General features: G+C 37.0%; 3 protein-coding genes across 3 annotated transcripts in view; 1 reads left to right on the top strand and 2 right to left on the bottom strand.

Moving 5' to 3' along the window:
• Positions 1–26,606: 26,606 nt before the first annotated feature.
• On the bottom strand, positions 26,607–27,695 carry LOC122276953. Its single transcript, XM_043086839.1, has 4 exons — positions 27,485–27,695; positions 27,016–27,386; positions 26,764–26,888; positions 26,607–26,658 (listed from the first exon to the last, which is right to left on the bottom strand). The coding sequence occupies exons 1-4, from the start codon at positions 27,693–27,695 to the stop codon at positions 26,607–26,609; spliced, it is 759 nt and encodes a 252-aa protein (XP_042942773.1).
• Positions 27,696–54,956: 27,261 nt separating this feature from the next.
• On the top strand, positions 54,957–58,580 carry LOC122276952. Its single transcript, XM_043086838.1, has 3 exons — positions 54,957–57,529; positions 57,623–57,710; positions 57,810–58,580. Exons 1-3 carry the CDS (start codon positions 54,957–54,959, stop codon positions 58,578–58,580), a joined length of 3,432 nt encoding a protein of 1,143 aa, XP_042942772.1.
• Positions 58,581–71,350: 12,770 nt separating this feature from the next.
• The window catches only part of LOC122275193, a 7,075-nt gene continuing 6,336 nt past the window's right edge, over positions 71,351–72,089 (bottom strand). Inside the window, exon 1 of the mRNA XM_043084171.1 lies at positions 71,351–72,089. This exon is cut by the window's right edge and continues 6,336 nt beyond it. Coding sequence (XP_042940105.1) covers positions 71,572–72,089 — 518 coding nt within the window. The 3' untranslated portion in view covers positions 71,351–71,571.

Genomic DNA, 72,089 nt, shown 5'->3' with positions numbered 1-72,089 from the left:
GTGTTTAGTGGAGTAAATCTTGTAACTTGGGAAGGTTTTGATTGCATGAGAACCATCTTCAAACCTAGCGGTCATGGGGTGAGTGGAGGTAGCTTGAGGCAAAGGTGGTGTTGCTGGTTCTAAATGGAGGCTTGTGGGTGAATGGGAAGAGTTATCCTTAGGAGAGCATTACTTGCAGTGGTGTTGGAAATTGATAATGGTGAAGAAGGAGAATTATATCAATAGGATCATGCAATTCATTTGCTGGGTCTATAGAAAGAAAATAATTTGTGAGTCTTTGTATAGATATAGAGGTTGTAATAGGTGCAGACAAATTGGTGGGAGACAAGGGAATGGACTTGAAGGGGATAAATTATCTCAGGTTTAGCCCATCAAAGGTCCCCTAGAAGACAACAAATGGAGAAACGAATGAGTGACAATGAGTGAATAAGGGAAAAGAATGTGTTAGAGGAAAAGGAAGGAAGAGACGAAAAGGAAAAGAAAAAAGAAAAAGTAGAGAAAAGAGAGGAGGTAAGATAAGCAAGAGAAAATGTTGTCATTCCTCACCACTACTGAGAGGCATGAGGAAAGAGGGATCGTATTAGATAAAAGGGAAGGGAAAGACGACTCGGGGGGGCTTCTTCGACTTCTTCTACAACTCCCTCAACCTTGCAATGAGAGCTTTGGTGAGAATATCTTCTCTAGCAAATAGATCTAAGGCTTCCATTATACAGTAAGAAATGAGAGACCATGAGATAATCTAAAATACCCATATTATAGTGGATTTGCCTCCAAACAACCTGTGCTTGTAGGCCCAGTATCAAATCACATAAATTTGCGTGTTGCTTTCTCCATTTATTTTTCTTGTATTTATTTCCTATTCACTATTGTGTTTCTCTCATTTCGGCCTGTTGTGTGATTTTTGAGCATTAACATTTGGAAGTGTTTATAGGATTGACTAATTCTCTACACCGGAAGATGGAGAAGGATATTTTTCGACTTAGGAAACCGTTTCCGAAGGAGTAGATAAATTTTTCTTAGATAAGTCTTTTCAACTTCTCACCATTTATTTTATTGATAACATTTCTACAAAATGTTGGGCTAGTAAACACTTCCTCGCCCATGTGGTTAAGTGTATTGTGTACTTAAGTACGTTTCATGCACCTAGTGTGTAACACTTGGGAGGATGATTCTCCTCGACCACTTGGGCCACAAACACACTATGCATATAGACTGTGCACTTAATAACCCTATGCAAGTCGGATAGGCACCACGACACATGGGTTGGGATCGGACCCATTGCATGGGATGGCCGTGAGTGCACTATGCATCAAGTGCACTATACATGTGAGTGCACATTGCACCAAGTGTTCTGTTCACGTAAGTGCACTATGGTGTAATGTGACTCTCGCTGTGCATGGCACATATAGTGTAGTGCATAGTTGTGCGATGGGCGGAACACCCACTGCACGCCATGAGCACTTGTGGCAATGGGTATAATAGAGTGCTTCTCCCACGTCTGACTGTCACATTGCAAAATAATCCATTCAATGAGGTTGTCATTCACAAAAAAATAAATAAAATAAAATAAAAGGGGGAAAAAATGAAAAAAGACTAGATGTTAGTTCAAATCAATAGTTAATATTAGAACAAAGCTTTTGAATGGAAAGTAGATTTGTTGCAGTAGTAGAGCAATGGAGAACATGATTGAGTGAAAAGAGTGGTGGAACCTTAGTTAGAATTGGTGAACCTATAGCATTGGCCACAACAATCTCTTCTTCACCTTTGTATGGTTCTTGGATGGTCGAGTTTTTGAGGTTAGCTTTCATACGAGAGTTGGCCCCACTATCAACAAACCAAAGTTGTTCATTTGATTGGGTGTAGGCCATGTTGGATCTTATAGTAGTCATAGCTAACTGAGATGGTGAGTGCCTCTATTGATAGGCAAGGTTCATTCTTTGGAACTAGTCCAAGGCTTGATGGCCTATTTTGCCATAAATTTGACAAGGGGCATTGTTGGTGATATTAGACTAATTTGAATTGTTGCTAAAGGAGTTCTTGTTTACATTAGATTTCTTGGTTTGGAAATGGCCCTTCTATGGTCCTGAGTATTTATTCTTCTAAGAGCCAAAGTGTGAGGACTTCATCTTGCTTGTAAAAAGTGCAAAGCTTCCCGACTAATAATTTTGTTGGGGATGATTGCCAAGAAGAATCTCATGTTAAGTAAATCAGTCTGAAAATCTTCAAAAGAGATTTGTGACTTTCATGTGACAAAGTTAAATGAAGTGATAAATCCAATATAACCTCTGAAATATAGGAGATTAGGTCGTCATCCTCCACTGGTTTTACTTCTAGAATCAACTAATCAGCCCAAGACTTTGCTTGGCTGAGATAATTAGAACAAGATCGAGATCCTTGATTGAAAGGAACAATGAGCAGCTAGAGAAGTCAACACCTGTCGAGATGTGTCCAGGCCATAGACAGAAGATAAGACACTCTTAGATAGGATGGTATTGAACCAGCATAGGAGATATTGATTATTTTTCTCTGATAGAGTATATTCAGGATAAACAATTGTGGTATATTTTCCAACTTCATTAAAAAGGAAATGAGTAGGGGTGGGCAGCGAGGCCTCACACCCCGGTGCACAGCCCCGTTTGCACTGCCCTCGCCCATGCGGGGCAGGGGCTCTGTATTGTATGGACGGGGGATGAGAGCCCTTGCCCGTACAAAAAGGATGTGGAGTAGAGCCGGGGGACAACCGAGGGAGGGGAGGCTATGTCCCCTCTGCCACCCATCCCCATTGAAATTCCCAACGTACCCCTATAAAATTACGAAATTGTCTACCAATTTCCTTGAATAAATAAGTTAGATCTCAATTATCAAGATTATGAAACGAATCAAATACTTTAAAATAAATAATCAAACTTGCAAGATATAACGATTGGTTACGAAGGGAAACCTTTTAAAGAATTCTTTAAAGGTAAAACCCTACAGGGCAGCCAAACCTAGGAAAGTCAATCTTATTATTTGAAGAATAATTACAAGCAATAATCAATTATAAAACCTTTGCAATTTGACTCTCTTACTTGCCTAGACAAACGACCCGTTTGTCTTCTAATGCAATAGCAGCCAGAACCTCTGGCGATCTTCAAATGTTGACTTCCGTTCTGGAACTCCAGAGGCTGAAATCCAATCGATGTTCTTTCACACTCAAAGCATGATCACACTCAAGAAAATATGAAAAACCCCATGAAAATTCTCAAGTGAATTTTCTCTCATAAATGTTCAGAATATCCTATTTGAAATTCATGGCTCAAAAGTCCTTGAAAAGATATAAAACCGAATCCCTTTAAATAGAAAGTCTGGAAAGAGTTCTAGTCACAGTAGGACTCTGTTGACGGTTAACAATAGTCGTGAAAATGTGTTCCGACGGACTGCTAACATTTCGCGATAACATCTTCTATTATTGACTAAACTCTGCTAAGCTTTCTTCCGGATAAATACAAATTTTTCAGAACTCGATTTTAACCTCAAAGGCTTATCTAAACAACACCTAAGACTTCTAGATAGACTCAACATTGTTTAGATACAAATCAATACTTATTTTACATTCATCCAAATTTAATCAAATAATGATAAGATAAACCTTATCATTTAGTCATCTAATCCTAGCCAATTTTTGCCTTTACAATCTCCCTCTTTTGCGGATTGATGACAAAACCAACTTGATGAATGTCTTGCATATACAATCTTCCCTTTGGTGGATCGGTCACAAAACCAACTTGATGAATGTAGTGTGTACCTAAGACAAAAACAACTAGCAGACTAAGATCTCGTGAAAAATATCTTAATATAGTAATGATAAGAAATGACATAGAACATTTTTTGAAACTAGTCTCAATAATAATCAAAGGTTAGATGTAATGTAAACCTACAAAACGAAAGTATTTTAATCATCGTCAATAACCATGCTCAATACTTAGTTCTCCCCCTCAATATTCTGCTGCTCCCCCTAAAGTATATAGATCTCCCATTTTTTATTTTCAGCAAATTTATTAAACTCTCACTTACTCAAACTCCCCATAAATTTCATAATATTAAGATATTCCAATTTGCTCTTCCAATACTCTCCCCTTTTGTCACTAATCTGACAAGATACAAAATAGGGTAAATATCACTTATGTGTGCCAAGATGAAGACACTAAGAAAGACATGATGAACAACTCTCATGTGTCTCAATTTTTCATGGATTAAATATACATAATGTATGAGCATGAATGTATGTTAAATAATGAGCAAAAGATTGAGACAATTTGGTTGAGACAAAAAAACAAACACTTGGTAGGCGTACCATGAAAATAGAATTACAAAGATCAAGAACTCACTCAAAAAACGTCCTCAATATATGCATAGAGTAGATATAACAAAAAAAATAACCCATTTACAGGCAACTCAGCTCAACAAAACAGTCCAATGCTTCTTAAAATCAAAACCATCTACACATACTTCATCTATTCATATGCCGAACATTAAACTGGAAAAAGAAAAAAAAAATCAGTGAATTCGAGTATACTTACCTTGATGATGGAAAATGAAGAGAGGAAAATGAAAGGGACACCGTAAAATGGGTCTTGCATGAAGGAGCTAAGAGACCGTGAAAATGGGTATAGAAAAGTGCTTAGTTACGGGGGCTGGTAGAAAATGAAAGAGGTAAGAGATGAGTTTTAAGTCTTTAAGGCTTAACTCTCTAGTACACGTGCTAGACCAAAAAGTCCCACTGGGACTTATACACTTTGTTTAAAAAAAAAAAAAAAACATAATACACCATCTTGACCCAAAAAAAATAACAAAAAAATTTATATTTATATTTTTGTATTTATTTTATATAAACAAAAAAAATAGAATTAGAAAAAAAAATAACAAAAAAATTCAATTTTTTTTTTTTCAAAAAAAAAAAAAAAACAATAGGGCAAGTAACATGCCTAGATGCATCTTAATTCAAATATAGTGTAACTCACAAAACAAATTCAATAGAGTATACCCTCTTATTTGCAACAATCACTATGGATGTTCACTTCTCATAAGATCATCAATATCAAAGTTCATGTGAGTGCGTGAGTGAATATACTTATAACATAGCATATTTATGAACTCCTTTCTTCAATATATTTTTGATACCTTTATTCATGAATAATTGCTTCTTATAGATGCTCACAAGAGTTTGTTGCTTTACCTTAAAAGTCAAACTTTATGCTAGGCCCTAGATACATGAGCATCTCCTCTAAACACTAGTTTGTACACCCCCTTTTTGTGTTTATGTTTGTTGCTCATCTTTTTCCATAATGATTAGAGCAACGATTTTTTCTGTAAGAACTTAAGGTGGTAGATCCGTGTAGGGTGTTTATATTTTTCCGCAATAAATTAACACCGACTTTTTCTATATGGATCAATTCTTTGTGTTTGGCAAGAGAAGAGTCCTTTATTGTAGTATTAGTTAATTCAAGACATGCACTCCCTCTTTGATGAGCATCTCATTAAATAATGTGAATTTTAATTATAAAAAACATACATATAAGTTTCTCACTCTGCATTTAAAATAAACTTTGTCAAGATAATCCATAGGGTTAGTATGCACAAGGTGAATCGCACAAAATAAAGAGATGTATAGGTTCAAGAATTTATTAAGTGATAATACAAGTACTCAAATTTTGACATATCAAGCATGTACTTTTCTTAAAGAAAAGTTTTGAACCAAACCAGAATTTTTTTTATATATTATATTTTTCTTATTTAAAACTAAAAAACAGAAATATAAAAGCAAAACAGAAAAATAAAATGCATGTCCTAGACTAATGCAATAATATAAAGAATGCAAGAACATGCAATTAGTTCTATCATTTAATGTGACATGGCATCTTCTTTGACCACCTACTTTGCTTTAAATTTTGGCTTATTCTTTTTATCAACATCACTTTGTATGATATTTTCTTTATTTTGAAAGCAAAAATCTACTATTTCACCAATTTTGATACTTAAAAAATTGATTTGTTGACTCATATCACAGACTTGATTTTCTAGACTATTTTATTTTCTTTTTGGATTTCTTTCACATCCATTTTTCTTCACTTTTTATTCAAGTTAAAGAAATTTGGCCTTACATGACCAACAACACCACAATAATGACAAGTAGGAATAAATCTACCATGCAGATTTTTTGAATAAACTAGCTTAGGTTCAGTATCATTTTGAAAACTCTTACCTTGACTTCCTTTAACAAAAACAATACCTTTGGAAGTTGTGGCAGCAGATGATGAGACCAGTTTTTCTTTCTCCTTTGAAGTCGTGTACCCTAGACCAGTTCTATCACTACTCATCTTTTGAACACTCAACATCATTTCTAATTTTTGTATTGCTATTTTTTCTTGAACCTTTTCCAATTCCTTTTCTAGTGTAATTTTTTTATCCCTTAATCTTGCTATTTCAATATCAGAAATTTTGAATGCTTCAGACAAGTTATTTTTCTCACTCTCCATATCAGTGAATTTATTGTATAGCTTCTTGTTGAGTTTTTTTAATTTGATCACTTCTTCACACACATCGAAGTTTTTAAGGCAATAGACTTACATTTTCTTGCTTGAGGAAGCAAAGATTCATATGTTTGTAAAGAACCTACCAGTTCTTCTACCCTTATTGCATCAAGATCTTTACTTTTTTCAATAGTGGTAACTTTGGGTCGAAATCTTTCAGGTAAAGACCTTAGAATCTTCCTCATGATCCTTGAATCCTCCACCTTCTCGCCGAGATTAAACTTGGAATTCACAATATCATTCAGTTTAGCATAAAAATCATTAAAATTTTCATTGTCCAACATTTTAATCTCTTCAATTTTTGAGGTTTGCATTTGCAATTTCGAGTATTTTTACTATTCTTGTGCCTTCATGTGTAACCTCCAAAATATCTCAAGCTTCTTTAGCAATCTCACACATGGAGATTCTTTTTAATTCTTCGGAGGATACCGCCATGAAAATAGTGTTAAGTCATTTGCTATTCATATTACAATTGCTGATTTTATCTTTTGTCTAAGCATTTATAGATGTTTCGGGTTTACTCCATCCTCATTCAACTGAATACCATACACGTTCATAAAGACTTGAGAAAAGCCCTCATACGAACTTTCCAATAAGCATAGTTTTTCGTATCGAAGTATGGTGGAACATATAATAACGTCAACATGATTTACAATGGCACAGATCACACTCGAATGAGTGAACCACGCTCTGATGCCAATTGAAATTTCTAACGTACCCCTGTAAAACTACGAAATTGTCTACCAATTTTCTTGAATAAATAATTTAGATATCAATTATCAAGATTATGAAACGAATCAAATACTTTAAAATAAATAATCAAACTTACCAGACATAACGATTGGTTACGAAGGGAAACCCTTTAAATAACTCTTTAAAGGTAAAACCCTACGGGATAGTCAAACTATGGAAAGTCAATCTTATTATTTGAAGAACAATTACAAGCAATAATCAATTACAAAACCTTTACAATTTGACTCCCTTACTTGCCTAGGAAAACAACCTGTTTGTCTTCTACTGCAGTAGTAGCCAGAACTTCTGGCGATCATCAATTGTTGACTTTCCTTCTGGAACTTCAGAGGCTGAAATCCAATCGATGTTCCTTCATACTCAAAGCATGATCACACTCAAGAAGATATGAAAAATCCCATGAAAATTCTCAAGTGAATTTTCTCTCATAAATGCTTAGAATATCCTATTTGAAATTCGTGGCTCAAAAGTCCTTAAAAAGATACAAAACCGAATCTCTTTAAATAGAAAGTCTGTAAATAATTCTAGTCACATTAGGACTCTGCTGACGGTTAGCAATAGTTGTGAAAACGTATTCCGACGGACTGCTAATATTTCGCGATAACATCTTTTATTATTGACTAACCTCTGTTCAGCTTTCTTTTGGATAAATACAAATATTCCAAAACTTGATTTTAACCTCAAAGACTTATCTAAACAACACCTAAGACTTCTAGATAGATTCAATATTATTTAGATACAAATCAATACTTATTTTAATTTCATCCAAATTTAATAAAATAATGATAAGATAAACCTTATCATTTAGTCATCTAATCCTAGCCAATTTTTGCCTTTACACCCATTCTTCTCAAAGATTGACGAACACTCAACACTCTCTCTTTGTCTCTGCTCTCTCAGACTCCTTTCTAGTCTTGCTATCTCTCTCAGACTCTCTCTTAGTCTTGCTCTCATTCTCTCCTCTCTCTCTCTCTCTCTCTCTCTCTCTCTCTCTCGCACGATGCACAAATCACAAACCAGTTCCAGTATCCTCTCTCGCAGTCTCAAAGCTAAGACTCTTTCACCAAGTTTCTCTATTTTTTTTTTTTTTTTAAGTTTTGATCGAAGATTGGAGGAAGGATGGGTTGAATCGGAGATGCAGGATTAGAATTTATGTGCTATGGAGTTTTGGATTGTGATTTGCATGTGTATTATATAATGTATTAGTGAATTTGTTTGAATTTTTTTTTAGGATTTCGGATTTGGAACTCTAAATTGTTTTAGAATTGGAAACCCTAAATTGATTTAGGGGCTTCAATCAGGGGTTTCAATCATTGAAACCCCAAGGGTTTCAGATTATTAAGATTATTGATCTCTCTCTATATTATTAAGATTATTGATCTTTTTATACTGGTATTTAATATGGATGCTTGAATAAATAAATAAAACACAATTTCTTATAAGTTCTAATGACTTCACACTCAATGGTTGCATATAATTGGTGTTTTTTATTATTTTGGTGATGTTAGGGACAGCCTACTAGCTTTATAACTAATTAATTAATTGAATTTTATTTAGGAGTTTGAATTGGAACCCTTAAATCAACTTAGGGTTAAATTGAAATTTTAGGGGTTTCAATTGAAACCCCTAAATAAATTGATTTAGGGGTTTGCATTTTGCTTTGTTTATTGTTTGGTGTACTATTACATTTTTTTTTTTTTTTTATGTCTTGTTTTTGATTGCACTTTGCCTTTTTTTTTTTTTTTTTTAATATCTTGTGTTAGATTGCACTTTGAAATTTTTTAACTATGTTGAGGAATCAGGAATGTCTTCTCAAAGGGATTCGGATTTCAGTGATAGCTCTCATGCCCCTGTCTCAAAACCTAACCCTACTCCAACCCTTACGGGGAGTACACCTTGCCCTGCTCCTAACCCACACAAGGCAAGAAACCTGTGTCTATAGTCTGGCCTCACTTTGCAAATGCAAGAAGAGTCAAATATTAAGATCCTTAGTAGAGAATAGAGAATAGTCAATTTAGACTAGATATTGGATTAAAAAAAATGACAGATTGGAGTAATGGGGCTGGGGTTCAATGTTGAAGGGGTATACGAAATATAATCTTGGTGAGTGTAAAATGAAGTTAGCTCGTATGGTTATCATAGACGAGCTACATTTTCAGTTTGTGGAAGGGTAGAGGGTTCTAAAAATTTATCTAAGAGTTGGAACCGAGATTTACACTTGCTTCATGCCACACTATAGCAAAGGATATTAAAAATACGTACAGAAAAAATAAAGATATTTTAAAGGTCCAATTGGCGGGTTTGGTAGTTTGCCTCACTATCGATACTTGGAATTCTATCCAAAATATGAATTATATGTCTTTGACTGTGTATTTCGTTGATTCTGATTGGGTTCTTCATAAAAGGATTATTAAGTTTTGTCAAATAACTGATCGCAAGGGTGAGACAATTGGGAAGGCCTTAGATATCTGAGTGGGAGTTGGCACGGATTTTGTCTCTTTTGGTTGATAATACCTCGTCTAAATGATGTCGTCTTGAGAGATCTGAAGACTTATCTTAGAGAGGCAAATAAGACATTCTTGGGTGATGAATATTTGCATGTTAGATATGCTGCACATATTTTGAATTTAATTGTGACTGAAGGGTTGAAAGATGTTGATGTCTTGGTTGCACGAGTTAGAATGGCTGTAAAATTTGTGAGGTATTCTCCTTCTAGATGGGAGAAATTCAATGTTATTACAAAGGCTGTGGGCATAACATCGAAAAAGGGTCTTTGCACTGATGTTCTTACCAGATAGAGCTCAACCTTCTTGATGTTGGAGGAGGCCCAAGAATATAAGGCAGCCTTTCAATTATTGGGTGATGAAGACATCTAATATGTCAAATACTTTGATGAGCACGGGGGATTAGGTGAGCCTAATGGTGATGATTTGGTGGTAGTTTCTACTTTTGTTAATTTTCTCGGGCTTTTTTACGATGTCACATTGAATATATCTGCTTCCTTGCACCCTACATCTCATGGGTTTTGTCAACAAATATGTAAGGTGAAAGAAAAATTAGAAGATGTGTAGGGGTTCCAATGAAAAGATGAGGGGGATGCCATTGACCATGATGCTAAAATATGACAAGTATTGGGGAGATTTGACTAGAATGATTATTTTGTTATATGTGGATGTTATTCTTAATCTCCGTCTGAAAATTCAGATAAGTTATATGGTTTGAAACTTGTGCACGATCAGGCATGGGCTGATCTTATTGGTGAAATGGCCCGAGATACCTTGGCTAAATTGTATGATGAGTTTAATGCAATTAAGGATGGTATTGCATCTAAGACACATATATCTACCCCAATGCCTCTTATAGACACTGTGACCGGGCCTCATACAAAGAAGCGTAGAATGTCGTGAACTAAGACTTTCGTATAGAATTCCACACTAGTCCATCAATCTACGGAGGTGGTTTTGAAGTTAGACAACTATTTTTCAGGGGATATGATCTAAGATGATGATGATGATGATTTTGAAATATTTGGATGGTGGAAGGCTGTAGCAAAGAAATATTCCATCATTTTTGAGATTGCTCGCTATATTTTGGCCATTCCCATTAGCACTGTTGCTTTAGAGTCAGCCTTTAGTACTAGAGGGCACATATTGGATCATTTCTATAGTTCATTATCTCCTACAACTGTGGAGGCATTAATATACACTTAGACGATGGGAAATGATATTGTTGTTTCAAATGTTTTAGATTTTAAGGAGACCAATGAGGAGGAAGGTAGTGATCAGCTTGGATCTGGACCACCTAGTAATTGTTTTTAGTTTTATTATTTTGATTTATTTATATTCATTTCAGTTTTATCGGTATTCATTTTAGTATTAATTGTTGTAACAACACATGAGACAACGTCTACCTCCACTGCAATATGAATATGTGCTCAAGCTCGGGCCGTCCCAAATGTCACAGTCAAAGACAACCCACAGCTCTCTCTTTAGAATATTCAAAATTTGAATTATTTGTTCATATTATGTATTCAATGATTTGTAATGTTGATACAATTTCCTTTCGACACTTTTATGTTTGTAATTTTATAATTGTTTAGCATTTCAATTTTGTAATAGCTTAATTATATTATTATTAGTTTATTAGGTATTAGACTAGTAACTTTTATTCAAGTAACTTTTTTTTTAGTAGACTAGTAATTATTGGTCATAAAATCAATTTTTATTCATGTAACTTTTTTTTATCTGGTTTTTAAACCTTTTTTTTTAATTATAATTTTATGGGCTCAAAATGAACTAGAAGTTATTTTTGGGCCCCAACCTTTATCCCGTTATGCAGGACGAGGTACCCCACCCCTGCACTCTGGGGGTGAGGGGCAGGGACATAGACATATTTCCCCATTCGCCCCATGTGGGGGTGGGGGGCGAGGAGGGGGCTACCCCGCTGTGTATGGTGCGGGTAGACCCCTAAAATTGAGAAGTGCATGACTCAGTACTATCAACAATGCTCATGAGATCATGGCTTCTAAGCACAAGTAAGAACAAGAAAACCAATTTAGATAATTGTTGTTGCTAAGTTTGATAGAGATTAAGTGTGTAATGCTAGGCAGAGACAATGTGCTTGTGAGATACAAGTTTGTGAGGAGGAAGCCATGATTGAGATGCGGTTACGATGAGAATGGTGTTAGCCCAAAGTGCTCTATTTCCATGAAATAATTGAGAGAAAATAGAGAAGTTTTGTAGTAACATCCTAACTCAATATTATAAGGAATGAGTTGTTGTAACGACGGAGTCTAATATTCTAAGAACATAATAGGAATAATTTCATTAGGTTTAAAATTAGGACTTAAAAATAATTTTAGTCCATTTATTCTTAGTTAATTTTGATATTATTATAAACATTCTAATTTGGATATCATTATTAATTTATTTATTAAAAGATAAACATAGTTAAATGTTCAGTTTATACTTTTTTTTTTTATTTTTTCTCACATTTTTTAATATGTTTAAATATTTTTAAGAAATAAAAAAATATATCAATACACTTCAAATTACTTTTTTAAAGTGCCCAAAAAATTTACAAAGCCGTCAAATGGAGAGACAAATGTGAGAGGGCAACAGCTTTTTTCTATTTTTAAATTCAAACTTTCTTCTCGATGGATCACGACCAAGTGTTCAGTATAGGGTCATGACAATCATTAATTGAGTCCAACTTGAACTCTTCAGCACCCCAATTTCTCTATAGATCTCCTCTCCCTTTATTATATCCCCAAATTGTAGCATCTTGTCTAAGCATAGTAGCAAAACCCAAGATTCCCAGACCAACATGTGTAAGTCCTACGCTCACCTCTACCCAATCTCATGGCTAGGTAAGGTAGATGTTCCCTCCATGCCGACAGACCTTTGTCTCTCCCTTCTCGAGCTTAAACCGCTGTACACCACATTGCCACCATGCGTTCCACCCAGCCCATGTACGATCACCCCTGTTTCACCACACAAAAACAGAGCAAGCACCTCCATCACGTAAGGCTCCTCCGCAAGCTGCCCAACCACCATGAGGGTTGCACCATTAAACCACTGCCATCACTGCCTTGATCCCCTGCTATAACCATGGAAAGCAAGCCTCTCACGTTGCCCCAACTACTACTGCTGTTCCTTTGTGTCGTAAGACACAAGTTTCTCTCTCTTTCACATTCATTTCTCTTTTCCCAATGTTAAACTCTCTCCCTCTTTGGAGTCTTGGTTTCTCCCTCAAGGCATGCAATCTCTCTCTCTCTCTTCAAAAGCGCCTCCTTGAGTATTTTATTATTTTTAAAAATGAGATAAAATAAATTAAGATTAAAGTTGAAAGTTAAATAAAATATTATTTTAATATTAATATTTAAAAAAATTGAATTGTTTATTTTATTTTTATATTAAGATTTAAAAAAGTTAAATTATTTATTTTATTTTGTATGAAAATTTGAAAAAAATTATAGTAATTAAGATAAAATAAGATGAGATGAGATGAAAATTTTCTAAAAGTGAACAAGGCCAAGCTGTCCTCTCCATCTAGTTTACCTTGTCTCGATGTTGTCTATCTTTGTCCTTGAGCATCCAAATTGGATTGTTTTAAATTGCTTTTCATCTTTAAATTTAATTTATTTTATCCAAAGTTGGCTCACATTGAATTAGCCAACCCCTTTTCATCCTAAATATGAGTTACAATAATTTTATCTTTTTCTTCAAAGATGAAAAGTCCTGCAGCAAGTCTATATCAATTGTTTATTAATTTCATCTTCTTCTTTTCTTTTTTTATTTTTATTTTTTTTATTTTTTAAAGTCATTTTGTTATATTTTGAGACTATTATACTATAGATGTGAGATTTTTATGGATTGTACATATAGAATTTTTATTTATATATGAGATTTTATCATTTATGCATATATGAGATTTTATCATCTATGCATATATGAGATTATTATATTATAGATTATTGGATTGTGAAAATGAAAATGAATATGATTATTGGAGGTTATTGAAGATTAGGAAAATAGAATAAAAAAGTAATTAAAAAATAAAAATTTATTAAAGAAATATAAATAATAAAAAATAATATTTTATTATTATAGAGAATGTGATGGCTAATTCAATTTAGATTTTATATATTGAGTGATAAGCTAAAAGTTAAAAAGTTAAATATTCTTCAAATTTTAAAGATTAAGAATCCAATGCCAATGCTTTAAAATAACCAAATTACAAAAATATCCATGTCCAGTAAGTATTGATCATGGGAATTATTATTTACATGATTTTGTACAATAAAATCGAGAGAAAATAGACACTTGGGTATAGGAATATTTTTAGGGTTAATCGTGTGAATATTTGGTGAGGGAAGATATTTTAGGATTATAAGAATTTTAGGTTTTAGGAGATATAAATTATTTTAGTATTTTCAATTTTAATTATAAAGTACATGTTTAATTAGAGATTTATGCAAATTACGTCACTCTTTTTATAGGTGAACGATTTCGTGCTAGAAATATTAGAAAGTGTTACGAAGTAAGTAGTTTGATCATAAATTAAGATTATCATATGTTAGCTAGTTATATATATTATTATTAAGATTATAGGTGATTGATTTTGTACCAGAAATATTGGAAAGTGTTACGAGGTAAGTAGTTTGATCATAAATTAAGATTACCATACGTTAGCTAGTTATATATATTATTATTAAAGCCAATTCTTTGGAAGCCAATGTTTATATATCACGCATGTCATGACATATGCAAACACATCATGTTTCATAATTCACAATCATCTTTCATTCTGTATATTATATTTATGTATGGATTACGCATCTCATTCATCTCACATTGCATGAGACATGTAAACTTTTATAAGATCAAGTGTAATATAAGCTAAGAATGATTAATAAGATGGTCATTTAGATACATGATACCAATGCAATTTATGAGAGATGTGCAAGCCACAAACCTATGCGTGGTCCACCATAATATGCAAGAATACTATTAGCGGTTCCCGTTGTGGCCACAAGATATAAGGCTAGTGTAGAACCTTGTATACATGGTTAAGTGTGTTTTTTTTTTTTTTTTTTTTGAAATGGAGATGATTCTTTCATTACTTGAAACAAAATTACATAGCTTCAACAGCAACAAGTTGCTTAATACAAATTGGAATCTCCTCTAGATCATATTGATCATAATCACTTAAAAAGGGCATCCTTGGCTAGCTTATGTGCCACCATATTAGCATCCCTCTTACTGTGGCAAATAGACCAGGACACAAAGGACTTTAGGACATTTTTAGTGTCTTCCACTATCAGGCATCCTGTGCTCCAGTTTTCTACTGATTTTTGCAGCTTCTCAACAACTTATAAAGAGTCACCTTCTAGCATTAGATCAAGTATCCCTGCTTCTTTACTGAAGAGCACTACCACCATCGAGGCATGAGCCTCTGCTTCAAAAGGGGAGAGTGACAATTTCCTTCTGGCTCTTAGAGTTGCTAGCACCTCTCCATTACAGTCTCTGATTATGCCTCCCATTCCTACTAGACCTCTCAAGACATCCATGGCAGCATCCCAATTGAGTTTATATTTTACTTCTAGGGGTTTCTTCCATTTCACACGTGGTCTGCTACCCTCGTAGGTTCCAACTGATGATTTATTCTGAGTTTCCTTGAAGCACATTAGGTCAACTGCTGCTTTCTGGATAATTGAGTTTGGGTGTCTGAGAGCTTTCCCATGCACAAAGTCATTTCTTCTAGTCTAGAGAAGTCTTGCTATCATACATCTTCCATTTCAGCTTGGGATAACCTCTCTCTCATCTGGGACCAAACTTCCTTGAAGCATGGCTCATTGATGGTCTTTTTTTGGATGTGTCTACTGGATTGTCCCCATACATCTCGAGCAGCTTCACAATCCCACAGTGCATGGCTCGAGGTTTCCTCCTGCATATGGCATATTGGGTACATCTTGTCCTCTCTAATCTTTCTTCTGTGCAGGTTACGAAAGGTGGGCAAAGCTTCATTGCAGGCCCTCCAAAGGAACATCCTCCCTCCACTAGGTAGCTTCATCCTCCACATTTCTTTCCAGAATCCCTCTTGGTTTGAGTTCCTTGATGTACCACTCTCTAGATTGGTTTGTAGTTCCCTGTGCAGATGGTAGGCACTTCTCACTGAAAAGATGCCATTTGAGGTTCCACCCCATCCCAAACGGTCCTTCCTACCACCTAAGCTGACATGGATGGTTTTAATGACATCCACACTATCCTATGAGAATAGATTGTATAGAGTATTTTCATTCCACTTCCTTAGCACTGGGTCTATTAGCTCCTCCACTAGAGTTTCTGTTGAGTTCTCATTCCTGTCAGGATTAGTGGAGAGGAAGTGAGGTTTGGGCAGCCACCTGTCTTCCCATATCTTGATTTTAGCTCCATTGCCCACTTTCCATAGGAGTCCCTACTTCAAAATACCAAGTCCTGCTTTCAGGCTTCTCCATACTAGTGAAGGTCTATGTCCCATTTTAGCTGCTAAAAAGGAACCTTGGCCATAGTACTTCTATTTCAGAATTTGGGTAAGCAGGCTTTCAGGTTTAGTTAGGATATTCGACCCTTGTTTTGCTAGTGGAGCTAGATTAAAGCTCTTGAAACTCCTGAATCCCATACCTCCCTGGTCCTTAGGCCTGGCCAGATTTGCCCACTTGATCCACTGAATCTTAGTTTGCCTTTCATCAAATCCCCACCAAAACTTCCTTAAAAGTTGGTCCAGTCTACATATTATGGATTGAGGTAGAAGGAAAATGCCCATAGTGTAGGTGGGAATGGCCTGTAGGACAGATTTGAGTAGGATCTCTTTATCTGCTATGGAAAGGTAGTTGGTTTTCCAATTTGTGACTCGAGCCCAAACCCTGTCAATAAGTCCATGGAACGATGCAGTTTTTGCTCTCCCCACCATGGTTGGAAGGCCAAGGTATTTCTCAAAGGAACCAGTAGCTTGGACACCTGCTATTCTCAGAATGGTTTGCCTATTTTTTGTTGGAGTATTTTTGCTAAAGTATATGGATGACTTTTCCTTGTAGAGCAACTGACCAGAAGCACTCTCATACTGACTCAAAATTCTCATAAGTCTGTTCCATTCTAGGGAATTAGATTTGCAGAAAATCATGCTGTCATCCCCAAAGAAAATGTGGCTGACTCTGATAGGGCCTCTTCCCACTGGTACACTAGTAATACTTCCTTCTTTGTCTGCCTTGTGGAGTAGATTTGATAAGGCTTCTGCACACAGAATGAAGAGGTAGGGAGAGAGGGGGTCCACTTGCCTTAGTCCCTGGGTTGGCTTGAAAAGGGGTTGTGGTTCACCATTCAGAAGGGTTGAGAATGAGACTGAAGAGATGCATTCCATCACCAACGAGATAACCTTCCTATCAAACCCCAGCTTTGCCATTACTGAAGAGAGGAAATGCCACTCCACATGATCATAGGCCTTGCTCATATCTAGTTTGAAAGCCATATAGCTAGATTTCCTTTGCAGCCTTGTAGACATTGAGTGGGGAGCTTCATAGGCCACTAAGATATTATCTGTGATGGCTCTACTTGGAACAAAAGCACTTTGGTTTGGAGAGATGATGTTAGGCAGTATAACCTTGAGTCTATTTGCAATAATCTTAGCTACTACTTTGTATAAAACATTGCATAAGCTTATAGGTCTGAAGTCAACAACTCTTTTGGCATCTTTAACTTTTGGGATGAGGGTAATGAAGGTGTTATTGACCCCTTTCAAGTGTCCCCCTTCATTTAGAATATTGAGAGCAAAGTCAAATACCTCTTTCCCAACCACTTCCCACTTGGATTGATAGAATAGTATAGGAAAGCCATCTGGTCTTGGTGAACCCAATCCATTCATCTGAGAGATAGCTTCCTTAACCTCCTCTGGAGTAAACAACCTTGTCAATAATGTGTTCGTTTCAGGTGTGACTTTTTGAGGCAAGTCTTCTAGGCATTCTTCTATTCCATAGGGACTCGAGGATGTGAATAAATCAATGAAAAATGAGGAGAGTATGGGGCCTATGTGTTGTTTTCCAGTGACCAAGTTACCCCTGCAATCAAGTATTTGTTGAATTCTGTTTGTGTTTCTTCTCTGGGTGGCATGAAGGTGGTAAAATTTTATATTTTTATCTCCCATTTTCATCCAGTGTTGTTTTGCTCTTTGCTTCCACTTTAAATCTTCCTCAGCTAATATTGTTTCAATCTCATTTTGTAGCTTGAGCACGTATGGAATTTGATCCCCACAACCCATGTTTTGTAATTCTCCAAGCCTTTTCATCTTGTCCTTAATCTCATTAGGTGTTTTCCTGTTCACTGTTGAGTTCCACTTTCTCAATGCTGAGCCACAATTCCTATGTCTTCTGGTCATCCTGTCAGTTTGGCTAACACCTGGAGCATCCATTCCCCACCCTTCCCTAATAGTATAGTCACACCCTTCCTTCAAGTTCCATGCAGTTTCAAATCTGAAAATTCTGACCTTGCTAGATCCGATGTTCCGTTTGCAGTCTAAACAAATATTCAGGGGTGAATGGTTTGATTTTACCACAGGTATGACCATACAGGAGGCATCTTTAAACATTTGTAGCTAGGTTGGATTGCCCAAGGCATGGTCTAGTAGTTCTTTTGTATGATTCATGCCAGTTCTATTATTTGACCAAGTGAACTTTGGTCCTTCTGTCCTTAGCTTGTTCAAGGAACACCACTCAAGAGCTTCTCTGAACATCTCCATTTGTCTATAGGGTCTAGGGGAACCTCCCATTTTCTCTGCCTGACAGGTCAGTTCATTGAAATCATCACTGCAAAGCCAAGGTGTTGGGTCCAGAGGTTTAAGATCTTTTAGGAATTCCCAGCTACTTCTTCTTTCTGAGGTCTCTAGATGACCATAGAAACCTGTGAAGAACCAGGTCTGGTCTCCTACAAAGCTTTGTAACATGGGCACTAATATGCCACCTAGAGTAATTGTAGATGGACACCATAGTGTTAGTTTTCCACATTAGAGCCAAGCCACCTGCACTGCCTCTACCATCCACAGCTAGACATGCCTCAAATTTCAGAATTCTTCTAACTACTTCCACTCTTTCTTTTCCACATTTTGTTTCCATGAGGAAGATCATGGATGGGCTCTTTTCCTTAACCAGGAGTTTAAGGAAGCTAATGTCCGAAGGTTCCCAAGCCCTCGGCAGTTCCAGCTTAAAATGTTCATTTGTCTTGGCAGGGCTGTCTTACAGCCTCTGCCATATGTTGAGGATCATCACAAAGGTTGGCCTGGTTGGCCTCAGAGCTCTTAAGGGTTATTCTTGATCTTTTAGTCCCTTGGGTGTTAGAGATATCACCCAATATAGTACTACTAGCTCTCTTTCTTGTTCGTACATTTGAATCATCAGAGTTTAAAGTCTTGGCTAGTATTGTTTCACAAGCTTTTCTTTTCCAGGTGGTCTTCCTTGTTGTTATAGAATAATTTGACTGAGCTCCCTAGTCTGGTTTAGTTCTATTCAGATTCTTTGGCCACTTAGTTGGAAGGTTTAGGCGGGTAACTTTGGATTTGACTTTTGTGCTTTTGGGGACTTGAGCCCTGTCCACATCTAGTTTATCCCCAGCTGTAAAGAAAGTAGGACTTGACTGGGTGGTATGGGCTATGTTGCAGGTTACTGCAGTGGCCAGATTGTGCTTGATGTCTACTATAGAGGGGAGAGGATACTTACCTGTCAGAGTACAATATTGGCTCTAGTTCTGGTGATGTGATACTTCTTCTTCCTCCTCCATGAAGTCTTGAGCAGGCTGGCTTCCCACCTCTTCCCTCTCCTATCTTAGAGACCTCGAGTCATCCCCATGGTCTTTTGATAACTCTGCACAGTTAATGTCCACCATTCCTGAGTGTTGCCATTTCGGATCAGGGGTGTTGGTGGTTGATCTACCTCCATAGGTCTTTGAGACTCCCATTGGAACTTTGGGAGGCATGGCTTTGAGCCAATGTCCATATTGGGTTTTTTGGTCTTCTTGGGACTTTTGTAACGGGCATCCTCTGCCTTGGTGCATAATAATTCCACACCTGAAGCAAAAATTCTACAGACGCTCATACTTGAAGGTTGTCCACATTCTCCTTTCTCCCACTTGCAGCCATTTACCCCTGACCAAAGGCTTTGTGATATCCAGCTCGACTTTCACTCGCAGACATTGACCCCAGCTTTGTCCTACCTTGTCTACCTCCACATTAATAACTTTGCCCACTGATGACCCAATCTGTATACCATACTTAGCATTTATACCAGCAAAAGGAACATTGTGGATTTGGATACAGAATGGCTCATGGGAGAATCTCACCTCACTTGGTGGCAAGCTGCTATCAATGTCTTGGATGCCAATAAGATTTCTGTCAAAGTTCCAAGGTCTACCTTGTAGTATTTTCTGCTTGTCTATTCCATTTTCAAACTCCAGCATGAAACTGCTTTCACCTATCTCAGTGAAAGTTATACCTCTTTCATTCCTCCATACTTGAGTCATGGTGGAGCGGAATGCTTCCTTGTTGAAGTACGTTTCTGTGATAACTTTTGTCAACATGCAGTTTTTGCCTCTTTGAGTTGCCGCCATGATGTCTTGAGCAGCAACTGTAACTGGTTCTTCTTCTACCTCTGTCAGGTTGAGGCCTTCCCAGAGTTTTGAGAGTTTCTCCTCCTCCATACTTGAATTCCACCGTTTATTGTACTATCACCTTGGCTAGTTTATTGTGGTTGAAGACTTACTTCTTCTGGGAACATACGCCACCAAAACTTCCAGTGCTTCCCTACTGGCCACTACCTCATTCAAGGATGGAGAAGCTAGCTAGTAGGATCTTTGGACAAAATCAAATAACTAACTCTCGGATTGAAACCAAGAGACTAACTCCTAATGTACCAAGATAAGTAAGAAGACAAAACCTTACACTCTTTTCCTCTAGAGAGGAAAGGAGAGAGAAGGACAGAAAAGAAAAGAACTCTATACTTCATACGTCGTCATGGTTAAGTGTGTTGGACAATAAGATAAGTATGATAAGTTTGATAATTCAATAGAAATCATGCATGTCATAAGCATATGTATGGATGATTATGATTTTAAGTTCTTAGCAAGAAATATTTTATAAAAAACCTTATGTTAAGTATGTATGCATTGTGATGAGTTTTTTTACTGATTCATTGATTGATTTTAATTTGTTTTATGTTTTTAAAGCACCCTAGGTAAAAACATTTATAAGATAGAGATTGTAAGATGAGATTTAGCCTAGGGAGATGTGGCATATGCCTAGATCATGTATAGAACTTTTAAATTATGATTTTTATAGTACAAAGTTTGAGAAATTTTTGATATATATATCCACATACTTTCTTTTATAATTTCAGTATTTTAATATAGAACACTGCAATTATTATTACAAATCTTTGTATATGGCACTTCGTTAAAAAAAACAAAACTTTTAAAGTCAATGTCAATAGTAGCGCACCAGTTCTCCAGAATTTCTAAAATGTCAAGTCTCTTAACTACAGGGGAGTGTGGTGTTAGAGTTATAGATAATTGCCTAAATTAGCATAAAACTCAATATTTATGGAACAAATGGGCCAATATTTAAATGGTATTAAGCCCAAGAATTATTTTAGAAGTCTAAAAGTATTGGACGAGTTGGGCTTATTTTGAAATTTTAGATCAGCCCGTTAAGATTGTTAAGTGATTTTGCTCATGAAATTTTCATGAACAGGCAAGACTTAGAATTTATTTCTATGTCGACTCTTCGACTTTTAATCAAATAATAACCAAAATACAAAAATTACTTAAAAATTGAATATATTTGAATAATCTTTCAAATCTAAAAATCCATTCTCACAAACTCGAATACAAAGTTTATTTAAAAAAAAAAAAAGATACTCAAAATTCTCTCTTTTCCCAGAACTCATAATTAATAATATTTCAGAAAAAAAAAATCCATTTAACATATTCTTACAATTGTTCGTAACCAAATACATCCATATATAATTACTTCTAGCTGTGATGTACCACTTGTTGATCTTATTGCAATGTTGGTTTTGTTACAGCTACTCTGATGAGCGAGGGAGGCTCAAAAGTTGATAAGTTACTTGAATGTGCTTTCATGATCTTCTTTAATATATTTAGTTGTCTTTCCATTGAGTTTCAGGGATTTGAGCAATTTTAATATTTGTGGTAGTTAGGTACTTTAGGCAAGTGTTTGGAGCGCTAGACATTGAATTTATAAACATGGAGAAATATTTTAGTCATAAATAAATTTAACAAAAATAAACTCACAAATTGATGAGATTTGATATATTACGTAATTTATTTTTAGAATGTATTGAGGTGTATTTTCTTGTACACCGCACCAAATGGTTAATTAGATTTTTATTTTTTGTTTGTATGGAACCCATTTGTGATAAAGAAATGTTAGATATAGTTTTAGAATATGTAAACCATGCAGTGACGTTTTGAAAAGAATTGGGACCTGCCTTTTCATGACTGCAACAAAAACATGAACTTACCACAAATAGTACTTATTCGCAACCAAATATTGTCTTTGCAAATAAGTAGTACTATTCGTGCAGATCAAATTTGCGAGTCAATAATATTTCTGGCGAGTTCTTTTCCAACAAGGTGATCCGGCTTGCCTCCTGTTGGATTTTAAAAGAAAACTTGCTGCTAAAAATCAATGGCTAGTGATAAAAGAAAAGTTTTTTTTTTTTTTTTTGTTTCAAATAAATAAAAGGGTTGCTCAAAATCAAAATAATTTGAAAGAATACGTACAGTGCCTGAAACAATGTCTTGTTGCTGAAAAACTACAGGCATTACAACAGAAAGTACTTTTGCAGGCTCTTTTAAATCGTCGGGAAATCACAAAAAATCGCTGCTATATCTATATACCAGCGATTACATAATCGCCGGTACTATTCAACCATTTCTTCTATAGGGAAGCGAAGCTCAAAAATCGTCATCTAATACAAGCTCTTTACCAGCGATTTTCTAATCGCCGGAATATAATTTCAAAAATATAAAAGTAAATCCCGGCGATTACAAAATCGCTGTAAAATAATTAAACGGCGATTTATATATCGCCGGTAAATAAATAATAAAACGGGAATTTATTAACCGGCATTTTATAAATTGCTGCTGATTTATTAATCGGTGTTTAGGAAATCGCTGGCAAATCATTTTCCGGCGTTTGTGAAATCGCTGGTTTAATTATTAGCCGGTGTTTAAGAAATCGCTGGGAAATTATTAATCGGCGTTTGTGAAATCGCCAGGAATTTATTATCCGGCGTTTCAAAAATCGCTGGGAAGTTATTAGCCGGCGTTTCGTAAATCGTCAGCATATTTTTACCCGGCATTTTACGAATCACCGGAAATTTATTAACCAACGATTTATGAAATGCTGGCCAATCAAATTAAAGACGGATAAATATTTACCGGCGTTTAGAAAATCGCCGGGTAATTAATTACCAGCGATTAAATAAACGCCGGCATACATGTTACAGTTTAGAATTTGTATTCCGGTGTTTAAGAAATTGCTGGCAATTAATTACCCGGCGATTTTCTAAACGCCGGTATTAACCAACACTGCCAGTAAATTACTTTCCAGCATTTTTTCCATCGCCGTTATTTAAGATAGCAGCGATTAATAAAGCGCCGGTAAAGACTATAACGGCCATTTCATGATATTCCAGCGATTTGGAAATCGCTGGAAGTGGAATTACCAATATTTTTTGTGCATTATAATTTTTTTTTTTTGTAAGTTTTTTGTGGCAATTGAAAAATCGCTGGAAAGTCCTAAGAATTCCAAATTTTAATAACCTAGTATTCCTACATGGGTCTCATTTAAATGAGACCAATGAGTTCTCATTTAAATGAAACCCAGTAAGAATACTGGGTCTCATCTTTCACCCATGCATTAATCATGAAAACCAAATATTTGCCCGTCATTCATCCAAATGTACCTGATTGACATGAGTAGCTAATTAATTATCCATACATCAACAAATTTGGAATATATCAATATTCAAGTAAAGTCGTCAATGAGACCAAAGTCATATATATTTTTACACTGGGTGGTGCATTATACTGTCATATCAAGTACAAGCTGAGCTACTGATTATGTGAAGAGAGAATCATCACTAATATTTGAAACATGTTTTATATCTCTACTACATCCAAAATCAAAGAGCTACCAAGTTGTGCTTGTTGGTGCCTTCAGTGCACACCAATGAACAGCACTAGTACTGAAGTTTTGAAGAATGTTCCCATATGTTTAAAATTACGAAAACATAAACAAACTCATGAGCACCCTATATGACATAAATAGTTCTTTCTTAATCATAAAATAGCATGTACAAATTATTTAAATATCGATAAGTTGGAATGTGACTGTACAATATATCCATATATCGATAAATAAACTAGAAACTCTGTCATAAAACCAGATTGGGATGGAACCTCAGGCACCTCAGAACTCTTATTTTCAATAGTTCACACCACAACAAAAGCCTCATTCAAAATGTCATTAGGGGCCTTGATACCTTATAGTTAGCTAAAATTTATTGTTTGGTCTATTTGAAAAATGAGACTTACACTGTGCTAGTGTTGCCTATATATAGAATGGTGTTTTCCTGAATTAGAATGTTTTATGGTATAGTGCTCAGCTCATATGAATAAATAAATAAATTCCACTCCCCACCCTTCAAAGTTTGTACAGAAGAGAAAATTTTGCATGAACCTACAGTGAATGATAACCTTGGCACAAGCTCACACTTTGAGAAAAAGTGGCAAGTGCAGATTACAATAACTTGGGGGCATTTACACAGCCATCTCCACCAAAGACAGATGCAATTTAGATAATCTCTCGTTCAGCATGTTGTTTAGTTCTGTATCATCCCTTCATCAGAGAATCAGTCTATCAATTCCAACACGCCACTACGTGTACACAAAAGAAGAGTTGAAAGTACTATGTAGTGCCTTAGTTAAACCGAAGATGGATAGCCAAGCAGTCAATCATACTTAATGTTTCATAGAGATTTTTTTTTTTTTTAAGAACATTTATTTTCTTACAAAAGTTAATTATGTCCATTTTTTTTTTTACACCCATTGTTGTGGGGAACTATATTTCCCCTAGTATAATATCATATAAACAAGAAGCCCAGATGTATGTGACACAATATAACATCTAAATATGCAAATAAAAAATGTCAGCACAAAGATGCAAACCTTAAAATCTGGTCTTTTTCCCCATAAAAAAATCTAATATCTTTGATATACCTGGTTTGTGCAAATGGCTTTTCCTTCTCAAGTTCCAATTCCTGCAGCTTAGCTTCAGCTTCCCGCTTTTGAGCCAAGCCCTTCCCCCATTCCAACTTCTTCTCCTGGTTAAAATGCACAGGAAATGAAAATTTACTCTTCAACTTAAAGAAAAGAGACAACATTTACTTTTCAAAGAAAGAAGCTTCAAACTCAAGCTACAATATTAAAACTAAAAAGATGCCCGAGCCCATAACTATGATGAACTTACCATATTATATACGCAAGTTTTACATCCTCTACAACCTCATGGTTTAACGCCTTCCATAATAGAATTTTAGAGTGTCTGCCAAGCTTAATAATAGTCATTTGTATTGATAACCACCGAGTCTCTTTGACAACTAGCAGAATTACTATAACATTAGCACCAAAGCCTCATAAGAGATTAAAAGAACAAGAAAAGGAAAATTTTTCATAGTCACGAACATCATCAGACTGCAATTTGTACAACCTGAATCTATCCCTTCCACAATTAAGTTCTTGCAAGATTTGGGAAATGTAAAAGGGGAAAAAACAAAGAAAAAAGAAACGCCTATGTATATGCACATGCACTCTTTATCCTAATATATCTGTTAGAAACACCAATTTCCTTCATTCATGAGAATTGTAATTCTTGTAATAAAATGGAAATTTCTTTTATGATGAAACATGAAAAATACTGAAGGGCCACAATGGCACTTGTCAGCATAATTGAGTAACATGGGCTCAAGGGTAAAAGTTGACATTTACCAACAAAAGAAAACAGAAAGAAGGAAGAAGGGAGGGACAGATATAATGTGGTAATGATCTCTAAAACTGTAAATCTCTCAACATGATCATCAGACGTCTCTTGCCATCAGCAGCTTGCACTGATATTCTACATTTCTTTTTATGAGTAAGAAGATCTTTATTAATTAGCAGTTTGCACGGATATTCTACATATCCCCCACACCAGGAAGAAAACAGAGCAAGAAGAGAAGGGGGACATGATAATCCAAGAAAAGAAAAAAATTTCGTGAACCTCTTAAAACTAGCAAAATTAATGAATGTTGACCATTATGATGATGATGATGGTTGGAATAAATAATAATTATTTATTATCAAATTAATGGTCAATTACTAAAACTTCCAGCAGAATATGGATCAAGACATTATTCACTCATCAAACATGACTCACAATACTCACTATACCACTCCTCACATATTTTTTTCTTTTTTGATCAGTAAATAGGAATTTTATTAAAAATAGGCGAAGCCAAGTACACAAGACAGGTTTGAGGTATAAAATACTCACAAGAATTTTATAAACTCACTATACCGCTCCTCACACATGACAGGTTTAAGGTTCTATTCCAAAGTACCTTGGGCTTCTCTTCTACTTTTACTTTCTGCCTTGACTTCAAAAAGTCTTCCTTCGATATACGTTCTCCTACACCTTGACCACTTATACAGGTACCGCACCTTGACCACTTATAGATCGATCCATCTCTTTAAACCTACAGAGAGTAATGAATATCAGACACAATAAACAACTTATATTCACTGAACATAAACTTAAAAGGAGCGGGCGGAATAATATAATCCGGAAGTGTCAGTTTTACCTTAACCAATCAGTCTTCTTAGTTCTAGCAATCTCTTCACTAATCTCTTTGCCAGTAAGCAGACCCGTTTTATGTTGCTCATTCACAACAGCTTCCTTTCGGCTTTTTCTCAGGGGAGAAAGATCCTGAAGCAAAGATGCACGCAAAGCATCATGTGTCAGTTGAACATTTACATGGAGGGGAAAGATCAGACGACCTAGTAATTCGAAAATCCTCCTTGGTTTTCCTTGGGGCTTCTGACCCTGGAGAAGCCTGGAAGTCATCTTGGCACAAAGAACCATGACTCCTTCGTCTAGGAGGAGAAATGTCAAGAAAGTCAGATGTTGTATCATTCTGTTGGTGCTTCAGCTGCTGTCCTGAAGGTGACAAATCAGCGCTACCTCTGCCAAAATCTGCGAGCTTCAGTTCATGTTCCAGTGAAGGTGTGTCATTTAGGACTGCCGGCTTACCTAGTGGTGACATATTAGGGTTTGGGTCATTAGAATTAGCAGCTTTGGGAGAGAGAGAAACCCAACCACTTCCATCCTCTGATATTGCATTATATGGCCGCATAGCCTTCAGTTGTTTGAGCCTCTTCATTTGCTTAACCTCAATGTCCTCATCAACTTGTGGCTTCTCTTCATCTACATCAAACGGCAGAAAATTTTCTTATTACCATAATAACAAACTCAACTAGATATGGAACACTATATACAAGAAGCCAAAATGTAATGGCTTTTACGAGCTGAATCATCATTGTTTTTCTCTTCAAGATTAACTGGTTTGTGACAAACTGGATCTTCATCCACGACTAAAACATGGGGTACATCTGGTTTACTTTGGACCACATTCTTCGTCCTTTTTTTCTTTTCCTTTCCTTCCTCATCATTGCTCTCATATCTCTTCAAATATTCTATAAGTGACTTGGACCCCGAAGTTGAAGCCGCCACCATCATTCAATATCAATGGCCTTGAACATGGAGGAAAGACAATATTACTGCATTTGATTTTCAACCAACTAAAAAAAAGGATTTTAAACCCATTAGAATTACCAACATAGAAGCAACAAATAAACGTAAAATTATATTAGTGTGCATGCAAATTCATATGTAAATCCTTAAAACTAGGGTTGTGGCCAACTCGGCCAAGTTTATTTAAAGATTATATGTGAGTACTTACCTGTTGGTTTTGAAGTCCTTCGAAATTGCCATTGAAATGACAAACCGGAACCATCGAATAAATATCAAATACTAATGAAGTGTTAACCATTTACTCAAAAACTTCTATCGATCCAGTCGTCGGGCCTAAACTTCCCCAATATCCCTAGTGTTGGCATATACCCCTTACTATATATATATAGTAATATGTATATATATATTATTGCCCAGCTGTCTTTTTGACTAACAAAAAAGCACCCAAAATGCCAAAAACACTCGACCCCCCCTTATGGGTCGGGGGAATCATTACACTGAGTCTGGCGATATGACTCAATGAATGTTGGATGATCCTTAAAGAACGCTTGCAACAGCCTGTCAGTTTGAATTGCATGCTCCCTAAGAGCCCGCACCTCTAATCTCACTTCATCCAGCTGACTCTTATAGTCTTCGACATCTTTCTTATGTTGTTCAGCATCTTTCTTGTATCTTTCAATCTCTAACTGGTAGCATTGCATTTTAACTTGGTCACATTGTCTACTTGATTCGGGGATGACCATCTCCCCATGTCCTCGTGCATATCCAGGTCGATGTCCGAGGACCTCCCTAAAGACCGTCGCTGCTGCCTCACCACTTCGTTCCTCTGGTTCTAGGCCATCCAATCTACCTTGCATCTCCTTTTGCACAAATGCAAAACAACTATTATTAACAATTGTTAACAACCTTATGCTCTTATTTATTATTATCAGAAATAAACATAGATCAAGTATCCAAGACTATAAGTACTAGTACTACTGTACATTTGCAAAGGACTAGTGTACTACTCACGTAAGTATCTTCAGTAGCATCTGTCACGAACTTATTCTTTTTCTTCGACCAGCGTGTCTCCTTATAGAAGTCCACCAAATTTCCATTCTCAGCGCGCTACATGTGTGACATATGGGGAATAGGTAAATATGTTTGAAGTTTGAAAAATTAATTTATTGTGGTTGCCATTTGCAAATTAATCTCAATGAGGTTGAAATGAGACCACTACCCAATCAATAAGGAAAAACATATTGGCTGCAAAAAAGGGAATCTAATTTCAACGGATTAGGATGCCAATATTTCTTGTGGCGTATGAGTTCAGAATTCCCTGGAAAGTGTATTGATTTATATTGATTTATATAGGGCGGCATCCTCATACCTTTTGCTCAAGTATTCGGACGAATGATTTATGTCCCGATGTGTGATTAATTGCTTGCTTCTTTCGGTTCTCCCGGTTCTGAGATGACATTTTCTACGATGCACGCACACCCAATGTTAGCAATAATATACAACCGGATTTGCCTCAACTATATTGCTGCACTATTTAATGGAAGGATTTATGGTAATTAATAGTTGAAGAGCATATATACCTTAAAGGCATCACTGCCCCACCTGCCACACAACTTCACCCATACAAGTGGATCCACCATGCTTGTGCCATTAGCTAAAGCTTCTTCATGGCTTCCAAAGGATTGGTAAATCTTGTGCAAGTCATGATGGAAGGAGTTGAAGCGCTTACAAAGTGCCTTTGTCACCGTCAACCGGTGGTTTTGCCTTTCCTAGTCTAACACAAAGTCAGCCTACAATAATTGGTGAATTAGTATATGTGCTACAGTTATACTATATAACACACTTCCATAGTAACATTTCACTACTAACACATAAAACTTTCCCGAACACGGTCAATTAGCTCCTCTTTCATCGCTTGTGGGACATCAATCCATCGGGCATAACTCATGTCACAATATTGTTTCACAATCCATGATACTCGTGTTGTGAACATAGGGGCATGATCACAACAAGGGGTAGTCTCACCATCGTTTATCTTTAAAAGTACTTTCCCGTTCTTTCTCACCTCTCAAACTCAATGCATCGAGCGGGCCCACGTTTTCATTTCCTCTGTTGCTGTGTTAGTACGGGCTTCGTGGGGGCGTCTGCAACTGTATTGCAAAATTCAGATGATTAGTGTACGTAATTATAAATTATCTAAACTCTTACAAATGGGTTTAAATATGTCAATGCATTAAATATGTATATGAAAAACAATCACCAGTTTGGGGTATACTAGAGTCTTCCAATCTTGCATGTTCTCTAGTAGGTGATTGTTCCCGCACCGGTGAGGGTTCTCGAATAGGCGTTGGTGTGGGAATTGGGTTGGTGGATGGTGGGGGGCTTGGGGGCTGTGTGGAATCATCCGAGGGCTCTTGATTACACTTCTCAGGGCTATGATATGAGGAGATTTTTGCTCCCCGTGGTCGGTTATGGCGCCTTGCACGAATACCCCGGATTCTCCCTCTGCCTCTAGAACTAGGTCCCGCTCGGTCACCTACATGTGTATGAGTTATGAGGATTGTAATAAAAATCAATCTCATTCCACAAAATAATCTGAAGCCTTAGACATGGTTCAAATAACGTGACATATCCTACATTTTTAACTACTTTCAGCAAGAAAAACCCTTACATTATGAGCATACTATAGACAAATGAATAACTTATCGATCATTAAGTATATACCTTGATAATTAATACTGCTCCTCGTGCCTCCAGCTTCAAGATGGGATTGCATGATAAATTGTAAAGCCAAGAAGATGGTAGCACAATTTTGTTTTCTTGTAACTTGACCAAGAATAATATGATACACAGTATAAGTCAAACAAGTTTATTAGGTATTAAGTATAAGAAAACATAAATGTTATCTTCAACATATTAGTTCAGTCCTAGAATTCAAACATCCGATGCTTGATGGTTTTAAGCAAGTAAAGCAGAAATTGGTATGAGGTTACAAAAGAATTTTGTGCTGTCTGTGTACTAGCACCAATTTGGAATAGGTAAATGAATGTACCAACCTCAACTCATGTGATGTTTCTAGCTTTTGATTATAAATTTGACATAGACTCTTCGTCTGTTGATTGGTCATCCTCATCTGAATATTCCCCCTCACTATCCGCATTTCCAGAACCAGAAGTAAGCATGTCATCATTAATAAACCCGGATGAAGAGTTGCATTGACCATCACTAGCCATGACTTCTCATGCATCAATATGGCTAGGTGGTATATCAAGCCTATCAAGTGGAGTTGACACTGGATTTTCATTATCACTCTGCACAGGTTCATAATAATGTGATGACTCATTTTCTTGATCGGCCCCATTAATACTTGAATCGCATCATTAATATCTTCTATAGTAGTCGACACTGATGGAATGTTGTATACATTATTATTTGTATAGTTCTGCACAACACCCCAATTCCCTTTCGCCCTTAAATCTCTTATGTAGAAACATTGATCTGCCTAACTTGCCAACACGAATGGTTCATCCTTATACCAAGTCCTGTTCATGTTGACACTAATCATATGGTCATCCACCCGCACCTGTCATTTTTTATCACCAACGTCAAACCAATCACACTGAAATAGGTACAACCGACGCCACTCCATATAGCGTAACTCTATGATATTATTAATAACACCGTAAAAGTCGGCGTTATTTGTATCCTCGTCCCCAGTCACCAACACCCCAGAATTTTGCGTACGACGGCGAAGTTCACGCTGCTTCGTATGAAACTTTTTTCCATTTATTATGCTTGCAGCATATGATGCAACCCAATGATCAGGCCCGCAAGCTAACGCATAAAGATCATCGGACACATCATGTGGATTCTTGATATGATATTCCTGGATCTATACCAAAATTGTTGAAAATTCACAATGTGATTAATTGTCATCGTTAAAAAACATATCGAGGAAACATGTTTGTTTTTAGTACGTAGATAAGGTTGGAAAATAACTTACATGATGCTTGAACCAAGTTGGGAAGTTAGTTTGATGCGTGCGATCGATTGAATTTGGGTGTTGCACCTTACATTTCTCGTAGTGTTCCCTACATATAGAGCACAGAATCGCAAAGCAAAATATTTGATGTTATGGGCATTGCATGTATAAAATTTTGTATATGGAGAAATGGAAGTAGATGATCAAGGAAATTAGTTGATTCTTACTGTATATAGGGTCCAATCTCCGGGCAATTGTTGAGCACATACCAAATGGCTGCCTTAAAGAGTTTGTCTTCTAATTGCACATTAGAAGCTATACCCAAGGGACAGACCTTCTGGTTGAAAATTTTGAATCCATCTATAGTTGCCTCTTCGTCAGCATCAATGTTTCGGTCCGCTCGATTGAACCTCGTCTCAACATCTTGGAGGTACATGGAGCAAAATGTCAGACATTCAGTGTGAATGTTGGCCTCGGCTATTGAACCTTCTGGTCGGGCTTTATTCTTAACATACTGCTTGAATTTGCTGAGATATCTCTCAAATGGGTACATCCACCTATATTGTACTGCACCCCCAAGTATGGCCTCACGGGGCAAATGAACAGCTAGGTGGACCATGACATCAAAAAATGATGGAGGGAATATCATCTCCAGTTTGCATAGAATGGTTACGATATTAGTTTGGAGCTATGATAGGTGATTGACATCCAGTGTTCGAGTGCACAACTCTTTGAAGAAAGTGCTAAGTTCAGTCAAAGCCAAGGCAATGTCACTTCGTAAAAACCCCCCAGCAGCAATTGGGAGTAGTCTATGAAGGAAAACGTGACAGTCGTGGCTTTTCATCCCACTGATTTTGCCATCAATAGAGAAACACAGTTCGAGATATTAGAAGAGAAACCATATGGGAATTTGATATCGGAGAGCCACTCACAAAATTTATTCTTTTCATCTCCGTATAATGTGTACAGTGCATGTGGCATTGTGATGGAATCACCTTCATGCCTCAAATGTAATTCTTTTCTATAGGCCAAAATCTCAAGGTCACGTCTTGAGTTGATATTATCCTTAGTTTTTCCTGGAGTGTTCATTAAAGTGAATAAGATGTTTTCGGCAATATTCTTCTCAATATGCATAACATCTAAATTATGCCGAATTCGAAGTGTTGACCAATAAGGTAACGTGAAGAATATGCTAGACTTTTTCCAATTAAACTCTTCAGCAGTACGTTTTCTCTTCCTACAAGATTTGCCAAATTGAACATCGCCAATCATCTGCAATTGACCTAGAATATCGTATCCTCCTATAACCCTTGGTGGCATGCGATGATCTTCCTTGCCATTAAACAACCCTTTCCTCCTTCTCCACATATGATCTGGCGGTAAGAAACAGCGGTGTCCCATATAACAATGTTTTCGGCCGTATTTCAACCAATTGGAGTCTGTGTCAGCATTACAAGATGGACAAGCTAATTTTTCCTTTGTTGACCAGCCAGAGAGATTCCCGTAGGCAGGGAAGTCATTTATTGTCCACAACAATGCAGCATGCAACATAAACATCTGCTTAGTTGCTGCATCATATGTAGGGACCCCATATTCCCAAAGTTCAAGCAGTTCATCGATCAACGGCTGGAAGTACACATCGATCTCATTCCTTGGTGACTTTGGACCAGGAATAATCAAAGATGTCATAAAGAATTGATCTTTCATGCATGACCACGACGGCAAGTTATATGGGATAAGGATCACTGGCTAAATGCTATGAGGTTTAGCCAAGTTGTTGAAGGGAATGAAGCCGTCACAGGCCAAACCGAGCCTCACATTGCGTGGATCCGCAGCGAACCAACTATGATGTTCATCAAATTTCTGCCAACACTCAGAGTCGGCCAGATGTCTCAGGCTGATATCATCTATCGGTCGTTGATCTTTATACCATCTCATATCACCTGCTATCTTCGCAGACATAAAGAGACGCTGCAATCTCGGTTTCAACGAGAAATGGCGCAACACTTTTTGAGGTATAACTCGTGGCCGTGTGTATTTGGCATCCACCTCGAAGCCTTACATACAGGGCATTCATTAAGAGAGGTATTTTCCTTCCAGAATAAGATGCAGTCGTTGGGACATGCATGGATTTTGTGATAATTGAAACCCAACCCGCGCTCCAAAGACTTTGACTCCTCATATGATTGTGGCACGAGTGCATCAGGGAAGGCAGACCGCAATAGATCAAGTAGCATGTTAAATGACTTAATTGACCATCCATCGATTGATTTGATGTGTAATAACTTGACAATGAATGAAAACTTTGTAAATTTTGTACACCCCTCGAAAAGAGGTCATCGGGCATCCTCCAGTAGCTTGTCAAAAGTAGTTGCTGGCTCATCTCCAGGTATTGGTGGCCTATTTGGTGTAGCAGTGTTGTGTTGGGGCACATTAATAAAGGTCCCTGCTCGGATGTCATCCAACATATGCTGCATGTCATCTATGTAATCATCTTCTGGTACAACCTCATCACTAGTATCATCATCACTGACGTACAAGGTTGTCTCATCCTCCCCATGAAATATCCACTGCGTGTAATTTGGATTGATCCCTTTGATAAACAAATGGGTTTCCACCTCAAATATAGGCAGCCATATATTGTTAAGGCATGTACGGCATGGACACCGAATTCGATCCCATCCACTTGCACGATTTCGTGCTTGTGTGAGGAAATTTTTAACACCCTCGGCATATACAGGTGATAAGAGTCTATTGGGCTCGTTCATCCAACCTCTGTCCATCTAAAGAAAAATATGGTGGGAAAGAGATTTAGATAAACAAAACTCCGTCAACATAGATAGTTGATGAAGGCTGAAAACTATATTGATTCATTCTCATAAAGGCATGGCATAAAAACATGAGATTTTCGCTATAGGACTAGCAAGTGTATGTGAATTGAGTTCGGGTCATACGAGAAAGATGGGCATGTTACAAAAGTTATATCCATGAGTCCACTAAGAGGTGCATGGATTGAGTGATGTTGCGCAATCATGATGGTTTCATCAAATATAGTCACGGCTCAGACGTTGATAAATTTTTAACTTCCCAAAGATTTATTACCAGGGGATACTAAGGGTCACAGTCTTCATTTATAGTCATGTATGGTTCAAGGATAATTGACTGTCTAAACAGAAATGAACCAGATGAAGATAATCAGGCAATTGGACAGCTAAATTTGAAACGTCTCCTTAGTTTATGATCTTGATTGCTATCACAGGTCAAGAATGGTATTGGATAAGGTCAGTTAAAATGTGTGAATAACTATGATGCTACGTAGTCTGTAGTTGTATATATAGGGGTTTTTATAAAGTGGCAAGGTGAAAAACTCATATATAGTATATTCATGGCTGGTCAACCCTTAAGCTATGGCCAACACTACCGTGTCTACACAAAATGAGTAGCTAATATCTATAAAGATAACGCATTAACAAATGACAATTTAGATCAGGCCATGAAGTAAGATTACAAATCACATGTCAATACTAAGAAAATATATGTGGGAATGTGATAGTATTAACTATCTGAAACAACTACATGTCCACCACCCTCACTAGGAATATACCAATATAGGCATAGTATAACTAAGTATACATATCTTCCAGGGTATAGTCATACATACCCTGGAACTTTAATAGAAAAGTCATAAGTAATGAGTAGAATTGCGAACAGGTTGTATATGAGAATTATACAACGTAACGAGGAAGCATGGTTCTATTTATTTCACAAAGCCATAAAACATCCATATAACTCTATGAGAGTTCGTGGGAATGAAAGTAAAACGAGCCATTAAATATGATGTTCTTTTTCCAGCTAATTAAATAAACATGTCAGCAAGTGGAAAATTAATCTCATCCATAGATCAAGTTTCGATCACAATCCCCATTTTAGATAAATTATAGCCCCAATCAGGTACTAATTGGGTTCAGAATATAGTACCTGCACAGACCCAAGTCAATTTGCACACGCCTTCTCTAATGCTCAGCTGCTATAACCAAGTACGAGCCATTTGCTTTATACTACTGGTTCAAGTTACATGCTGCAGATAATCTGGGTAGCTGAAAAAATACATTTTTTCAGAATATATATAGAATGGACTTCTATATATTAAAAAAAGGAAGAAAAGGAAAAAGGGTTGCATGGTAATGCTTGCATGAACCACCATAAATAGTCAAGTCTTGTTTAAAAATTAACACGACCCAAGTCACGGTTTATGCTGGCCTTTATATTTATTTTGAATCTATTAACATAATAAGTTCATATACAATGCAATTACAACTATATAAATCATTTGCAATTACAAATAGATTACAAAGCCGCTGCAGGATGGTCGGGCTAATAAACATAGAAGAGCAGTCGTCCAATCATAGCTTGCCAGGTAAGAAAATACACTATAAGAAAAATTGGTCCCACCACACATAAACACTTCTAATCAGAAGCAAATTACTGATTTCGCGCACCTCGTGTTTTCCTCTATTCGTTGACATTGCTACCCCTATTTTCTACTCCATTCCAACCCAAATGAAGGTGGATCAACTGAAAAAGCATCAAAAATCCCCGATGGCAACTCGAACGGCCAGCACAGACTGTGATGGAATTCAACAAATAATAAAAACTTCAACATATTGCTTTCAGTAAAGAAATACAGATTTCTGAAAATCTGTACATAAAGCTCTATTTCTTCCCCTTTTTGATGCTAGTTAGAGAAATTTTTCCATTTTCTGGAGTATAAATCACTGGTTTTCTATTGGAGAAAATTTGATCAATGTTTTCTTGAATTTGACTGTAAATCAATCGGGTATACAAAATCTAATTTGTATAAGCCTTCGGCAATGGTTGGAGAGAAGCATCATATGGTGTTCAAACTCCAGCAAAAAGCAAGTAAATAAATTTCATATTAAATTAAAAATAAAAACATGAGTAAAGTAAACAGGTCGAAATGGAATTGGATTATATTAACAAAAGAAAAAAAGAAAAAGATGATGGTGGTCTCCTGAATAATTTCTCAATTTCTCTGTTTCTATTTTGATGGATTGAAGTATTAAAGTTTATGTTGGAGGTATGAATGTTGGTTGTTTGTACCAAGGAAAAGGATGTTTGTAAATGCAAGTTCACAAAGAAGAAAATGAAGTAGAAACAGAACACAGTTAGCCTCTGTGTTGATAGAAGAGATGAAGGCGTATGTGTTTCAACCATGCTAACTCCAGTCATGCGAGAGAGAGAGGTGTCGAGAGAGAGAGGTGGCCACGTGAGCAGCATTGCGATGGGGCAAAGAGGAGATGCTAAGGCAGAGAGGGGGTGAGAAGGATTTCTGCTAATATACAGTAATCAGATGTAGTGCAACACAGGCACGCTTAGCTGAAAAGCGTAGGTGTCAGCTGATTAGTGGTGGGCTGCTCTTCTATGTTCATTAGCCCGACCGCTCCCCAGGTTTTTTCATTAGATTAATGAATCAACATATTTTATAATTAACATTCAAGTCAAAGGCCTATGGCCTGATTGGAATAACCCCTGCCTCCAAAATGGGGGTTTGGAGTTCGAAACCCCCATCTCTCAAATGTAATTAAAATAAAAAAAAAAATTGACATCCAAACTGAAAATATTATAAGAAAATTAATATTTTCATATAAGAGTACTTAATTAACTGAAAAAATTACTGAATCCTAAAATGTTAAGTAGTCAAACAATTAACAAAATTACATCTTAGCTACAATGAAGTTATAAACTAAAATTTATAGAATTTGAAGATTAAAGTAGAGGAAATGAACTTTTTTTGGTTGAAATGATAAAGTGTAAAAACTGCATAATTAAGTTGTTAAAGTGACTAAATTATTTAACCAAAAAAATGAATTTAACACTTAATTATGCAGTAAATTATAAACTGGAGTCAATTGTTAAATCATGATATTTTGCCCTTAAAATGTTTGCAATGAAGCTGGCACACTCACATAGTTAAGACACCAAAGTTAATCTTCCCATCTTACCAAATGTAAAGTAAATGAAAATAAAATTAGCTGCCGATCCCTTAAGGTCTGGAACCATCTTCCCAAAACTAAAACTAGAAGTGAAATTAAAAACTAGAGAGAGCCTAAGGTCTGCCAACTAAAAGCCCAAAAACACCAGAAAACAAGAAAAGAAAATGCAAAAAAATTAAAACAGATTTTTTTCGATCTGATTACGAGTTGACGGGCAAATGACATTTTTATTAATCGTGTCTTACCAAGTTAACGTATGGAAATTCAAGTTTATTTATATCAAATTCAAACTAATTTATTTTGTATCGTAATTGTATTGATTTCATAGATTATTTCACATATTTTATATTCACACATAGCAATACACATGAGCATTCGAGTGAGAGATTATACAGTTTGTAAAACCAAGTAGTCAAGTAAGAATTGGGTCCAAGAGTACCAAAGATCTCTTCCAAAACATTTACTCAAGTATATTATAAATGCACAATATAATTATTTCAATTTTAGTATAACAATGGAATTTCAAAAGCAATTAATTTCACTTAGCATAGCTAACAAGTTTAATTTATGGACTTGGAAGTACAGTTCATCTTTAGCTTCTTAACTTTTCATACCTTTGTGGTCCTTGGTTTTCATACTATATATAATTGTGGAATGTATAATAGCCATATCCATCGTTTTAAAAAATAGTGAGGTTCATTATTAAATCGATAATTTTTTTTCATGTGAGCTCCAATTGGCAATTTTTTTACAGAGATTGTATGACCCGATCAACCCATACAACCCCATCTTATATATACACCCAAGGTCATCAATCTTGCCAAAATATGGCAATTCATTGGGTTGGATGATAGCCATATTGGAAGGGTAAATTGGGTAGGATGCAAAGATATGGGTTATGATTTTCAGAGGTAGATAAGATATGTAAGTTGGGTGAGGGGCTATGGCTCCTCAAGTTCAGTTCTATCCTTACTTTGAGGTCACAAAATTTTTCAAGCTCATACACAGCACTCTGCATTTGGTAGAAACAAAATATAGTTCCATGACCCTATATGAATTTTGTTTTCCAACAGACGTGAGTTTGTTTGGTAAAACAAGTGTCGAAACTTGCATGACGTATGCATAGTGAAACTCACCAACCTCTTTCCTCATAAGTGCAGACAGAATAAAACATCATGTGTGCTTCAATCTTACTTTCTTTAGATTAGAGTGGGAAGAAAAGGAGGGGGTTGAGATGAGCCTATCTCCTGAATTCTAACTCGTGAATTTAGTGGGAAATGTAATATGATTTTAAATGTTATCCATTTCTCATATGAAAAATGCTTTACTTAATTTGATCAAAATAGTTCTAACACAATGCATAAGACTTGGCAAGCCTTACCATACACTAGTCTATATGGAGACATGCCCAAAATGGTTTTAAAGGCTGTTCTATAAGCCCACAAGGCATCAGACAATCTCAAAGACCAATCCTTCCTGTTTGGGTTAACTGTTTTTTCAAGAATGTTTTTAATCTCCCTATTTGCTAGTTCAGCTTGTCCATTGGTTTGAGGATGATAGAGAGTAGAGATTTTATGATGGATACCATACTTCATCATTAAGGCCAAGAAATGCTTGTTACAAAAGTGGATGCCATTATCACTAATTATGGCTTTAGGCATGCCAAACCTTGCAAAAATGTTTTCTTTCAAAAATTTTAAAACAACTTAATGATCATTAGATTTGTAAGGGACTGCCTCAACCCACTTAGAAACATAGTCAACAGCAAGCAAAATGTATAAATAGCCATAAGAAGAAGGAAATGGTCCCATAAAATCTATCCCCCAACAATCAAAAATTTCAATCACTAGTATGGGTTGCATAGGCATCATATTTCTCCTAGTGATTCCTCCTAATTTCTGACAAGGTTCACAAGTTTTACAAAAACTAAAGGCATCCTTGAACATGGTTTGCCAATAAAATCCGCTTTGAAGAATTTTGGCCACTGTTTTGTGGGCTGAAAAATGCCCACCACAAGCTTCCGTATGGCAAAAATTTAAGACACCAGAAATTTCGTCATTGGGCACACACTTCCTAATGATTTGATCTGAACAATACTTGAAAAGGTAAGGATCATCATAGAAGAACGATCTCACCTCATGCATGAATTTCCGTGTATCTTGAGCGCTCCAATGAGGTGGTGTTTGTCCTGTCACCAAGAAATTTACTATATCAGCAAACCAAGAAAAATTTTCAACTAACATAAGATGTTCATCAGGAAAAGAATCAAGAACAGGTGTCGGTTGTTCAGTTTCAGCAACTGTGAGCCTAGATAGATGGTCGGCTACCACATTCTCTACTCCTTTCTTGTCCTTGATGATAATATTGAACTCCTGGAGTAAAAGTATCCATCTAATCAACCTTGGTTTTGCATCTTTCTTTGTCAATAAATACTTGAGAGCTGCATGGTCAGTAAAGATGACTATAGGAGAACCAAGAATATATGCTCGAAACTTCTCTAAAGCAAATACCACAGCAAGTAATTCTTTTTCAGTAGTAGAATAATTTTTTTGAGCAAAATTCAAAGTTTTACTTGCATAGTAAATGACATAAGGAAGTTTGTTCCTACGCTGTCCAAGAACAGCTCCTATAGCAAAATCACTTGCATCACACATGATTTCAAAAGAAAGTGACCAATCAGGAGGTTGAAGAATAGGAGCAGTGGTTAGCAAAGTTTTAAGCCGACAAAAAGCTTCTTGACACTCGGGTGTCCAATCAAATTTTATATCATTCATCAATAGCTTACATAAAGGCTTAGAAGTAGAGCTAAAGTCTTTGATAAATCTCCTATAAAAACCCGCATGCCCAAGAAAAGATCTAATGTCTTTAATTGACTTAGGTGTAGAAAGTTTAGAAATCAACTCAATTTTTGCTCTATCTACTTCAAGTCCTCTAGATGAAACAATATGTCCCAGAACAATGCCATGTTGTACCATGAAATGGCACTTCTCCCAATTAAGTAGCAATTGCTTCTCTTCACACCTGGCAAAAACAGCTTGTAAATTGGTTAAACAACTCTCAAATGAATCACCAAATATAGAAAAATCATCCATAAACACTTCTAGAGTGTTTTCAATCATGTCACTAAAGATGCTAAGCATGCATCTTTGAAAAGTTGCTGGTGCATTGCATAAACCAAAAGGCATTCTCCTAAAAGCAAAAGTACCAAAAGGACAAGTAAAGGTGGTCTTTTCTTGATCCTCTGGTGCTATTTCTAATTGATAGTAACCAGAGAATCCATCTAAGAAACAATAAAAGGCATGTCTAGCAACTTTTTCTAACACTTGATCAAGAAAAGGCAAAGGAAAATGATCTTTCCTAGTGGCGGCATTCAACTTCCTATAATCTATACACATGCGCCAACCAGTAGGAATTCTGGTAGGAATCGATTCATTTTGTTCATTTTTAACAATGGTAAGCCCGGATTTTTTTGGAACTACATGAATGGGACTTACCCACTTGCTATCCGAGATGGGGTAAATGATACCTACATCAAGCAATTTCCACACCTCACCTTTAACCACTTCCTTCATTGTGGGATTCAAGCTTCTTTGCATTTCCCTCGAAGGCTTTGCATCATCTTCTAAATAAATTCTATGGGTACACTCCAAGAGACTTATACCTTTTATATCAGCCATTGTCCACCCAATAGACTTTTTATGTTTCTTAAGGACCTCTAGCAATTTATCTTCTTGTTCACTAGTTAAGTGAGAAGAAATTACCACAGGGAAGGTGCTTTGTGGTCCTAAGAAAGCATACTTCAACTCCAATGGAAGAGGTTTGAAGTCCAAAGTTGGGGATTGCTCCTCCGAAGGCTTGAGGGTTGATGTCAATGGTGGAAGTTGCTCAAATTTTGGCCTCCATGGTGGTGTAACTTGCTGACCTATTGAGGAAACAAAAGATGAGTCATTAACATTATCAAATATTTTCAAATCTTTTTCAAATTCTTCTAAAGAATCAATAAGTTGAAAGTAATGTGTAGAATTTTCATCAATGAAATTTTCCAGCAAATTCACTTCATGAACTTCTTCAACTTCTTGCAGTTGCCTGCAAAGATTAAAAATATTTAGCTCCAAGGTCATATTTCCAAAACTCAACTTCTACAATTTATGAGTGCATTAGAAGTAGCCAAGAAGGGTCTTCCTAAGATAACAGGTGCTTGGAAAGTAGAATGATTAGTCAATTGCATGTCGAGTATGACAAAGTCTACTGGATAGTAGAATTTGTCTACTTGAACCAAAACATCTTCCACAACTCCCCTTGGAATCTTAATAGACCTGTCAGCCAACTGCAATGTGATAGAAGTAGATTTCAACTCACCCAATCCAAGCTGAACATAAACATTATAAGGCAATAAGTTCACACTTGAACCTAAGTCTAATAATGCTTGGCCTATTTTTGAGCTCCCTATCATGCAAGCTATGGTAGGAGATCCTGGGTCCTTGTATTTGGGAGGAGTGTTGGTTTGGATAATAGCACTAACCTGCTCAGTAAGAAAAACTTTCTTTTGCACATTCAATTTTCTTTTTACGATACATAAATCCTTTAAAAATTTAGCATAGGTAGGAATCTGTTGAATAGCATCTAACAATGGTATATTAATCCTAACTTGCTTAAAAATTTCAAGAATTTCCGCGTGATGCTTATCTTTGTGCAAAGGGGCTAACCTTTGAGGAAAAGGTGCAAGTGTAGTGCTTGGGACACTTTCAGATTTCAAAGGATCATGTGCCTTATTTTCAGAAGGAGGTTTAGAAGTGTTACCATTCTTTTCTACCTCTTGAGCTGGAATGCCAATCACCTTACCACTTCTCAAGGTTGTAATAGCCTTGACTTGCTTGACATTTGAATCTCCTGCCACATTTTGAAATTGGTGGTTTTGGCCTTGGGGATTAGGCTGAGATTGTGCAGGGAACTTCCCTTTCTCTTGAGCACTCATGGTTGTAGTCAACCTTGTGACTGACCCTCGAATCTCAGCAATGGCTTGTGAATTTTGACTATTGATAGCAGCTTGGCTTTGCATGAATTGCTGAAAATTGATGGACAGCTGCTGGAAATTGGTGGATAATTGCTGGAAATTATCTTCAAGGTTCTTTTTCTGGGCTGGAACCATGTGGTTGGCATACTGAGATGGTCCTGGACCTCCTTGGGTAGTGTAGGGTACAATTTGTGAAGGACCAGCTATGTTGGGTGCAAGTAAAGCAACTTGTTCACCCCTCCAACTGAAATTAGGGTGATTTCTCCATCCCGAATTGTAAGTGTTGGAATAAGGACCTGAAAAAGATTTAGCAACCATATTAACAGCATTAGATTAATCCAAGAGAACTTCTTTGAAGGCAGGAATGGTCGGGCAATCATTAGTTGAATGCCCTTGGCCCTCACAAATATTACAGCTCAAGGTAATCTGAGGTACAGCTTGTACTTCATTCACTTTCTTCATTTCTATGGTTTCTAATTTCTTAGAAATCATAGCCAACCTAGCATTCAAATCATCTACTTCTCTCAGATTATATTTCCCACCCCCTGAAATTGTCCATGAACTTTCCGACCTATCATGAACATCAGATGTATCCCATGATTGTGCATTTTCAGCTAGATAATCAAAATATTCAAAAGCTTCTTCAGGTTCTTTGTTAAAAAATGCTCCATTACACATGGTCTCCACAAATTGTCTCATTTTTGGTTGCAACCCCTCATAAAAAAAACTAATGACCCTCCAATTCTCATATCCATGATGGGGACATGCATTTAAAAGGTCTTTGAATCGTTCCCAACAATGATAAAATATTTCCACATCCTTTTGGCCAAAATTCATGATCTATCTCTTCAAAGCATTAGTTCTATGCATGGGAAAAAATTTCTTTAAAAATTCAGTTTGCATTTCTTGCCAAGTCTCAATGGATCTTGGTCTTAAGGAATTCAACCATGTCTTAGCCTTGACTTTTAAGGAAAATGGAAACAGTTTCAATCTTATGACTTCATCAGTGCATGTTCTATCCATGAATGTGGAACACACTTCTTCAAACTCTTTGATATGCAAATAGGGGTTTTCAGATTCCATACCATGAAAGTGTGGTAACAGTGGAATCATCCCAGGTTTGAAATTAAAAGTATTTGCATTAATAGGCAAAATGATGCAAGAATGTGTGCTAGTCCTAACAGGCTGAAGATACTCTCTAAGAGTCTTGTTTGGATTCTCCACTTCTCTATCATGATGCTCATTTTCAGCCATGATGCTATCAGTGTCTGATGATGATTCTACAGAAGATGATGCAGAGCTAAAAGATGTCAATGATTGTGTCCTAAACAGTCGAGATGTATGGTCTCTAGTCCAACTAGTCATACAAACAAGAGCAGATAATGAAAGACCATGAAAAATAAACAAAGAGAAGGAAAAAAAAAATTAGATGTCACCCAAGTTGTGAAAAGGTTCACAGCTCCACAACGTCCTCTCAGCAGTAGAGGAATGCTCTAATAAGCACCAGTTGTCCCCGGCAACGGCGCCAAAAACTTGACTCTCGTTCGAATGTGCTTCCAAGTGTAGAAGTGTCAAGTTGTATCAAGGATAAGTCCAGAATCTTATTCCACAGGGACAATGGGTTATCAAAGCGTATAGGAGATTTGTGAGTAACAAATGAATCGAGTATGAGTGATGAAAATAAAATTCAAATGCAATGCAAAAAGATAATCGAAATTGAAATTAGAGTTTCTAAAACAAAACAAATTTAACGAACACTTGGGTTGGGTATGAGACTCTCTTTATTTCGGATTCTAGATAATTTTCTCGATTAACAATCCAATCAAGGCATTGCTAATCGGAAGATAAAAAGTTAAGCTCAAGATTTTGCAATATTTTCCTAAGGGATTTTCTATTTTACTAGCCGAACACACATTAACAATCAATTGAGAGAAGCCTTGATAATTTTCAAGCTTTTGTTGTGCCTCATGTCAACAACAAAACAAGAGCAAGAGCCGCATCAATTTTCAATTTAAATTCAACTAGTAACTTAGTGAAATCAACATTCAACAACAAAATATTGCATCAAACTAGAACCCAAAATAAATTAAGTCTTATTCCACAACCCAAGTTTTAGAAATTAGCTACACATGAGATTTCTAACTACAAAAATAAGTCTAAGATGAGTCATGAAAAAAATCTGAAACCAAAAGAAATCTAAAAATAAAAATGAGCCAAAAGCCAAAAATTAACCAAGAAGAAAGCCACCTCCAAGATGCTAGTCGAAAGAAAAACGTAAAGAAGAAGAACAAAGACGTCGAACTGCTAAACGAAAATTAAATGCATGAAGACAAAGCAAACCGCCTTCCGTCCAAATGAAAAAGATGAGAAAATAATTAAACTTCAGACTACTCTACTCTCTAAAGCTAAACGAAAAAGAGGAATGAAAATAAAAAAAACAAAACTAGCCGCTTCTTTAGTCTAAAAACGAAAAGAAGATTAATGAAAAATCAAAGCTACTCTAATGCTACCTCCAGCTTAAACGAAAGAAAGAAACAAATAAAAGCTAAGCTAAGCTACTGCTGTAGCCGAATGAAAATGAAAGAAACAATAAAAACCAAGCTAAACAAACTGCTGTAGCTAGGTGAAAAACCAAAAGAAAACAGCAGAAAATTTGCTGCTAGCATCCAAAACAGAAAACGAAAATGAAAAAAAAAAAACCAACCCCAGCCCCTTCTAGTCTAAACAAAAGGTAAAGTAATGATGTATGAAAACACCAAAAAACTCCCAACTTTTTTTCACCAGCCGCCTCCTATCTCAAAATTTAAAGGAAGAAGAAATGAAACTCCAAACTAAGCTACTGCTGTACGTCCAGGTTGGTGCCATGTGCTTCAGTTTTTGGTGCCAGACATGGTTCTGCTGCTTTTCTCAAAAAGAGAATTGCCAGCCATCCCTTCCACTCAAACGAAAAAGAAAAACATCCCCTGAAGGCCAGCTGTTTTTTTTTTTTTTTTTTCTGTTTACCTGCTGCACGTCCGAATGATCTTCTTTCGTTTGCTGTAGTAGCTGCTGCACGAGTGATCTGCATGTTTACTTTTCGAATGAGTGCTGTCCGAACCACATGCTGGACTCCAGCATGTTTACTGCATGTGTGAGTGGCTGTGTGCTTTTCCTTGCTGCAGGTTCATTGCATGTGTGAGTGCTGTGTGCTTTTCCTTGCTGCAGGTTCATTGCATGTGTGAGTGCTATCCGAACCACATGCTGGACTCCAGCATGTTTACTGCATGTGTGAGTGGCTGTGTGCTTTTCCTTGCTGCAGGTTCATTGCATGTGTGAGTGCTGTCCGAATGATCTTCTGCTGCTTGGTGTAGTAGCTGCTGCACATGTGATTTTTCTGCAAGTGCTGTGAGTGTTCTGCTGGTGTTGTCCGAGTGCTTTGCTGGTTTTGTACTTTTCTGCATGTGTGAGTCTTCTTCTCTTGCTGTAGTAGCTGCTGCACATGTGAGTTTTCTGCTTCAGCTGTCCAAAGGTCTGCATGTGTGAGTGTTCTGCATGAGTTTGTATGCAACGTCCAGGTTATGTGCTGTCCTGGTGATGCTTTTCTGCATGTGTGCATTTTTCCAGCGTGTGTTGTGTTTGTATGAGTGTTGTCCGCTGCATGTCTGCATGTGTTGGTTTGTTGCATGTTTGCATTTTCTGCATGTGTGCTGTGTGAGTCCACTGCATGGTCCGAATGTGTGCATGTGCATTGTGAGTCCACTGCATATGTGTATTGCCCAAACTACCCCTGTTATGAGAGGAAAAAATGAAATATTTATTGTCATGTGAAGTAATTGTATTATAAATCTTTTCAAGCACAAAAATACCAGAATTTATCAATTGACTCAAGTATTGTGATCTATTGCATAATTAAGTACTTAATCATTTTTTTATTAAATAATTTATTCACTTAAGTAACTTAATCATGCAGTTTTAGCGCTTCATCAATATTCAAACCCTTAAAGAAGTGGCAGTGATCACAAGTACAAAGAAGAAGCCACAACTCAAAAATGGCTAACCTTTCATCTGTTGCAATGAGAAACGACTGGCCTTCTTCCTCGGCAGCCGGCGTGTGCAAACGACGGACTGAAACACCGGTGGAATTTTGGAGCAAAGCTCAAACAGGGGAAGCTTTAGAACGGGAAGGAGAACACCGGTGTGGGTCAACGAGGAGTGGAAAATGGGCACCAATGAGGCGGGCTTTCAGTCGAGGGAGGTTGCTGGGGGAGATTTTGGTCACTGATTCATCCACTTCGATCTTCCGAAGATGGTCGTGCGATGGTGAGGGCGGGGGAAATAATTTGGGGGGAAACAGGTTTGGCGCCCTGGGTCCTATCCCGACCCTAAATTAATTTATGGGATGTTGCGGCGTATAAGGTCATTGTAATATAGTTTTTAGTCGCCTCTAAAAAGATTTAATTAGGTGGCGCTAGGCTTTTTGTAGAATTCCTCGGCGCGTTTCTAATCGCAGGCAAACATATATATATAGTAGCGTTTGATATTGCGGCGATTATAAAATCGCTGGTAAAACTACGATTTCTTGTAGTGAGGTTCGCCGCCATCATTGCAACGTCCATGCCATAAGAGATAAGTTTAAATGAAACAACGATGGAAAAAAAAGGGTACTAGCACGTACATGACTTGTTGAATATTTATTTTTGAAGTTTGTAACAATCATAACAATGGATGATCAGTTCCTTAATAGAGTCTAATAAACATGAAAAAAATTTATTTATTATTTCTTTTTTCATCATCCTATGATGTGACATTAGATGATAGGTTTACATGTGAAATATAATAAATAATCTCAGATCATCTACTGCCACATTATAAGATGACGAGTAGCATTTCTCGATACGAAATTATATTCCATTACTGCATATTCATCCCATTGAATATGATGGGACTCTACAATGCCGACATCTACCACAAAAGTTTTACAAAGGGTAACTCTTCATTGGGGCTGAAAAGCTTTCATTTGTGGCCACCAGCCTGTGATTAAAGACATCGTGTGTCAAATAGACTTGATTCCTTTTGGGATTGTATATGGCCATTGATCGGCTTGTTTAAAATTTTTTTGATCATTGGCTATTAATTTGGAAAGGAGATGTCTTGTTAAAAATACAAAAGGAGGCAAGTCGGACCCTCTGCAGCAAATAAACTTATTTATGACCTTTTGACAAAAAAATATTTGAGATCGACTTATTACTTGTGTCCATTGTGTGCATGACAACTTTTCTGTGCCAAATAACACATTTGCAGCCAAAGGGCAAAATTTTATTTTTGTTAAATGAAAGGGTACGTGGGAGCTAGGGAGTAATCAGATGTGACTAATTCCCTACTTGGGCGTGATCATAGTAGCGCCATACCCGTAATTGAGAATCGAACAGAAGAGGCCTAAATGCCGAGAAACTCTCAACTTGGATTTGAGTCATAGCTTAGACTCTAACTCTGTCACTACAAGAAATTTAGGTTTTTCTCATGAATTTTTTTCCCAAAATAAACATCCGTGGCAAATACTTACTTTATGACACTAAACCTGTTCGTGGAAAAAAAATATGAAATTTTGCCATTGAAATCATGTCCACGAGTAATAATTTGTGAAAAATACTTTATGTTAAAAATAACCTAAAGTGAAAAGAGTGAGGAAAGGTGTATTTGACTCACTCCCACAATCACTTTGACTGGCCGGTTAGAAACTTAGAATGATATTGCTCTCTCTCCCCCGGGCGCCCTTTCTCCAGACACCATATTCCCCCACCCCCCAAATCGAGAACTCTCTCTCTCTCTCTCTCTCTCTCTCTCTCTCTCTCTCTCTCTCTCTCTCTCTCTCCGGCCACCACAGACGCCGCGGCACACCCAATACGACGCCACTTAGATCTCTCACTCTCCCTCTCTCAGATCTCTCTCCTTTCCCACGATCTCCTCTGTTTCTCTCTCTAGAATAGCACTCTGCCGCCTTTCCTCCACGGCACGTCCCCATTGTTGCCCATAGCTCCTCCGCGTCCTTTTCTCACTTTCCCCTACGCCGATCAACCCGCACTCACCCCCACCGCTCCTCATTCTCCAGATCGTCCACGGTCCATCAGCCAACGATCCCCTGCCGCTTCCAGGTATAGAAAGATATATATATATATATATTGTATGATCTATATTTTCATTTATCTTTCTTTAGTTCTAGTTCTTAAATTTCAGACAGAAATCTTAATCTCCATAAATCTATAAGGCTTGCATTCGAAATACCGTGTAAAGTTAGATGCTTTTCTTGATATGTATAATTGGGGGAATAGCATTTAAGAGGTTAATTGTAGCTAAGAAATTAAAATTACTATTTGTATCTTAGTATTTTTGTTTTATTTTTGTTGTTGTTGTCATATATATCATTATCGGCTAGCTACTTATAATATTACTATCTAAAAGCTGTTGATTGGTGCTATCCATGAACCGGTATACAATCCTTTTCAATGTGCTAGCTTTTGTTAGTAATTTGCCTTTCATATGGCAGACTTCTTCTATTTTTTTTTTTTGTTTCAACCCTTTATAGAATCATGTTTTAAAATGAGTGTATTTACGTAAAGTTATGTTATTTTTATAACTTACTTTATAAAAATATCCCCTCATTTAGAACATTCTGGTATACATAAAATGTTGTAAAAATGGTTTTATGTCTATGATCATTTTCCTTTAAACAATGCTTACAAAATATCATTTTTTTTCCTTCTCTTTTTCTCTTAGCCAAACTCCTTTGCACTTAATAAGATCGATCTTCTTCAGTTCCAACCCTATATTTGCTTTTATTTAATTTTATTTCTCCCCTGGACATATTATGGTAAGCATGATTCTCTTCGAGTTCATTGACAAACTAAAACTGCATGCATGCATATATGCATATGGGTGTTCCTGCACTGTACTTAGGTTTTGAAGCGTATACATTTGCATACACATCATTCTTCTGATTTTCTTTTTTAGAGATAGAAATGCAAGCAGTAGTATTATTACTATTAATCATGAAATAATTGCACTGAAATTAAGAAAAATGTTGTTGTTGTTGTTGTTGTTTGATGTGAAATAAAAGTCAAAAAAGTGTAAAATTTGGTGAACCACTTTGTAAGCAAGTCCATGCATGCATTAAGAATCTGGTCAATCTGTGTAGAAGGATGACCAACCCTTTAACTCCTATAGTATTACTGGACCAGAGGCCTATCCACTAATTTAGACAAGTTTTTCTTTGAACAACCCACCACATGGGAGATCAACCCATGTCAAGCAGTTTGAAGCAGTACTAAGATTGTGGTCGTCGTTGAAATCCGATCGAACAACCTTTTAAAAAAACCCTATTACTTTTGGCCTGTGCCAGATATATATATATATATATATATTTCATGAATCTTGCTGCATTTTACCCCCCACGAGAAAAGAGTGATAGGGACTCGTGTCTATATTAAATATGAACTCTTTGGTCATGAGGGCCTCCAAGGTCGCGTGTCTCATTCCTTTATCCAAAGCTGGAAACAGTTAAGTGCCCGAGAAGAGGTCCAAGAGCTGCAACCCTACATTAAATTCACCTATTGTAGTTAGCCTTTCTCTGATCTCTCTCTTTATGTTTAGGAACGCGAGAGAGAGAGAGAGAGAGAGAGAGAGAGAGAGAGAGAGAGAGAGAGAGAGAGAGAGAGAGAGAGAGAGAGAGAGAGAATAAGTTTGATACTTTTGCCAAATCTCAAGCCAAACTCAACTAGATAGGTAAGTTTGACACAACCTCTCAAATGAGTTACTGTCATGCTCAAACTGGCATTACCCATTTTTCTTTTTCTTATTTCCCCTGTTTCGAGAAATAATCTGGGAAAATTCAAGGTTTTGACACAAAAGGTGAACCTAGCTCTCTCATTCAGAAGGCGCCTCTTAATGAGTCACTGCTCATGGCTTTGTACATTGTATTTGTAACCCTGAAATGAGATCTCTTGTGATGCATTTATCATGCTGCTTCTGTGTTATTAAGTAAGCTCTAATCCAGGTATCAATTGCATGCCTAGCTTGTAGGACCAGCTAGTCTCTCTCTGTCTCTGTCTCTCTCTCTCTCTCTCACACATACACACACACACAATCCCGAGAGAGAGAAGGTCCCAACTATCAGCCCAACTTGCAGTTGTGCACAGTTGCAGCAACATAAGAATGGAAGGCCAACCCTACTAACCTATAATTGAGGCATCAATATCTTCACCCAGCCAGTTCTATGAACTAGTTAGATATATATTGAAACTCTCTGTCTCTCTTATCTCACTTGAAGAAGAGAGAGAGATAGAGAGAGTGCTACACACATTATATAGAGGGTCCAATCACATTCCCAAGTGTAGCCCTTCTTTTCATGTCCTTATTCTTCTTCTCCTCAACCACGGACATTGCTGCTGTCCCAAAACAACAAGAACTAGATCGAATTTCAGCGCTGCCTGGACAACCACAGGTGACATTTTCTCAATTTTCTGGATACGTTACCGTCAACGAGCAACGTTGACCGAGCTCTCTGCACTACTGGTTGACAGAAGCCACAGCTTGTCCTGAGAAGAAACCCCTTGTTCTTTGGCTCAATGGAGGTAAAACTTTAGCTTCTATATATCTCCCATTGTTTTTCCACCTTGTAATCCTTCTTCTCCAAGTAATTGACCTTGATCTTGAGCTTGGTTGAATTACCACTCGCTTAGGATTTAAAACAATATCCATAGGTAGTACTTGTCAAAACTAAAAATTACAGAGCAACGTCCTAAGTCTTTGTTTCTACTTTTTAGTGCATCTGGGGAATTTGGTAGAACTCCAATATACCCTCCATTCGAAGCTTGCGGAAACCCTTCATTAAAGGCAGTTATGAGTACTCTTTTACAAAATAAATGCAATGTGGAAAAGTCGTAGGGAATGCAAGGACAGTAGCATTTAATTATGGGAATCAATGAAATTAGTTAAGTAATTAGTTCCCCAGGAAATTAGTTGAGTAAACCAATGACCTCTTCCAACGACTTTCAATAATTTTAGCATCAACTCATGATAAGTAAAAGTAAATTTTATATTGGTTTAGCTGAGAAAAGGTTGCCCCACTTCTCTCCCATTCGCCCATATCTCGCCCAAATCACGAGGCAGCTTTGGTTTCTATTGTGCTTTTTTGTAATATTAGATTCACATGCTTGATTTTTGCTAGGATTAAGTCAAGAGCCCTGCTGTGTGAAAAATGATCTCTGTTTTTTTAGGATCACTTTGTTAATTTTACTGCTGCAGAATATTTATGGTTTCTTTTTTGGTTCAATTGTGGTAAAATATTTTCCAGCTGAATAGGTTTACTAATGAGCATATGATAGGCCTGAATGGTGGAGTATTACATAGGACTAAATGAGTAGGAGAGCTTAAGGTAACAACAAAAGAATGGATACTAGGGTTCAGAGTTTAATTTTGGTAGAAGTTCCTGTTGTGTATGCTTTGTGTCTTCTGTTTTGGAGCTTATGAAGGGTTCTTGTTGTGATTCCAATTAGAAGGATGTGAACATCTTAACACTGTAATATTACCCAACAAACATGCAGAAAATAAACACATAAGTGAAGAGAAAACAGAAGGTTAAACCTTTTCAAAATGCAGTTTTTGTTTTTTGTACTTCCTTGTTTTGGACAGATTTGGAAATAGAATGCTAGCTACTGCTTTGGTGGCTTATAACGAAATGCTAGTACCTTTATAGGTGGTGTATGAGGTGATGTATGACCTTGTATGATCAGTTCTTGAAGGTGGTCAAATTTTGAGATGAAGAACAGAAATGGTTCCATTTGCACCATTACTGTTCGTTGGTTTGGGGTATTTATTTGGGTGTTTATATGGGTTTAAAACATGAGTAGATGGCCTATAATTAGAAGCATAATTCATGCACACACATACAGATTTTTTCAACCATGTTTGGATTTTTGATATATGTGGAATTGGAGATGTAAGGGCCCATGGATATGTTGGGTTTTATTGTTGGGTTCTTGCTTTTTATATTGTAATTTGATCTGATTTTGGTATTATATTGATGTGGGCATTCAGAATTTGTGTATTGTGAAGATGAAATGTTTTGCCATGTGGTTATTTTTAACGTGTTCTTTTCTTTTACCATGGTCTAATTTTGTTTTCTAAACTTAATAAGTTATTCTTGTCCTGTTTTGTTACATTTTCTGCACTGTCTGTCCTATTTTCTTACATTCATCTTTAAGCTATTAGTAAATAGCTGTAGTTTAGCAAAAATCAAGATATACCAAGTGGATCTTGCAATTGATGGTTCTCCCCTTATAATATTGATTTTACTTTGTTGATTTTTTAGTCATAATTGAATTTATCCTATAACTTGAATTGGCAAGTGAAGAACCAACCTGTTTGAGTTTGTTTTTCAAGAGGTTATTACCTATTTAAACTGTTTAGCTTTGATGAATAATAGACAGGCATGTAGAAAAAATATTCTACATGCCTGTCTTGGCCAATTCTTGATGTTTTAGCATCTAAGCATGATTTCGCCAGCTGTTTTTCATGTTGATTGTGTTTGGGGAAAAGGCTTACTTGAAAGCACGTGTATGTTGGCGTAAGTTAGACTTACATGTAGCCATTAAACAACAAAGATTGATGGTGTCTCATTTTTATCTAATACACAGCGCAAGTGTGTTATCTTGTAGAAATAACAAGATTGTGTTATTTCTACATCTTTACATACTTTTTTATGCCATGAACCTTGTGAGCTCTAAAGTCCTCTTACATGTATAAAAATAATAATTAATACGCTTCATTTTTCTTTGTAGGAAGAGTTACACCTGAGCACCGGTGTGTAATTTTTAGCTTTTACATGATGTTCTCTTGATCTTCTTACAAGAAAACATATACCCGACGCACATGTAAGTCTTCAACTGCAGTTGTTTGTGTTCAATATTTTGACCAATATATTGGAGATATCATCTGCAATAGTTTGTCTTTGTGTGTTTGTATGCAATTGGTCGGCAAAACAAATATTGGATTTGTAGAATAAAATAAATCCAATACACAAAAGTCATTGTATAATATAGTGGTTGTGGATCAAAGTGGACGCAGTGGGAAGTCTCCATGTTTGTCATTGGCCATGTTTTATTCATGTTTACTACTAAATGTCAATATATACTTAACTCCACACTTGGCCATGTCAACTTTCAATAAAGTTACAACTATGAATGTAATTTAAATTATGAAATTAATTTAGTAGACTATTTATTGCCCTGATGAAAGGAATTAATTAAGATGGCTCTGTCTGTCTATCATGAGTCACTTTTCAATATTGTGTGGTTGACTTGAACTAATATATATATCTTATTGTCACAAAGGTATTACGATCGACGATGCATATTATATATATATTCTCAAAGTTCTTGTCACATGTATCGCTTCTAACATTAAATCTAAAATCTAACCTAAGATGTTAGATCAGCTGATTTAATTACTTCATGCATTTAGCTAAATTGATAGGAAAAAACAACTTCCTTATAGAGAAATAATGTGATCTAATCAAGTTTTCAGATCAGGTTTTGTATTTGAGGCCTTAATTTGGGTACGTACTATGACTACAGTACGTATACTTAACATGTATATATATATATATTTATACAACATGGCCAATAATACAATGTATAATGTAGAGTTTTTGGCGGACTTGGTAAATATTTTACCATTCAAGACATAATATGTGATCACCATGCATTCTTTTTTTACTTATCCTCGGATAATAAGATTGTGGAGAGGGAGAAACACGGAATCTATCTAGCCTTGAGCCACCTCTACGATTAGAGTTACATATATCCTCCCCCCCCCCCCCCCCCTCCTCTCTCCCCAACCAAAGGTAGATCTACCAACTCCTATACTTAAAAAAATATAAGCTGGTCGAAATATCCTCCATTACTAATGACATGAAAGAATTACCCTCCATCTCACTAGAAACCTATGCTAACATCAACTATGACCTATGACCTATAGGCACCTCCCTTCAATATCATTGACCTAACACATGTATCGGATCCTTACATGTACATAACCATTCAACTCCATTTAAATAGTTCTATCCCTTCGATACCTTTGTGATTTCCTACATCTCCTTTCGCAATAAACAATTACAAACTTTCATACAGTCCTTGATCTACCATTTATACTACTCATATGCCTTGCTTAACTTGTACAGTTCCCTGCGACCTGACCATATGGATAAGGCTTGGATGCATATTGGAGATAGAATGCATTCTAACGATTACGCATCAGGCGTTAAACAATTCATGGATATGGCGAAGGCCCATGCATCGGGTAGAGACTGCATTAGGTGTCCATGTAGGAGATGCCGAAATCGATCTTTCCATCCTTTTTCAGTGGTTGAGGATCACTTGTTCAGAGTAGGGATAGATCCATCTTATACGGAATGGATCTTCCATGGCGAGGAGGAAACTTTGCCAGACACCACATCTTCTGACGAAGATGGTGATGCTGCCTATAACGACAATGACTACATTGATGATGTCGACGAGATGTTAGATGATATCCGTGTGGGATCCTTTATGAACAATTCTGGTATAACAGAATTTTTTTCAAACGGGGGTCAAAACCGACACACCTCGTCTCCTCCTTTACACCTTAACTTCGACCAGTTGCTAGACGATGCCACTCAACCACTTTATCCTAGTTGCACAGAGTTCTCGAAGTTATCATTCATAGTCAAGTTGCTTCACATAAAGACAGTTGGTGGTTGGACTGTGAAGTCGTTCGACATGGTTATAAAGCTTCTGCAAGCTGCCTTTCCTCATGCTTTATTCCCTGACTCATATAACGAGGCTTGTCGCTTACAGCGTGGTTTGGGCTTTACTTACACAAAGATACATGTATGCCCAAATGATTGTGCCTTGTTTTGGAAGGATAATGCCGATAAAGATGCATGCCCTAAATGTAATGCATCTAGGTGGGCCTCAAGCACAACTAACCAAAAGAGGCTACCCCAAAAAGTCCTCCGGTATTTTCCTCTGAAGCCGCGGTTGCAAAGGTTGTTTATATCTCGGAAGACTGCCCAAGCTATGAGATGGCATGTAGAAGAGCGTGTTGACGAGCCCAACTTCATGAGACATCCTGCTGATTCTAGGGTATGGAAAGACTTCGATAACAAATATGAGGCATTTGCCCAAGATCCTCGTAATGTCAGACTTGCTCTAGCAAGTGATGGGTTTAACCCTTTCAATAACATGAGCAAACCGTACAGCATTTGGCCAGTTTTGCTTGTGCAGTACAACTTGCCTCCTTGGTCATGCATGAAAGATCCATACTTGATGATGTCATTGTTAATCCCTGGACCAAAGGCACCGGGAAATGATATTGACGTGTTCTTGCGTCCACTAATAGATGAGTTGAGAGAATTATGGGAAGATGGAATTCAAACATATGATGCATACAAAGGCGAAATGTTCCTATTGAGGGCAGCGTTGCTCTGGACAATCAATGACTTTCCTGCATACGCAAATCTTTCAGGCTGGAGTACAAAGGGTAAGATGGCATGTCCGACATGTAACTTTGAAACAGATGCATTATGGTTGAAGCATGGCCGAAAACATGCTTATATGGGCCATCGTCGGTGGTTGGGCATAGAGCACAATTGGAGGAAGAAAAAAAATGCTTTTAATGGAAAGGATGAACGCCGTCTCCAACCTAAAACCATTGCGGGACAGGCTTTAATGGATCAATTACATGAGGTCTCCAACATCCAGTATGGTAAATCAACAAAGAAGCGGAAACGTACCCCGAATGAACTTAATTGGACTAAAAAATGTATCTTCTTTGAGCTTCCTTATTGGTTAGACTTGGGATTGCGGCATAACTTAGATGTCATGCACATTGAGAAAAACATCTGTGATAACGTTTTGGGAACCCTGATGAATATTGAAGGCAAAAGTAAGGACACTGTCAATGCGCGTAGGGACTTGGAAGATCTTGGACTAAGGAAAGAATTGCATTTACAGCATCAAGGTAATCATACTTATATGAGTCTTGCATGTTACATGTTAAATGGAACTGAGCGAAGAAGTTTTTGTGCACGTATGGCAGAAGTCAAATTTCCTGATGGTTTTGCCTCAAATATTGCCCGGTGTGTCAACGTTAATGAAGGAAAAATCATGGGAATGAAGAGCCATGATTGTCATATCTTTATGCAATATTTGTTGCCGGTTATTATTGGTGGGTACCTACGACCAGATATTAGGGGAGCTTTAATAGAGTTATGCTCATTTTTCAAAGAATTATGCTCACGAACACTAGACACAAGGGTGTTGGAAAGACTTCAAGCTAATATCCCCGTCATTCTTTGCAAATTGGAAATGATATTTCCACCGGCATTTTTTGATATCATGGTGCACCTTGCTATTCATCTCCCAGATGAGGCATTGCTAGCAGGCCCTGTTCAGTACAGGTGGATGTACCCTTTCGAGAGGTATCTGGGTAAATTCAAGCGGTATGTCCGCAACAGAGCTCGTCCAGAAGGCTCAATTGCTGAGGCATATGTTCATGTCGAATGTCTGACATTTTGCTCTATGTACCTTAATGATATCGAGACTAGACATAACCGAGAGGAACGAAACAGTGACACAGTTGGGCAAACCTCCCGAGAGTCAAGTTTATCGGTTTTCTCCCAAAAGGTGCGCCCATTAGGGGCAGCAAGAGTGGAAAAATTACCAGACGCACTGTTGGCCAAGGCCGAGTGGTACGTTCTTAATAATTGCGCAGAGATTGAAGACTATATAGAGTAAGTGCACGATTTATCCACAATTCAGCATTTTATTTGTCTCAGCATTTGTAAGTGGATAACTTATTTTATTGGTGGATTTGGTTTTCGTAGTGAGCACTATAACAAGATGAAAGAAGAGGACCTTAGCAACATTGAGCGAAGGCACCAAAGTCAATTCCCAACGTGGTTTAGAACACGCGTAACATTCACTATCTTTTCATTTATAAACATTTCCCGTTATTTAACCTTTGAATTGACTTCTTTATTGTTTTTTTTTTCAATCAAATATCCATGTTAGATCGCCGAGTTGCATGCTAAGATTCCCCCCGAGGTGACCGATGACATATATGCATTAGCATGTGGTCCAGATCCACTGGTCGCATCATATTCTGGGTGTATAATGAATGGAATTCGGTTTCACACGAAGGAACTCGAGGGGCGTCGCCGCACCCAAAACAGTGGTGTTGTTGTCCATGGCGACCATCAAGGATTGCCAGTGGACTTCTATGGTGTGTTGCAGGACATCATAGAATTACGTTATTTAGGTTGGCGTAAGTGTTTTTTGTTTAAATGTGATTGGTGGGACATTGGTGACATGAGAAGGGGGATACACATTGGGGATCACTTAACGAGTGTCAACACGTCTAGGCAATGGTACAAAGATGAGCCTTTCGCTCTAGTATGCCAATCGTTGCAAGTTTTTTACATAAAAGACCCGACTTTAGGGGGCAGTTGGCACGTCGTACACAAGATAACAAATAGGAATGTTTACAATATTCGACACAATACCTCCGAGTTGCATGAACTTGATGATGAATCCGACGTTGGTGAAATAGACGATGAGAGTGACACTGATCCTAGGAACTATGGCTGTGTTAATGAAACTAATTTAGTAGACATGCTCAATCCATTGATCCGAGTAAATGAAGACAACTTGCCCGTTGATCCTTCAACACTGTCACATGAGCATTTGGCTGAAGGAAGTGACGATGAGGCCTTCATTGATGATGAAGACATTAACGACGCTTTTGTGTTGGAGAACATTGATGAGGGGGATAGCGATGGTTAGTTGAATCTTGAATCTTTTTAGTTATTATATAGATTTATCCTGATGGTTATCTTATCCTATTTTTATGATAATGGTTTATCTAATTATAGATAATGTTAATCATTAAAAACCATAGCTATTTATGTCATTGAATGCTTTTAATTTGGATATTCTAGCATACATGCACTAGGTGTCCATGATGGTATATGTTACACATGCTTTTTATTATGGGAATAAAAAGAGTATTATTAATTCACTATCATGAGGGTATATATTTTACCATGGGACTTATATTGATGTGTTTAATAATTTATATTTTGTGTGTTTGCAGAGAGCGCCTGACTTTACGCATTGGGATATCATCTCCACACTTGAAGACTGTGTGTGTAAAGGCATTATTTCGCATAAACATGGCCACTGTCTGTATGCTTTCTTTACTTTGACTTGCAACGTTGGATTTTGGTTCTCAACCAGTGCTGGCCCCATGCTCATTCAGAATGTTTACTATATATGAAAGCCTTATATTTTTGTCAAAAACCCAACTTGACTGAATTAAATTATTAAGGACTCCAACCATTACCTTTTTTAACTATTAATGTTGTTGACATGAGTAAAAGGTGAGCAGCCCAATACACATGATTTATACAACTACATATCAGTCACTGCAACCTATCAGAATTTAGTAGCACAAATGATAGTGCCTGTTAGAAAGAGAGATTGAACATGATATATAAAAAAAAATAGACTGAATATGATATATAAAAATAATGGACTAATCCAACGTTCATCTTTCTAATATGGTCAAGGGAAGATAGATGTGTACAATTGTTTATAGCTGATATTCAGTTTGTTAGTTTGCTTGAACTCTAGTAGATAAATGCCTAGTAAAACCAGCAATGTATCTACAAATGATGACCACACCCACTAGTCCATACAAGGTCTGTTTATTCCCTCAAATGTGACTTTTATAATATTACTGTTAAATCTAAAATATACATGTTTCACCATTTTTTTCAATTTTCTTTTTGCTGATAAAGGTTAGTGGATTTCTAGGCTGTCCATCATGTCTATCCTAGTCTTACATTAATCCAACGTTCACATGGAAGCATCTCAATATTAGATCTTTACTCTAAAGAATTCATTCTCACATCTTGCTTGGTGAATATAATATTTCATGTTAAATATTCAAAAATATGCTACATTACTAAATGAGATTGGGCTGGAGGACGCTTGCTTAGTGTTAATTACAAATATTGGCCATTGCAAATGCACGGTTGTGAGGTCAATTTCAAACTGACCTTACCACAGTTTTTCCAAATGGTACATGTCTGGACAGGTAGGTCTCCAGATTAAACAATGATTGGATGAAATCATGTATAAGAAGATGGGTTTGAGGAAGAATTTAAAATGCCCATGGAGGATCTAAACTTACCACTAGTTATACACTTGGGTATCTCGATTATGGTATATGGCAATTGTGAGTACACGTCTACTAGTTTCTTAGGTGCAAAGAGAGGTGACCAATGTGTATGTCACCTTTGAACAGATGGGACATACCATACTAATTGCCATATATAAACCAGAATCAACACTACTAATGATTTCTCACTTATATACTAACAATTTAGATCTTTAAAATGAAAAATAAAGAGTGACAATGAAGTACTTTGACCTTTCTCACATATATGAAAGGTTTGTTGCTTGGATGCTGGCTTTTTTAATTCCGTGGCAAATTTGTTGTTAGATAATGGTGAAAATTATTTATACATAAAAAGCCAAGTCACATGCGGAATTGTAATATAGAATAGTGGAAATGTATATGCTAATATTAGAAAAGACAACGTTTTGGAATGTGTCTTTGTTTTTGCGCCCATTGGGTTTGAGCAAATGGTACATTTTATAATATTTTGCACTCAAATATGGAGTAAAAGGGCATTAACTAGAAATGTGATAACTAAGGCATAAAAGGTCATTAACTAGAAATGTGATAAGGAAGGCATAATCTGATGTTATGTAATCGCTGTAGTTTGCACTCAAACTGTGGATTGTTGTTGTAACCGTTGACAACAAATCACATGATGATAGTGCATCGGCAAGATATATTTCTCAAAGTCAAAACGTCCATCGCTAGCATTAATGTCTCATTTTCAATTGCCATGGTCCATATATGTTTTAGGTGCAAATTTAATTCCCCGGTAATCTTTTGGCCAAATGGAAGGAGTATTTATATACTCTGTGAAAAATTAGACATACTTTTTCACAGAGTAATGTACCATGTATTACAATGAATTTAATAAAAAAAATTTCATTGCAATATTCAGTATCACTTACGATCTACCATTTATAATTTACATAAGTAGGTCTACAAAATGGATGTGTTGTTGTAACATGAAATCTTTGAAAAATGTTCATGTACTAGTTTGAGTAAACAAGCTTCCCAATTAAAGATACATCATATGTTGCATAGGTAGAATTATGAGAATGAGAAATTTTAACACGTTAGCAATAAAATCCAATGTCCAAAACATACTGAACATTTACGTTAAGAAAAAGTGCACGATTTATTTAATTCATTTTTTCAATACTTCCCCACAGGTTGGACACAAAGATACATTTCCGGCAGCCGGGCCCCAATTTATATGAAGGTGCATGTATTTCGCAATATTAATGTTTTATTTTAATATACTCATATTCACCAATCTACTTTAGAGCTAACATGTGTATAGAAGAATGCCGGATATGTACCTTAATCAAGATATAAAATTTGTCCAAATTTATATTTGATTGGTATTTGGAGTCTACCATATACTTAATATATGTACAAGCGGTATACCAACTATATTCATTAATCAAGATATAATGAAGGCAGAGATTTTTATTTTATTGCATAGTGGAGTCTACCATATACTGCCCATGTGTATAAAATTCCATTTTTATTTTATTGCATAACGGAGTCTAACATATAGTCAACATGTATAAAAATGGAATGCCATTTGTCTTCATTATTCAAGATATAAAATTAAAGGGATTTTTATTTTATTTCATATTGGACCACATATACTTAACATGTGAACAAAACAATGAGATATATCTTCATTAATCAAGTTATAGAAATAAAGAGATTTTTATTTTATTGCATATTAGAGTCTGCCATAGACTTAATATGTGTACAAAAGAGCTGCCAGCTGTCTTTCATTAATCAAGATATCAAATTGATTAAGATTGTTTATTTAATTACATATTGGAGTCTACCCTAAAACTTACATGTGTACAAAAGACTTAACATGTGTACAAAACAGCTGCCAGCTGTCTTGGAATCATCAAGATATCAAATTAAAGTTTTTATTGCCTTTTATTGCATATTGGAGAACCCATTTTCCTCGACATGTGTACGTACACTAAAATGCTGCCAGCTATCTTGAAATAATCAAGAGATCTAATCAAGTTTTTATTTCCTTTTATTGTAACTTGGAGAACCCATTTTCCTCCAGCTGAATACGTACAATATTATGTGTACTAAAATGCTGCCAGTTGTCTTGGAATAATCAAGATATCAAAAATAAGAGTGGTACATTTATTTTATTGCATATTGGAAGACCCCATATACGTAACATGTGTACAATGTTCAGCCTTAAAAGAACTGCCAGCTGTCTTCATTAATAAAGATATCAAAATAAACTGGCCATTCTTGTGATAACCTTTTCAAAATACTACATGTATTTTCGCCCAGCTCTTACCAAGACGTCAAATGATTGTACTTAATTGGCTCTTTTACATGTTGCGGCATACGCGGGAAAGTATTATTTGGAAGAGGCGGGATTTTAAAGCCTGGAAAGTGGTGACTTGGTGCCAGTCTATAACTTCAGAAGTGACAGAAGCTGTACATCAAAATCTTCGTGGGTTCCAAAGGCCAGTCCATTCCTCATGCTCTGGGTTCCAGCAGGTTGAAGGAGTAAGGAAAGAAGATCTAGAAGTGGGTTTTGAGGCTGAACCCCAAATTCCTTGTACGCACTGTGGTATTTATATCACTAGACTTTTTCAACCAGTTGGCTGTAGACCTAACCAACAAAAAGCTGAGCAGAAGGTATGTTTTTTCTAACCCTACAATAACATTCTTTACTTTTCTTTGCAAAGACACAAATGCAATTTTTTCTGTGTGATATAACAATGGAACAAATCAGGAAAATATCTAAACCCACATTGTATCTAGCAAATTTCTGAATGTTGTAACTGAACTATTAAGAGTTTTTCAGCTATGGGTTGATGTAAGAAAGATATTGAATGATGAAATGGATACTAGTGTTTCAATAAAAGATTAAATAAAAATTTATAGAGGCTTGAATATATGCTTAAAGGTGATGTTGTTAACATGCCCTAAACATTATACACTAGGCATGTAACTAAGTGAATGTGAACCCAGGGAGCAGCATCTTACCTGCTGGATAGTGTGTTGCACACACCTCATTTTTAGTCATAATTTTTTTGTCAAAGTAGATGGCTTGAGATAAGATAAGGATGTTGTTAACATACTTGAAATGCCATTCTGGTCTCTAAATTTAACAGAGACCAGAATGTGATAACACCTGCAACTTTAAAGGCAATTACAAATGATGAAGAGGCCAGAATGTACATGATAATGTGATTATACAATGTATTCTATGGGTTGGTACATAACTTGATGCAAGAGTGTTTATGCAGATTTGCATGTGATCAGTGGGTAATAATTGGTGACTAGTAATTAGAAGGTATATTTAATTTTGTGAAAATGTTAGTTTATCTTTAAAAGTGTTTCATTCAGCAGTATTATCACACATTCAGGAATTGTGTATATTTTCAGAAACATTCACACAATGATGTTTACTTACACAGTGATGTTGGTGGGGAATTAGGAGTAGATAGTAAATATGAAAAGCTAAAACATTATGTATAGTGTTGATAACTACTGTTATGTGGTAATGTTCATATTCCATGTTGATTGATGTATTGTGGTTGACTTGAAAATACAGTCATGTACAAATCAGGGAAGAGATTTAGGAGGGGACGACCTCGACGTCCCCTAATCAACTCAAGCCCTATTAAAGAAGTTCCAGACTTGGTGCCTCCGACTACAGTTCTACGAGATGAGGAGGATCCCATTATTGATGCCTTAGCTGAAGTAGTACCAGAAATGGGCATAGAAGAAGCCAATCACGAAGTACAACATGACATCAATGAGAGAGATAATCTCACTGATATGCCCGGTAAAGTTTATGATGTATTATAAACATGTATAGGGTTCTAGTTTTGATGTTTATAATCCTTAGCCATGCTTCACTGTATTGAATAAGTTTATACATGTTTATAATACAGTTCCCCCCATTAAAAAACGAGGCCGAGGGCCTGCGAAGGGTACTGCATTTGAAAGGTTGAGAAAGTATGGTAAGATCCCTTTAAATATAAAGGATGGGCATAGGGGTCCTTCATGTGAAAATGCTACTATATTCAGTAGTCGAGTGAGCTGGATTATAAGAGTACATGCTGAAATGCGCCATGCTAGTTGGAGTGCGGTTGGCGACAAGGAGAAGCACGAGCTCATCACTCGTGTTAGAGTAGGGGTTTAATATATATGCCTAGTAATTTTTATGCCATGAATATTGATGGCCTATATTTGAGTGACTTCTTGTATGTGATATGTTTCCTACATTGCAGGGTGATTTTGAGTTGGACTGGACAAAGGAAAATCATCGTGAAGCTGTAGTAAATGCATTAGCTGATAAGTATAATGCATACCATTACGAACTACACAAGCACTACCGTAAATTTGCAATGCATGAGGAAGCACTAGCTGGTCGGAAAGAGTCAGTGGAGCCACATGTTTGGGAGTGGCTTTGTGAACGATGGGCGAGTGGGGCATTTAAGGTAAGTATTTTTTGTGTTATAACCTTTTCAGATAAAACTGAGGCAGATTTTTTTATCCTTTAATAACATGCTTACAAAATATATGGTTAGTTTTGTTGAGGCATTGAGCATTGGTGTGTAAGTGCATGACAATAAATCTTTGGAATATATTTCAGGAGCGGTCTCGTAGAAACACAAATAATAGAAAGAAACAGAAAGTTAGACACACTGGTGGGAGGAAATCATTTGTCAGGCTTATGGAAGAGAGGGTAACATATTTAGTGTTTTACCAGCTGATTTAAATACTTGCTGTCCAGGAAATGATAATGGTTTAAATGTCTCATAATTTGTAATTGAAGGGTGAGGAGGCACCAAATTTGATTGAATTTTACAAACAAACACATTGGTCAAGAGAGAAAGGGAAATTCATCAATGCAGCAAGTGAGTTCAACTATGTGAGTTAGCTGAACCCTATCCAGATTCTAATGATTTAGTTTCTTTATGCATGGCTGACCTTCAAAAAATAATATATTTTTTATCTTTATAATTTCAGAATCTGATGTTAGAGAGGTTGAATGAGAAAGGGACAGAAGAGGATCAGGATGATGATGCTACTGCTGATGTATTCAAAGAGGTCTTAGGCTATAAATCTGGATATGCACTTGGACTGGGCCACTCAGTCATTCCTGAGCCCTCCCCTTTTATGCAAAAGAACAAGACATTTAAACGATTGGCGGAGGAGAATGAAAGGAACAAGACCTGTGCAAACCATTACAAGACTCAACTAGAGTCACTTTTGGGTGAAATGGTTGATCTGCGCAAACAATTTTCAGAGCATGACAGACAGATAAACATGATAAGCTCACAGTTAGAGTCAAATCGGGAGTCTCAACAAGAGACTCTCGGAGATGCTTAGGCATCTCTCATATAGTTTAGCTTTTTGAAGTGTTGGGGATTTTTGTGTTTTTTGTTCCCCCTATGGAAATGGCAGTGTTAAATGCCTTCTGAAAATTGATGTGTATTGTGGGCAGGTAAATGGGGGGTATTTTGATAGAAAGGGTGGGAGGTGGTTGGATAAGTGGGATTTTGTGTTGGTTATTGTAACATGGTATCTTAATGGAAGTAGGTTGTAAGGAATGTTTGGTGGTGGTCATAACAATCAGGTAATCTTTATTCTCCTGTCTGGCTGTATCTTCAAGCCTACAATGATAATTTTGGGTTTATAGTAATCTTGTATATAGTTTAACTGAGTGTGCACAGTTGACTAAAATATTTTGCTACTTTAATTCAGGGATATTGCTGCATGCATTAGCTGCATATTTGTAAAGGTTCCAGCCAACAATGGTTCTGTGAGTATGTAGATGTTGTTCCAGCACAGTTACAAGATGTTGAGATCCAATTCAGGAAATGGTCAGGAAAATATAACTGGATAGGAGCTTCAGATCTGGAGTACGTATATGTTACTGTGTATATGTTACTGTGATCTATTCTTGTTTACATCCGATCAATTCATAGTGCATTATGTTAGCATATGGAACTTGCTCCTAGACAACATGTATGTTTAAAATATATGGGATTTTGGTATATTGACTGTTGTATTTAACACCATAACTAGCTAGAAATTATTCTCTGTGGTTAAACTGTTTGGTGGAAGATAAGAATTAGTTTTTGTCAAAAAAATGTGTATGCATGGTTGCAGCTCTTACATATTATCTTAAAATGATCTCTTTGCAGCGTATATACAGTTTAGAGACATATATAGGCTATCGAAAGAAGGAAGGAAAAAAAAGTATAATGTCAGTGAACTTATATATGGCCTTGCAAATAACATACTTGTACAACAAAGATTAATTTGGCCAGTTTCATCTTTAAACTAGTGGTTGCAGGAAATGTGCTTTGGAGCTGTCAAGCATATTCATAGTCTAGTTTAGACCCAGTTTACTGTTTTCATATATAATATTTTTGGGTATCTTATAACTGTCATATGGTATATGGGTCATAGGGTCAGATTTTGGCCAAACATGTGATCACCAAGGTAGTTCATACATGTAGTTTTTGACATATTCAGTCTACTTGGTTTTGATAGATATTGTAACAGCACTCATAAATGCTGTTTGATCAATCCTTACTGACCCATAGGATTTTATCTCGCTATAAGTCAAACTCTCATTCACTTCATTGTGGGAAAGGTCTGATTTGTTGAACACAAATTGAGGTCACAAAATAAAGCTTGTGAGGGAAATTGGCTATCCCTAAAACCATTGTTTGATCAAAATTACTTGCATCTTGGAGACATGTAATTTTGTGAATGATCAATTGCTGATGTTAAGGGGCCAATATACAGAAATGTTGATGTTTTTTGTCTCCAACTATATTGAGCATACTGAGATATATTGGTAACATATATATATATATATATATATATGTATGCATTGGAAGAACATTACTAGATATTAATAATGAGTGCCCAGTGAATTTCAAACTTGGAAATGATTTGCATATTAGGTTTCTGGTAGGAAAATCTTGTATTGAAGAAAGGCCATGAATTTTTAGATAATTACATGTTGGATAATCTGCATATTGCAGAAAATTTGCCAGCTTGGTGGAGGATTTTACCATATATTGTCTATGACTTTAATATTGTAAATGCCCAAGTATATTAAGGGAGATGGTATGTGAGGATATCTTACTCAGATCACAATTAGTTTGTAAGTTGTAATGTTCTATTTTTTTTTGGCCATGTCAAGAGAAAGATCAGTCCTGTTATGCAAACTTTAATTGTTAACAAACTGAATTTGTTTTTTTTGTTCCCATTGTCCAGGTGTTTTTCATTCACTCAAAAAGTTGAAAATCTATCCATACAGAAGCTACATTGGTACAGCTGGAATCTCATCACCTTGGACGATAAAAAATGAATGATAGAAACCTTGAAAGCAATGGAGCTATGCACTATTTCTAGGCTGGAGCAAAGTTCATCCCAACTATATGTAGCAGAATTTGTGTTTTATGGGCTATACAATAGTTCTAACTATTATGTTGATCCTCCCATTTCCTTCCCACACGAAATACATTGATGTATTTCGTATATGCAATCTAAACATTGAAACATGTTTGAATTAATTATATATATGTACATGTATATGAACAGGGGAATTTATGTGATATGGTTGTGATTGTGTTTTTGAGTACTTTTGCCATATATCTCAACTAGGTAAAGCCCAATTTACAACCCTTTATGGAAGGGAACTTTTCTGATGAATGTGTATTTGTTTTTCCCCAGGAGCAAGCCATTGTGGCAAAAACGTGGTATGTTATATTTGCCAAAACAATATAACGAAAATAAACTTCATGGGAAAAGATTATTTGCTAAGATTGTGGTGGTGGGAAATTCTAAATTTTTAGTGAATGGTCTTGGTGGGGAATAGCATTTAAGTAAATATGATAACATTATTTTCCACAAGACATTATCATGGAAAGTAATCTTTTACCACAATAGCGTTTATGGGTAAATCAGCTTACATTCATGGCTACCACATGCTAATTAACCACAAGAGATTTGGTGGATAATAGTTATACCCACGAATCTAATATCATAGCAAAACATTTTATTACCCAGAAGACACATGGTGGGTAGTAATTATTCTCCATGACGTGTTTCATGGAAAAACATGCAAGTTACCCACAAGAAATTTGGTGGGTAATAGTATAACTCACGAAGTAGTTCATAGAAAAACATGCTAATCACCCTTGGTTCTATTTGGTGGGTAATAGTAATACTCACGAAGGACTTCATGGAAAAAGATCCTAATTACCCACAAGAAATTTGGTGGGTAGTAGTTATACCCACGAAGAAGTTCATGGCAAATCATTTCATTACCCAGAATACAATTAGTGGGTAATAATTATACCCACGAAGGAGTTCATGGAAAAATATGCTAAATACCCACAAAATAATTGGTGGCTATTAATTATACCACGAAATGTGCTGATGAGAATTGTCTATCTTTCACGAGTTCTATAGTATTTAAAAGGGTTTTTGCCACGAAAATGATGACTTTTGCCCACAGAATATGTTGTGGTTAATTCCATGTAGTCCCCACGAGTTAGAGGTCTCGTGGAGAAAAATACCTTTTCCCACGAAGTATACGCCACGAGGCTTCCACGAACAAAATTGGTGTGTACAGTTCTTTTTTCACGAAAATACGGACTTTTGCCATGAAGGTGCTCCTTGGAAAAATCTTAGATTTCTTGTAGTGTGTTAGGGAATTCAATGAATCTATAAGTGACTAATACCAATAGTTTAAGGTGAATTTCTGTTGGGATGCGAACCTGAGACTTAGTACTTGCCAAACCAGTTAGGAGTAATCCTGAGCCACCGGGCAGCTTAGTGGTGGTGAAATGGCCATAGTTGTTGTTAGTGTATGTATGTGCCCTCCGTATATATAGTCTGTATGAGAAATATGATATCATATGAAGGCCCATATATATATATATAGATCAGATTTGCACGAGGCCTTTCATGATTTTATACAATTGTAAATACAATTGTAATTCAAGAACTTCATGATCAATTGTCAACTCTATATTTATATATATACATATACATTTTCAGTATCTAATTATTGATCGAAGTACTGCATGTACAAGATAACTATGTCCAAATATGCTTAGAAATATTAAGCATGTATCTTACACATAAAGAAAAGAATATATTCCTATCTATAGATCATGTACATGAAAAAACAACAAAGGAATGATCTTCTGATAAATAATGATGTCTACAAATAATCTGCTTCATGATCTTCTGCGAAAAACAATCTTACCCTCGGCATCTTCATGCATAATGGGTAAAACTTCATCCGGAGGAGTGTGGCGCCAGATTGTAGGCTTATCCAAACGATGCCCAATCTGAGCAAATTTGTCAGCAGCCCTATTGCCTTCCCTATAGACATGAGTCACCGTCCAATTGTCAAGCGTCAATATAATCAACTTTATATCACTGACATGTTTCTGCACTTCTGCAGATTTAAACGTTCTATCTTCTGCAATGTTATCGATCAATGTCTTGTCATCTCCTTCAAGCCATACATCGTTCCAACCATTTTCCAGCACCAACTCAAGCCCCCTATGCAGCGCAGCCAGTTCTGCAATGGTGCTGTTGGCTCTCCCTATTTGTTCAGCATAACCAAGTATGAATTCAGCCTTATGGTTTCTGAATACCCCGCCAATGCTAGCCTTCCCTGCTTTACCTTTCGAAGATCCATCAAAGTTCAGTTTTGTCCAGCCAATTTTAGGCTTTTCCCATGCCACCGGAATGGCCGCGGCTTCCTTATGCAAATTCCGTAGAAATATCCGAAGGGGGTTTTGGATTAGCCTTTGGCATCTCAATATATTGCTGAATGGCAACATCATTTCTTCTCCAATTGATGAGGACTTTGAGGCAATAATTTATGGTTAGTCATAGAAAACCAACACACGAACTCGTGTTAAATCCTTTTTTCTGCAGTGGTGGTGTCGTGCATGAGGCGGTCTATACTCTGAATTCATCCAAAAATGAAGACCATTTTTGTAATGACCATTACAATCTAAGAACTATATGTTGCTTGACGTAAGTTCCTATACAATTAAGTTAGAGTAGGGGAAAAGCAAGGGAGATTCCGGGTTTCACGAAAAAAGGCAACAATTGGATAAACAAATATGTAATAATGAAGAAGGCCAGAGAGATTTCTTCAAAAACTCTCAAGCAAATTCTCATGTAATGGAGTTTTAAAATAAAGGGTTACGTGCATGAATATCACTATCTACCGTAGAAAGAAGGCTTGCGCGCATGAGAAAGGAGGAGATACGTACTTGGCATGCTATATTCCATGTTAACCGTTAAACTGTAACTTTTCATTTACAGTAACATAACTGTAAAAACTTCTCTTTATTTTTTATTTATTTATTTTTTACCCGAAACCTAGCTATTAACATTTTTTATTTATTTATTTTTTATTCTAAAGAGCAAAGCCAACGGCTAACTATATTTGACTATTATCTAATATTGGCATTCGTTGCTCTTCGATCGCATAAATCGTGTGTATGATAGGGTCCTCGGTCGAGATCCTAGACACCAAGCTGCCGCGCCCCTTCTTGCTCCTCAATGACCGATGTGGGCTGCCACTTGCTTGACCGTGATGGCTATGGGTGGTGTTGGCTGAGTTCGTATGGTTGATCAATGGCTGATGGGGGGCGAGATTCTAGTGACTGGGCGTGCATGCATGCATGTGCAGGAGCTGAATCGTCAAAAACGGTTGTGAGTGGGATCAGGTGGTTAAGTGGCTGGCTGACCAAGTCAGGCACACGTGGCTTCTGCTGGTGGGCTGACCCAGTCAGGCACCAGGTGTCTCCTGATAGTGGCTGACCAAGTCAAGGACAGGTGTCACTTGCTTGGAGGGCTGACCAAGTCTCACACAGGTGTCTTCTGATGATGAGGCACACGTGGCTAAGGGTGGTTTAAGTGGGTTGGCCGAGTGGGTGATGGCTGAGCGGTTTAAGGGATGGTTGGTTACTCCCCTACTTTGTAGGGAGCGGTTGTGGCTAGACAGGTGGCAAGGGCTGGGCGAGTGGCTTGGCTGGTGGGTGGTAACTGTCAGCTTGTCCCTGACCTTGCCCCAGATTCGACCAGGGTGGCCTGGTGCAGACCAGATGCCCTTCAATGGCAACTCTTGGCTGACTTAAGCGATGCCCCACTCGAACGGTTCAAAATACTCAGCAAGCAAATGCGAATGTAATGCAATAGACACAATCCAAAATGCTGAAATACCTCAACAATGCATTAATCAAAGGAAAACAATGAAATGAGTGGGTTACCCTGATTCACGAATTGCACAGGGTGAGCCTTCTCCTTTGGGATTCACGGATTGCACCCAATGGAGCCTAAGTGACAAAGCACCAATGTGTCTATGGGGGCTTACAAGCCAAATTCGTCCAAATGTTCAAAGATAAAAACTAAGTGATAGCCTATTGCCTCACTTATACTAGAAAGCAATTAAAACGATTACAAAGGGAAAATGGTTTCGGGCCCACGCCTCCTGGTTAAGGCCTCATGCTGTCAGTGGCCCCTGGGTGGCCAGGATGACTCACAGCATAGGCTTCATGCTTGCATGCGTGGGTCTTCAGATTGGCCTGCCGGGCTAGCCTTGGCTGGTCCATGGTCCTTGCATGTGTGGCCCAGGTTGTGTGGGCTGGGCACCATTGATGAGTCGCTGGGTTGGACCGTGGTTGGCTTAAGCATGGCAGGCTGCTGCATGGCCCAGGCCAGTGGGGCCTGGGCGTTGGTCTGCATGGCCCAGGCTGTGGTGCCTGGGCGTTGGTCAGCAAGACCCTGGCCAAAGCCAGGGTGTTGATCAGCATGGCCCTGGTCAAGACCAAGGCGTTGAGCAGCAAGGCCCTGGCCAAGGCCAGGGCGTTGATCAGCATGGCCCTGGTCAAGACCAGGGCGTTGAGCGGCATGCCAGCATGCGTGGGCCTGCTGGGTAGCCGCACCGTCAATTCCAAGATGGATGTGCAAGCGTGCGCTGCGCGGGTGCCTAGGCCATGCATGGGCCTTGTGCCTACGCACAGCCCATGCATGCACGCGGTGTGCGCGCATAGCCCATGCGTGCCCGCTGC

Source organism: Carya illinoinensis, chromosome 9 (assembly GCF_018687715.1).
Source record: "Carya illinoinensis cultivar Pawnee chromosome 9, C.illinoinensisPawnee_v1, whole genome shotgun sequence".
NCBI classification, from domain to species: Eukaryota; Viridiplantae; Streptophyta; class Magnoliopsida; order Fagales; family Juglandaceae; genus Carya; species Carya illinoinensis.
The sequence above is the reverse complement of the archived record's forward strand: the minus strand, read 5'-3'. Positions and strand labels throughout refer to the sequence as shown.

What these genes read in the sequence shown, in the direction of transcription:
- LOC122276952 (XM_043086838.1), top strand. Translation starts at nt 54,957, where the DNA reads ATGGATAAGGCTTGGATGCATATTGGAGATAGAATGCATTCTAACGAT. An exon ending in GAGATTGAAGACTATATAGA is followed by an intron (nt 57,530 to 57,622) that starts GTAAGTGCACGA and finishes TGGTTTTCGTAG; the next exon opens with TGAGCACTATAACAAGATGA. An exon ending in CAACGTGGTTTAGAACACGC is followed by an intron (nt 57,711 to 57,809) that starts GTAACATTCACT and finishes TATCCATGTTAG; the next exon opens with ATCGCCGAGTTGCATGCTAA.
- LOC122276953 (XM_043086839.1), bottom strand. Translation starts at nt 27,695, where the DNA reads ATGGTGGCGGCTTCAACTTCGGGGTCCAAGTCACTTATAGAATATTTG. An exon ending in AAACAATGATGATTCAGCTC is followed by an intron (nt 27,387 to 27,484) that starts GTAAAAGCCATT and finishes CGTTTGATGTAG; the next exon opens with ATGAAGAGAAGCCACAAGTT. An exon ending in TGTGCCAAGATGACTTCCAG is followed by an intron (nt 26,889 to 27,015) that starts GCTTCTCCAGGG and finishes TCTTTGCTTCAG; the next exon opens with GATCTTTCTCCCCTGAGAAA.